This window comes from Chelonia mydas, chromosome 9 (genome assembly GCF_015237465.2).
Source record: "Chelonia mydas isolate rCheMyd1 chromosome 9, rCheMyd1.pri.v2, whole genome shotgun sequence".
Lineage (NCBI taxonomy): Eukaryota > Metazoa > Chordata > Testudines > Cheloniidae > Chelonia > Chelonia mydas.
This window is the reverse complement of record NC_057855.1, coordinates 51,361,305-51,433,393: the sequence shown is the minus strand read 5'-3', so window position 1 is coordinate 51,433,393 and position 72,089 is coordinate 51,361,305. Positions and strand designations below refer to the sequence as shown.

The 72,089-nt window shown below is 48.0% G+C and overlaps 1 long non-coding RNA gene across 1 annotated transcript; it reads left to right on the top strand.

Annotated features, from left to right (window-relative positions):
- The first annotated feature begins 20,487 nt into the window (after positions 1-20,487).
- Positions 20,488-42,787, top strand: LOC122461854. The gene is made up of 3 exons (XR_006284070.1): positions 20,488-20,603; positions 35,473-35,479; positions 42,776-42,787. It is a non-coding gene; the product is annotated as an uncharacterized LOC122461854 (long non-coding RNA).
- The last annotated feature ends 29,302 nt before the right edge of the window (positions 42,788-72,089 follow it).

The window sequence follows — 72,089 nt, the reverse complement described above, 5'->3', positions numbered from 1 at the left end:
TGTTTGATAAGTGCTTGTTTTCTTAAATTGTCCTTCTCATCTTTTATCTTGTTCTTTCATCAAGTCTCTCAGGGAGTTACCCTATGCTGGTTCTGATCATAGCTATCTTGTCTCCATTGATAGGTGCCTGTCTCATCTTTAGAGTCGTCAATCTGCCCTCCTCTGACATTTCAATAGGGGCGTGTTGCAATCTCCTAGCGCCCATACATCTGTCCTCGGTTTCTCCCTAGAACATCTGGTCTGGTGATGGCCTTCACACTTATCTTCTAAAGCACACATTCCTCATTCACACACAAAACAGAACTGATTTACACAGAGCATTTGAACAGGAAGATTAAACTGCAATGCAAGAGAAAACAATCATTGCATTCTTTTACTTATTTTAAAATGCTAAACCTACAACAAAGTGGTGACCCTAAAAGGTCTGCTATCGCCTTGAAAGCAGCTCAGACACAGATTCTGGCTGATGCATCTCTACCAATGGCCCATAAGGTCATTCCTTTCTGCTTTCAGAAAGGATGGCTGGCAGGATATGGTCATATCATGCACTAATACATTTAATACATGCTACATTATTATTCTTTATCCTTCATTCTAAATTATACAAAATACAAACATAAAATCCTACTACTAAACATGTGCCAAGAAAGCATTCACCAATATGTGGATCATCTTCCACTGTCCTTGCAGGTTTGGAGTATATTTGATACAAAAATGTGTGAGTCATCATACAACAAGATTTCATATTATGCCACTACCTGTCATAATTATCATAGAAATATCCACAGCTCTTACCAACTGGATAGGTAGTCCAGGTTAACCTCTTCTCTCCACTGCAGGCTACTTTTCAAAAAGTCCTTTTCAGGTGGATGCCAAAAAAAGGGATGATCAAATTGGTTCCAAAAAAGGAAAGGAAAAAAAATACCCATCTGCATCTTCTCAAGGAACCTGCACTGAAAGGATCAAAGCCTCTTTGGAGATTGGTGGACTTTGTTAAAACGGTAACACCCTCTGCTCTTTCTGCTTCCAGCCAGGAATGGATGTGGAAATACCAAAATATGGCACTTGTGGTCTGGGTACAAGGTGCAATGAAAATCCACCAGAATCCCTGATGTTGTGAGAATTCCAGCGAAAGGTTTCCATAACTTTGGGCACTTTTTTATTGGCATCTGAAAGCTAGGATACTTCCAGCAGCACCAGCTCCAAGCATCCAAAAATCACGAGTCAGAAATCATGCTGCCTAGAGGAATTCTCTGCCCTGAGTGAGGTGCCCAGGCTCCTCATTCAATGGGGTCAGTTAGGTGCCAAAGAAGTCAGCAAGCCTAACCTAGCCAGGAGTGAAATGTACAGAAAAGGGGTGGGGCTTGGGTCCAGCTCCACAAAGGACTTAGGCACCTAACTGATGGGAGGCACCTATCTCCGCTTAGGAGTCTCAGCCATGGACCCTCTCCTGGACTTATGGCTGAAGCCAGGTTACCCTTTCGAGAGACAGAGACCCACCCCATTATAAGCAATAGCCCAGAGGTGAAGGCACTCCCCTAGGCTCTCATTTCTGCTCCAAATCAGGCAGAGTATGGATCTGAAAGTGGGTCTGCCACATCCCAGCTGAGTGCCCTGACCAAAGAGATACTGGGTATTTTACACACATGCACAAATTCCCGATCTGCTCATCCCCTGCTGTCTTGGGTGCACTGCCAGTCCAGTGCTCTGAGAATGCCAGCAGGAATGGGTCCTGCAGGCTAGACAGACAGAGGAATGCATACTTTGAGAAGGCTGGTGCGAGCTAGGGCTCTAAGCAGTTTGTTAGCTGTGGGGTGGCAGCGGGACTCAGGCAGTTTTGTGCCTAACCTAGTTGCCAAGGGTTGTCCTAAGGACTGCGGTGGTGTCTCAGAGCTGGATTTAGGCACCTAAGCCCCTTTGCAGATCTAGCTCTTAGACTCACTATGACTCAGTTCACAATCTGTGCAATGGGGCTAACAGCACTTCCCTACCTCACCAAGGACTGTGAGTGCTCAGACACTACAGTAATGTTGGCCAGATAGTACCGGAGGCCTGGTCTACAGCTAAAATTTAGGTTGATGTAGCTAGGTCACTCAGGGCTGTGATAAATTTTCCACCCTGTGCAATGTAGTTAGGTTGACCTAACCCTCACTATAGACACAGATACGTCGATGGAAGAATTCTGCCATTGACCTAAATACTGCCTCTCCAGGCACTGGATTTACTACAGCGAAGGAAAACCTGCCTTCCTGCACTATAGCAAGTGTCTACACTACAGTGCTGTCTCGCTTGTAGCACAGACATACCCTCAGAGAGACTCTCTGAGCATGAGAAAGAGAAGTGCAATCTTGCCCTTCAGAACCAGTCAACATTTTAAAAACGTTGACATTTATTATGGTAGTGCCAGGGGACTGACCAAGAAGGGACCCTGTTGTGCTTGGAGCGCTACAATGTCAATGATGGTTTTTCACAAGAAAATTCTGCGGGAAACATGTGCTGCTTTCAGACGACTCGTAGCAGTTGTTTTGAGTGGCTCACATGAGTGCAGGTTTTGAAACAGGCATTGCTTTGTCCTTGATAAGAATAATTTGATTATTACGTGAGCCCAGGCAAGCGTTTGGAGGGCCTTCACTATTCACTCGCTTGCTCTTGAGTGCTTGTGTTTTGTAATTGATGTGATAGGTACATGCATTGGAGTCACTCAGCATCCATAACTGGGGGTTGAAATCAAGATTGTTGTTTTTGGAGTAGTGCGTGCTTCTCCTCTCAGATTAGCACAACAGAGCATAGGCCCTTTTTTCTCATTCCACCACTGATTAACGGGGTACTGCTTACATTGGGACGAGTGCCTTGAAAATTCAAGGTTATAACATGCCATGCAATAACATATTGCCCACTTTGATAACCCATTATTAGTAGCTTGGTTCTGGGAACTATTATTGCTCTTAAACTAAGCCGGTTTTCATTAGTCCTTGATGGGGAAGATTGATTTTCAGTTAAGGACATGGCTTGCAAAGTAATCAGATTATTGAATAAATTCAGGGAGGGAAAATAAAAGTAGGGTGCTCCTAACTATCTCGACAGAGCACAAAAAGGCTTTCTTGATTCTAACCTCTGAACCTTCACGGGGCTCCTATCCTACTGTCAGAGATGGACAAAGGAACAGATGCACAGCAAATAAAGATTTTCCTTCTATTCTATTAAATGTGTAGTGGAGACAAATCTGCTTCCCTACCACATAGGCGATGCAAATACATCTCGATGAATTAATGTTGTTTATATTACAATAGTGCCTAGAGGTCTCAATTAAGAGCAAGGCCCTGTTGTGCTGGGTACCACACAGGCATATAATAAGGAAGAGTCCCTGCTCCAAAGAGACAATCCAAATAAGGGATGGGAGGGGAAACTGACGCATAGAGCAGGGAAATGACTTGCCCAAGATCACCCAGCAGAGCTAGGATTAGAACCCAAATCGTCTCATTTCAAGGCTAGTTCTCAGTCACCAGACCACACTGCAGTCCAGCTGAAGTTTGGTTGTTGCTGCTGCATAAAACTTCAAAGACTTGTGTCCAATCATATCAATGGCAAAATCCCTTGATTTCTGTGGGAGCAGGATTTGAGTTCCATTTCTGTTCTTTTAATCTTACTTTGGTGCATTTTCACACATTCACCATTGCAAAAATGCTTCTCTATCTGTCATGGGCCAACCAGTAAGGTACATCCCACTCTGCAACCTTCAGGGGTTAGAATGTAGCAATCCTCTGAACAGCAGCCTCGTATATATAACAGTGCGTGTGTGCGTTTCCTTGTTTGATTCATTTCAGTGATTTCCATCAGTCTTCAAAAGTTAAAAAGGTGTCCTCCCTTTTCCACAGCTCCCGAGAAGCCCTGAGCCCTGGAATAGTTTCCTGGCTGTTTTCCCCAGTCTCTAGGATATAATAGCCACCATGTTGCCTGGATCTCACACCACATGTCTCAATGGCAACTTGATCATGGTGGGGGAGCTATTGGTCCAGCCCCTCTCTGTCCTGCCTCTCCAATGGGACAGGTACGTGGGGAGGCCCTGTAAAACTGTGCTCTGAAGAATGGGGCGTATGAACACCCGGCTATGACAGTCCATATAATGTCTCCACCCCAAACTCAATAAAAGCTGAGCAGTTCCACCCTGGGCAGTGTCCTCCACCCCTCTGAGAGGGGGATCAGGCAGGAGGGTCATGTTTGTGGGGTTGGGGGCTGGGAGGACCTTGCAGGGGAGGGGAAATGGTTGGTGCCTGCTCTGGTTTCTCCTTTCCTGCAGCAGCGCTCAGCAGGTCTAAGACCATTTTGAGAGCAGGTTTACAAAACCCAAGAGAACAAAATGCTGGGTGTGTCCAATATGGCATCTATTATTAACCCTGAGTGAACAGAATGGTGCATGGGACAGACCTGGTCATGGGGAGTTGCTCCCCAAGGTTTATATGCTCTCAGCCAGCCTGCTGTCAGCATCACCCATTCAATTGGCTGGGAACTCCTTCAGGGGGCTGGTACAAACACCCCTCCATAGCTCAGGTGCATGGCTCCATGGGACACTCCTCCAGGAGAGTGCCCAGACTCCAAGTCAGTGGATGGGGGTGGCTGCCAGCTCCAGCAATACTCCCTCTCCATAAAACAACAGATGGGATTTTCAGCACTGAGCCCTTTGGAAAATCCCATCCACTATTTGCACTTCCCAGTCACTTGAATGGCTCTAGCTTGAAATTTTCAGGCTGCCCATACTGCAGAGCATCTCTCTTGAGAAAGGGTGACCGCTGAGGGCTGAAGGGACACTTATTGGCCCTGGATATTGTTAGGATATAGATATTCAAGCCTGCCTGTAAAGAATGTAGAATGTAGGTATATGTTTATCATTTAGCTAGTGATAGAGGTATACAAGAAAGAATCTGTGTAAGGGCCTTCTCTCACTATGACAGTCTGAGGCCCTGTTCTTAGGCCAGTGCCTTTGGCTAAACAGCAGAGGCAGCCATAAGCTGGGAAGCGACCGGTCACATCCTCACATTCTGAACTAGTCAATATGGGGCTGTTAGGAAGGTGATCCGATCTATCACCTCCAGAGAAAGGGAAGAGCCTAGAAGATGTAAAAGGAAATTTAGGCTGATAGTTTTCTGTCTGGTAAGAACTCACTTATCACTAGACACAGCTGGGAAACTCTTCTGTCTTTATAGATGTAGTTGTGAAATCCTCACTTCTGTATTGTTTTGTCATTATAGTTCCCACTTTGCTATTGTTTATTTGCATGGTCTCTGTCTGGTTCTGTGATTGTTTCTGTCTGCTGTATAATTAATTTTGCTGGGTGTAAACTAATTAAGATGGTGGGATATAATTGGTTAGCTAATCATGTTACAATATGTTAGGATTGGTTAGGTAAATTTCAGTAGAATGATCGGTTAAGGTGTAGCTAAGAATATTACTATATAAATTCGGGGCAAACAGGAAGTAAGTTGAGATTCAAAAATAAGGAAAAAGGAACTGGGATTTAAGCTTGCTGGAAGTTCACCCCAATAAACATTGAATTGTTTGCACCTTCGGACTTCGGGTATTGTTGCTCTCTGTTCATGCGAGAAGGACCAGGGAAGTGGGAGAGTGAAGGAATAAGCTCTCTAACAGATAGATATCAGTAACACTAGCATGTTCCAATATGTGCAAGAATGCAACTTCCAATGTAGCTGGCCCTGCTTGGATCATCAGGGGATTTGAAGTCAGGACCCACAGAACTTCAAAACATGAGCTTCTATTGTTTGAACTAAAGAGCAGCCTACAAGTAGGACTGGACTGGAAATAGTTTTCCCCATCCTGCAAAAAGTTTTGAGACTTTAAAAAAAGTCCAGTTCCACATCAGTCTGAAACCAACACTTTCTGCCATTCTTCACATAAGAACAGAAAGATTGTGTCTCTGACATTCCCAAATGTCCCATAGTTCATTAGTCAAGGCACTCAGTTGGGGTGTGGAAAATACACGGTCAAGTCCTTTCTTTACCCTATGTAAGAGCAAGGACTTGAACCTCTGTCTTCCACACTCTTTGTGATTATGGGCTCTCTCTCTGGTTTTTTATTGAAAATTCCTGGAGCCGAGGACCTTTCCTGTAACAAGTTTTGGTTTTCACAAATAGACATTTTTTGACAAAAAAATAAAATATGTCAGAAGTTCCCTACCAGCTCTAACTGGGATTGCCAAAGCAGCCTGAGAGAGACAAGGTGGGTGAGGTGATATCTTTTATTGGGCCACCTTCTGTTGGTGAGAGAGACAAGCTTTTCAGCCACAAAGAGCTCGTCTTCAGGTCTGGGACAGGAACTCCCAGCATCACAGCAGAATACAAGGTGGGACAGATTATTTAGTGTAAGTTGTTACAATATGTGCTAAGGGACCATTCAAGGTACAGTGGCCACTTATACTTGTGCTATACAATCTGGGCCACTTTGCATTTTGCTGTGATGTTGGGAGTTCCTTTCCCAGACCTGAAGAAGAGCTCTGTGTAGCTCGAAAGCTTGTCTCTCTTCCCAACAGAAGTTGGTCCAATAAAAGATCTCACCTCCCCCATCTTGTCTCTCTAATATCCTGGCACCGACATGGCTACAGCTACCCTGCATAAAGGAGCCTGAGAGAGTTAGATGCCCAACAATTCCCTTAGGAGCTTTTGGAAATCCCAATGCAAATCCAGTAGCTTGAAGCAGAGGCAGAATCATAACACTTGACACTAGAGGGTGACAAAGCCACACATACTTTACCAGCCTGGGTTACACAAAGCAAAAAATTGCCCTGTTCATTAGAAATGAAAGACACTTAATTGCAGAATACATACTGTGATGCTCTGTACCTTGAGGGAACACCCTACACCCCCATGTTCATCTTTATAAAATGATTGTGTGGTATCCAATGCAAAGTTTGTCATGTTGGGTGTCTTTGGAAGGCTCATAATGCACTGAGCATGGTTGCTATAGTGATGTTACAGTAATTGTTACAATAATGTTATAGTAAGGTTATAGGTTATAATTTCATGTATATAGTTATGAGGCTGAAAATGTATCCTCATGGCTTAAAGCAAGCTTCATAAAAAAACTCTCCAAGAACAGAGGGGCAGTTCACATCTCATCAGGACATGGATGGGACAAACCCAGCCCAGCCTCACAGGAACAATGGACACTGGCTTAGGCAGCAACAAAAGAATCTGTTAGACCCTCGAGGGAGTCACCCCCTTCCTTTGGGCAGTTTGGGACTGCGATGAGGTAATGCTCACCTGACTCTGAAGGGGGGCTTGTGGGCAAAGCCAAGGGGAAAGAAAAGACATGATAAAACAGAGAGACATTTTGCCATGCTCGCTCTCTTCCACCTACATCTACAGACACCACCACCACCAAGCAACTGAAGCTCTGATCAAAAGGGAGAGCCTGACTGAAAAGTAACCAGCCAGCCTGTGGTGAGAAACATCTAAGTTTGTAAGGACATTGAAAGTGTTAAGGTCATCTTAAAATGCATTTTGCTTTTACTTCATTCGACCAAATCTGACTTGTTATGCTTTGATTTATAATCATTTAAAATCTACCTTTATAGTTAATAAATTTGTTTATTCTACCTGAAACAGTGCGTTTGGTTTGCAGTGTGTCAGAGGCTCCCCTTGGGACAACAAGACTGGTACATATCAATTTCTTTGTTAAATTGACAACTCATATAAGCTTGCAGAGTCCAGCGGGCATAACTGGACACTGCAAGATGGAGGTGCCTAGGGTTGTGTTTGGGACCGGCGATACTGGCTAGTATCATTTGCTTGCGGGTAGCTAGGAGCAGCTTACATGCCAGAGGCTGTGTGTAAACAGCCCAGGAGTGGGGGTTCCCCCAGCAGGGCACGGTAAGGCTGGCTCCTACAGTTAAGGATTGGAGATGCCTAGCAGATCACCGGTAACATCAGATATCACCAGAGGGGAAGGTCACGGTGGAGAGAGCAGGGTATATGTACAGCTTGTTATTCCAAGTGAAGTTCACACTTTAAGCACTGACATTTGTGATTTGAAGTGAGTCTTAAGTGCAGTGGCTAAGGACAGTCAGGAGGAGGTCACAGTTTTATTATTATCTGTTTGCTTATTTTGGGAAAGGGAAGTAAGAACAGGAAGGCAGGAAAATGAGTGAAAGCCGTGAAGCAATTGCAAAGTTGGAGCTTTTTAAGGCCTCAGTCAGCAAAAAAGGGGAGGGAGTACCAGAGATTATTGCAACTGCAAGAACTGGAGATAAAAGAAAAAGAGAGAGAGAGAGTCAGAGAGCGGGAAGAAAGAGAAAGAGAGAGAGAGAGAGTGAAAACACCAACTGGACCTGCAAGAGAAGCAGAACCAGAACCCCCCAACCCCAACAACTCCCATCACTCCAAAAATCCACAAATGGGAACACTTATGTCCTGCATAAAGTGAGAACAATGATATTGCTGAATATCTGACTACCTTCGAAAGGCTGTGTGTAATACATGAAATCCCTGATGATAAGAGAGTTCCTACCCTGATTGTGAAATTAACTGGTAAACCTTGAAATGTATTCAGTGGAATGGCCTATTGAAGATGCTTTAGACTATTGTAAATTTAAAGATATTGTTTTGTGGAGTTTTCAGATTACCCCTGAAACATATAGAGTTAGATTTAGGAATCTTAATAGGGATATTGGTAAGACTAATGGGGAATATGTAAACAAAATGAAAGATTTGTTGGAAAAATGGGTGAGGGGTAGAGAGGTGGCAAGTTTTTATGGAATGTTCGATCTTGTTGCTCAGGAGCATTTCCTAAGCATATGTGAGGCTGATGTAAAGCAGTGTCTATGGGACAAAGATGCAAAGTCTATGGATGAGATGGCTTTTTTAGCTGATGCCTTCTAACAGAATCAGGCGTCTATTGAGGGCAGGCCACAGAAAAGCGGGTTTAAAACTGGTGGGAAGGGAGGATCCCATATTGCCCCTGGGAAGAGAGAAGGGGGTTGGGAGCCTAAACATTCTCTTACCCCAAAACATTCCTCCAACCCTCATCCCAAATCTCCCGTGAAAGTAGAAGAGCCCAAAAGGTGCTATCAGTGTAATTCCACTGATCACCTGAGGAATAAATGCCCTGTGCTAGGGGGAAGCAGGCATCCAACAGCTCATGTTAGTTCTGCTGTTCTCAACACAGAACACCCCCCACCCCCCCAAGCAACTGAACCCTGTCATATTGGTTCTGTGAGGTTAGCCTCTGCAGAACCAGACATGGAGCATGTTAAGGTTGTCCAAATTGATGGCAGGGAATATTTGGGGCACAGGGATACAGGGGCCCAGATCTCTCTGGTTAAGCACAGTGTGGTCCCAAAGGCCAGTATGTTGCCTGGCCAAATGGCAGAGATTGTGGGAGTGGGTGAGAACAGATTCCTCATACCACTAGCAAAAATCCATGTGGTTTGGAAAGGTTTGGAAAGTGTTTTGACTCTGGGGGTAATGGAACACCTCCTATTCAACCTTCTCCTTGGTAATGATTTTTTCTCTGTAGCTCAGGTAAAAGTATTTGCCTGCAGCAGAAGGGAGCGTTATGCTGGGACCCCCGAGGGAAAGAATAAGGTCTCAGGACCCGCTGAGAGAATCTCCTTGATTCTTCTGCAGCTGGGGGAAGTAGCATGCTTCCAGCTGGAGGCAACACCACATCAGGAAGGAATGGAGGTGTAATGCCTGCCAGGGAGAGAACTGTCCAGGTTGTTAGCTGCCAGCAGGTCGCAGCTGAACCAGAGTCAAAACTGGCTTTAAGGAGCATAGAGCAATGTGTCCCAGAGGAGACCCCAGAGAAGGGGCAGAGGATCTCAGAAACCACAAAGGTGGGTGAGGATTCCTGTAACTTGGTAACACAGGGAAGCAGTGTTGCTTCCAACTATGGGAGGGGCTGAGACTAGCTCCTTTCCGCTGAAGGCAACATGCCCTTAGGCACAGGGGCAGGAGAGATGTTGTCTGTAATTAAGGAAACTGTCCCAGTTGTTAGCTGGCAAAGTATTGCGGCTGAACAAGAGACAGATCCCTTCTTACGGAGCACAGGGAAATGTGTCTTAGCAGGCGGCCCAGAGGAGGAAACTGGGGAAGGAATAGTGGGGGTACAGGAATGTCTCCTCACTAGTCACTTGGGACAGGATGCCCAGGACACTAGGAGTATGGCTGGGTCAGCATCTGTGCACCTAGGCACTCAGCCTGTGATCCAGGTTTTGAGAAGAACCTGTGTAACTGACCTCCTGGAGGGGAGCAGTCACACAGCTGACTTCTCAGGGACAGAGAAAGGGGTGGCAGAGGGTACTCCAATCCAGGTCCCAGTTTTTCAGGATGCTATTTCTGATAAATTTGTGGAAAGTAACTGTCTCTTTACCTCAAGATGCAGTTCCAACACCTGTGACAGAAGAGGATTGAGACCAGGAAATTGCCAGGTGGTAGTTTGTGAGAACACAAATGACCCAACTGACAGAGAAGGGGGTGTTTTCCCCTAGGCTGGTGAGACACAGAGAGCAGTTATGGGAAAGCTGCTGGGAAAAGGTGAATCTGATCGAAGGGTAAACACATCTAGCTCACAGAGCACAGACCACAGCCCTCTAGGGGGAAGGGAAGATTCAGTGCTGGGAGGGGGAAACACAGGGTAACCCCAAAAGGGAAGCTGGATTTCCATATATGTACAATCCTGGGGTTGGGAAACTGCTCCCAAAAGGGCCAGCCAATGTGCAGGATCCCCCTGGACCCTTATCTTGCCAGACCCTGAGATATCAAAATGCCAGAAACATGATTAAATTAAGAGCCCACACAAAGGGAAACACTGGAGCAAAAGAGAAGCCAGTGACTGATTACATGGGAGAGAGTCAAAGGACACCATGGGGATTACAGAAAAGGACCTGGGGATTACAGTGGATGAGAAGCTGGATATGAGTCAGCAGTGTGCCCTTGTTGCCAAGAAGGCCAATGGCATATTGGGCTGCATTAGTAGGAGCATTGGCAGCAGATCGAGGGAAGTGATTATTCCCCTCTATTTGGCACTCGTGAGGCCACACCTGGAGTATTGTGTCCAGTTTTGGTCTCCTCACTACAGAAGGGATGTGGACAAATTGGAGAGAGTCCAGCAGAGGGCAACGAAAATGATTAGGGGGCTGGGGCGCATGACTTATGAGGAGAGGCTCAGGGAACTGGGCTTATTTAATCTGCAGAAGAGAAGAGTAAGGGGGGAATTTGACAGCAGACTTCGGCTACCTGAAGTGGGATTCCAAAGAGGATGGAGCTCAGCTGTTCTCAGTGGTGGCAGATGATAGAACAAGAAGCAATGGTCTCAAGTTGCAGTGGGGGAGGTCTAGGTTGGATATTAGGAAACACTATTTTACTAGGAGGGTGGTGAAGCACTAGAATAGGTTACCTAGGGAGGTGGCGGAATCTCCATCCTTAGAGGTTTTTAAGGCCCGGCTTGACAAAGCCTTGGCTGGGGTGATTTAGTTGGTGCTGGTCCTGCTTTGAGCAGGGAGTTGGACTAGATGACCTCCTGACGTCTCTTCTAAACCTAATATTCTATGATTCTATGATCCTATAATGAACAAACTAACCTCAAACTATACTAACTGAACAGAGGGTGTGGTATCATAAAGATACTTGAAAACACACATCTGTGATAAAAATTTTGGTGTTAATGTTAAGTTTTGGGGATAAGAATTTCGACACAGATGTTAAACCTTATGATAATGCTACTTTTCAATTAATACCTGTAAACGGGTTTAAAGCTTATCACAAAAGAGAAACCTTAAAAAAAACCTGGTTTGCTGCCTCAGGCCTTAATGCCAAGAGAACTATAACAACAAACTGCCTTCAAGACAGTCAGTGACTAATCCTCTTGCAGTAAACGAAGAGGGGAGGTATGATTCTCTGTACCTTGGGGGAACACCCTACACCCCTATGTTCAACTTTATAAAATGATTGTGTGGTATCCAATTTCTTTGTTAAATTGACGAACTCATTTAAACTTGCAGTGTCCAGTTAAGCGGGAATAACTGGACACTGCAAGACGGAGGTTCCTAGGGTTGTGTCTGGGACCGGAGATATTAGCTAGTGTCATTCGCTTGCAGGTAGCTGGGAGCAGCTTACCTGCCAGAGGCTGGGTGTGAACAGCCCAGGAGTGGGGGTTCTCACAGCAGAGCAGGGTAAGGCTGGCTCCCAGAGTCAAGGATTGGAGAGGCCTAGCAGATCACCAGTAACACCAGATAACACCAGAGGGGAACATCACACATACCAAGAACCAGGCAAACTGCAAACACTTCGAACACCACTTCATAAGGTGAATAAACAAATTCCCTGTACAGGCCTGAAAATCGCTCACACTGGTACTGTGTGCTTCAACTTCTCTTCCCACAACACCCAACATCTGTGCACAGAGAGCTGCAATCTGATTAGCAAAACTAAGAAGCTCTTGAAACACAAATGGATGGGGGGAAGGGAGGGGCAGACTGAGGGCAGCCAGGTTCAGCAGTGCTACTGAGCATGCTCAGTCTGTGTCAGCATGATCAATCCAAGCCACACAGCAAATAGGGGGTGAATGTCCCCACACGCACCCCACCTTCCACACGTTGCCTCTGACTTCAAAACACCTCTGAAAACCTATGTACCTCTCTACCAGATTAGGCGCTGAATACTTACATGTTATCTGTCTGGATTTAAATGCACAGAGGCTGGCAGATCAGTCTGGTCTAAAAGGGGAAGAGGTTCTGGAGTTGGATAGGGACTGAGATAAAGATGTGAGTTATGGACACTCAAGTGATAGTCTGACCCTGGGAAGCCAGAGGCAGACAAAGGAGGATTCTGGAAAGACAGACATGAAAGAAAAGTTTTCCTAAAATATTTGCAAGATTGTTTATGTGCTTAGTATCGTTAATTGGTCCAGGGCATGGTTCCTGTTTGGTTTGTTATATTTAGTCCCTGTTTCCAGAGGTGATTTTTGTAACAGCTGACTGGAGCAGCTGGGAAATGCTCGCTTTCTGGGCGCCAATATCCTGCCGAGGGTTTGTTCTGGCCTGTATGACTGCATAGCTGTTTCAGGCTGCTGGCCCATGTTAAAGCAATGGATCCAACAGTTTGGCTCAGCAGCTTATTAAATTTTGTGTGTCTGTGACAAGGTGTTAACCTCCATTTTAAATAACCCCACCCCAGTTGTACAGAGATTGCCACTAATGGAACAGTTAATAAAAAGCAGGTGGCAGACCAGGAGCTGCATTATGCAGTGGTCATTTGGGCTTTGTGTTGAATAGAAGGACAATCGAGCAAGATGCAGTGCTCCTCTTCATCATAGACCCTAATGAGATCTGGGACCAGGGAGTTAGCGGGAAGTGTCACTCTGATCACTGTACTCATGTAACTTGGTGTAACTCCCCCCTTTTCCTTCTGGGGTTACTCAGGAGCAGGCAACTCTCACCTGGTTGCCTGATGCTGTTGACAGTAAAGGAGATCCTGAGTTTTCCAGTGGTGATACTGCATAGGACAGTGGTTCTCAAAGCCGGTCCGCTGCTTGTTCAGGGAAAGCCCCTGGCGTGCCGGACCGGTTTATTTACCTGCCGCGTCTGCAGGTTCAGCTGATCATGGCTCCCACTGGCCGTGGTTCACCGCTCCAGGACAATGGGGGCTGTGAGAAGCGGCGCGGGCCAAGGGACGTGCTGGCCGCCCTTCCCGCAGCCCCCATTGGCCTGGAGCGGCGAACCGTGACCAGTGGGAGCCGCGATCGGCCGAACCTGCAGACGCGGCAGGTAAACAAACCTGTCCGGCCCACCAGGGGCTTTCCCTGAACAAGCAGCAGACTGGCTTTGAGAACCACTGGCATAGGAGGAATCCTCTAGCCTCTGCTCTGCTGCAATCCTTTTACTCATAAAGGAAATTAGTCTTGGCAGTGCCTCCACCTGGCTGGGCCCTGCACACATTCACTGGTCTGTCTTGGGTGCCTCCAGAAATACACTTGGGCAGATCTACAGAATGGGTCTAACTCAAAAGTACCAACTCCAGATACCCAATATACACTGGGGTCAGAGTTAGCACATCTGTGCTCAGCAACTTAGAAAAACATCATAAGAGATTGAGATTGATTAAAATGTCACAATCAATGTAAATCAGCAGGGGGCACTTCAATAAATCAATTAATAAAAGCAGTTTTTAGTGGTAGCTGAAATTTAAACCTCTGATATGTACACTGATGCCATTGACCCCACCCGCAAGTGTGCATGCCTCTGAATGTCAGAGTTCTGGATGCTTGCTTGCATACACCTGCAGATCTTGAAGCTGGGCCCAGTGCTCTGTTGGTTCAGTAAAACTGTTCAGCCAATGCAGTGAGGAACAGAGCAACTCTAACTTGGGACCATGCCACGCTGCACAACTCAGGGGAAGATGGGAGTTGTTATAACCAGAGGTCAGTAACCCAGGGTCCTGGCTAGACGATAAGACCACTCCGTCTCTTCTCAGACCTCTTACAGTCTCTTTGCTGTCCCCCTTCCCTTGCAAGCACTTTTCCTAGCAAATATGCTGGTTATTCCCACAGCCTGCACTGCGGGCCAACCTCGGTCAGTTCTGGGCACAGCAACAGTCTCTACCCTGGCACTAGTGAAGCCACCAACAGCCACCATGGCTCCCTGCTTGGGCACAGCCCCAGCAGTTTCTCAGCAGCTGCTTCTGGCTCGGACAGAGCTCCACAAAGCATCCTCCACTTCCTCAGCAGGATCTCAGCTCTTCACCAAAATGGAGCCCACCTTGTCCGCATGCTCTCCCTCCATTCCCTGGAAGTCTCGCTCTCTCTTCCCCAAGGCATCATGGGAGTTGTAGCCTGCAAGGCTGCATTGCAGTACTCAAGATCTTCCCAAGTGGAGCACTCCCAATGAAGTTCAGAGGCTCCTCTAGCAGAGGATGCCCACTTTAGCTGCTTGGTTCATGGTTGAAAGGAGCCACACGGCACTCAGGGACTCCACGGTGTCCCATCTAGATGTGCAGTGGCCTGAGGTTTTGGTTGGACATCTGGTGCTTGGCCTATTTATTCATTCAGATACTTTCCCCATGCATTTCTCCTTTGTTTATGAGTAGAATTAAACCTTGATTTCTGATGGCAACAAACTGACCATTCTCATGCCCAGTCGGCTCTGCAGAGCATGGCATGTTGCAGGCATTTCACATCTAGGACTCCATGCTCCGAGAGTGTAATGGACTGACCATTGCCAGCCATTGCTTTCAAATGGGTGGCAGTCAGTTGAGGGTCACACCATTAACGCATGTGTGGGGTGGACAGATCTCCCCATTCTTGCTTTAGCACTTAGGGAAGTCAGATTAATCTTTCCCAACATTCAGTAGTGTAGCTGCAGCAGGAACCCTGCTTTCGCAGTTTGTTGTTTGACAGGGGACCCTAATCCTCCAAAATGCAGTTGCTTCCACAGTGTGTGAGATTCAAAAAGGGATCAAATGTTTCTATGGGGACTGAGACCATCCAGCAATACAAGAAAACACATGCAAACCCTTCCAAGAGAAGCCAATTGTGCCTGGTGAGGAGGTTTGATGAGTTCCTCCCCTTTGGGGTGCCACCTGGGACTGGGGTACTACTCAGCCCCCCTGACTCACCAGCCTGGGCTCCCTTTACACTGTATTGCTGAGGCAAGCCAGCCAAGCCCTCCCTCAGGCTTCAGACTGCACTTTACCAGCACACATACAGATAGGGATACACCCAGCTGCAGCTTTACACACAGATGCTGAGATCAATTGTGCATGGGAAGGCTCAGCTAAGGAATTGCCCGGTTCTCAAGTGCATGCTCACCTCTAGAGGGTAAATCCAAAATTGTACCATCTTGCACTGGACAGATTATTGTACAGCGTAAGCTCATGAAATTCGCCCCCTCCCTCAACGTGGAGAGATATACACAGTTTTCTGCCCCAAGTTATGAATTCCCCAGACTGGGTTTTAGACAAAACAAAACAAGTTTATTAACTACAAAAGATAGATTTTAAGTGATTATAAGGGATAGCAAAAAGATCAAAGCAGATTACCTAGCAAATGAAACAAACACGCAATCTAACCTTAATATACTAAAGAAACTGGTTATAAGTAGCAAACTCTCACCCTAAATGTTGTTTTAGGCAGATTGCAAAGATTCTTGAAGGCAAGCCATACTTGATTGCAGCTTAAAACTCCAGATATTCTGTTCACAGGCAAGACACCCTCTAGCTTGGGCTTAGCCCTTCTCCCCTAGTGCAGTCTTTTTGTCCTCAGTTATTTCCCGCAGTCTTCTTTCTTGGATGGGGAGTCAATGAAGAGTGAACCATGATGATGTCACTCCCCTGCCTTAAATAGTTTTTGCATATGGCGGGAATCCTTTATCTCCCAGTGTGATTCCTACCCTCAGTTACTGGAAAAATATTTGTATTATCATGGAGTCCAGTACCAGGTGACTTGGGCCTTGGCTACACTTGTGAGTTACAGCACAATAAAGGAGCCCCGGGAACACTAGCTCACTACCCGTCCACACTAGCAAGGCACATACAGTGCTCTGACTCCGCGGCAACAGTGCTGCTGGTACTCTACCTTGGCAAGTGGAATAATGTTTGCTGCGCCACCGCTGGGCACTGCAGTGCCAGTGTGGACGCCCTGGTCCTATAGTGCGCTCTGATCGGCCTCAAGAAGTGTCCCACAATGCCTGTTCTATCCACTCTGGTCATCACTTTAAACTCTACTGCCCTGCCCTCAGGTGACCAACCGTAAGAGCTGCCCTTTAAATTCTCTGGGAATTTTGAAAAATCCCTTCTGGTTTGCTCAGCCAGGCGTGGAGTGCTGTCAGCGAATCTTTCCAGGTGACCATGCCTGCACACACCAGGCGAGCCCCAGTATGGAGCAATGGTGAGTTGCTGGACCTCATCAGTGTTTGCGGGGAGGAAGCTGTCCAGTCCCAGCTGTGCTCCAGCTGTAGGAATTACGATACCTTCAGGCAGGTATCAAGGGACATGATGGAAAGAGGTCATGACCGGGATGCACTGCAGTGCAGTGTTAAAGTGAAGGAGCTGCGGAATGCCTACCACAAAGCCCGTCAGGCAAACAGCCACTCCGGTGCTGCCCCTGTGACCTGCCATTTCTACAAAGAGTTGGACGCGATACTTGGGGGTGACCCCGCCTCCACTCCGAGAACCATCCTGGACACTTCAGAGCCCAGTGCAACAAGGCAGGAGGAGGAGAAGGAGCAGCAAAGCAGGAGCAAGGGTGCTGAGGAGGAGGAAGACACCCTGGAATCCACAGATGCATGCAGGCAGGAGCTGTTCTCAAGCCAGGAGGAAGGTAGCCAGTCACGGCGGCCAGTGCTTGGGGAAGGACAAACACCAGAGGAGGTTCCCGGTAAGCTGCTTTTATTTTGGGAAGGAAGATATTCGGTGTGGGCTCTTGGTGTGAGGAGGTTTAGGGCTGCATGCATGCCTAGATGCGGAATAGGGCATTGATGTGCTCTCTCACATCGCAGTAATCGGCCTCAGTGATCTCTTCAAAGGTCTCATCCAAAACTTGGGCAATGCATTTGCACAGGTTTCTTGGGAGAGCCACTGTGGTCCTTGTCCCAGTCAGGCTAACGTGTCCGCGCCACTGTGCCGTGAGGGGCAGGGGGACTATTTCTGCACACAGGCAAGCTGCATATGGGCCAGGGCGGAAGCCACATTGCAGTAGAAGACCCTCTCTTGCTTCCCAGGTCACCATCAGCAGCGAGATATCTTCCAGGATGAACTCCTGCGGAAAATGTGGGGACAGTGTTCAGTACAGGGGCTCCCTGCCTCTGTTGGCTTTCCCCAAGGCACAGAAACCCAGAGGACAGTACAGCCATGAAACAATCAGTCATGCTTGAGCCTATGCTTACTCACCATTTTGGGGCTCCCGTGGGTTATGTGCGCTTGCTTTGGGACTGGCAAATTATGCTATTGTGTAGACTGTGCTTGCCCTTAAGTACAGGAGAATCATTGCTCTGTCTGGTGTGAACAATGCTGCCTCTGTTAAGTGTTGCATTTTGCCTTTACAGATGCAACCTTGAGATCTCAGCCGTCCATGTTATCACCGGCCAAAAGACTCCAAAGAATCAGAAAGAGCCCACGTAGAAGTAAGGAAGACATGTTGCATAAAGTAATGCAGCATTCAAGTAATGAAAATCAAAAAGTGCAGGAGTGGCGGGAGAGTGAAAGGAGGGTCCGCCAGCAGAATGCGGATCGCCAGCACCAAAGCACGGACAGGCTGCTAAGCATCATGGAGCGCCACGTGGACTCGATACAGGAGCTCGTAGCAATGCAGGTGGAGCACTACCACGCCCGCCCCACCCCTCCCCGCAGCCCTTGTCCCAAAACTCTTTCCCTTGTGCCCCCATGTCACCTCCAACCCACTTTCCCCAACATCCGGGTTCTTACCGCCACCAGCTGCCTCCAACACCTGTAGCTTCACCACCCAGCCCTGAAAACTATGACCCTTACCCACTGCACTCAACCCCCATCACCATGCAGTATAGCCACCCTGAAGTGCAGCACTCATTGCACAGCACTCCAGACAGGACATACACAAATCTGTGATTGTTCCATTCCCCACCCCTTTGCCCTTTCTCTTTCCCAAGCAGTTGTATCTTTTTTCAATAAATGAATTTTCTTTTCAATAAATCGATTTTTTGGCTTTGAAAACATTCTTTATTATTGCATAAAGTAAAAGATACCTTAGCCCAGGAAAGAAACAGGCACTGCAAGTCAGCTTAGCAAACACAGATTCCTACTAACATTGGAACCACTGCACTTCACTCCCGTTCAGGGCACCAGACATTACTGGTGGCTTTCAGCCTCAAATTGCTCCCTCAAGGCATCCCTAATCCTTGTAGCCCTGCCCTGGGCCCCTCTAATAGCCCTGCTCTCTGGCTGTTCAAATTCAGCATCCAGGTGTTGAACCTCCAAGTTCCATGCCTGAGTGAATCTTTCACCCTTCCCTTCGCAAATGTTATGGAGGCTACATCACGCAGATATAACCGTGGGGATGCTGTCATTGGCCAGGTCCAGCTTCCAATACAAAGAGCGCCAGTGGCCCTTTAAACAGCCAAAAGCACACTTCACAGTCATTCTGCACTGGCTCAGCCTGTTGTTGAACCGCTCCTTGCTGCTGTCAAGGCTCCCTGTGTAGGGTTTCATGAGCCATGGCATTAAAGGGTAAGCCAGGTCTCCAAGGATCACAATGGGCATTTCCACTTCCCCTACAGTGATCTTCTGGTCTGGGAAAAAAGTCCCGGCTTGCAGCTTCCTGAACATGCCAGTGTTCCGAAAGATGCTTGTGTCATGTACCTTTCCGGGCCAGCCTGCGTTAATGTCAATGAAATGCCCATGGTGATCCACAAGCGCCTGGAGAACCATCGAGAAATACCCCTTCTGATTAATGTACTCGGAGACTAGGTGGGCTGGTGTCAGAATTGGAATATGTGTGCCATCTATTGCCCCTCCGCAGTTAGGGAAACCCATTTGTGCAAAGCCAGCCACAATGTCATGCACGTTACCCAGAGTCACGGTTCTTCTGAGCATGATGCGATTAATGGTCCTGCAAACTTGCATCAACACGATTCCAATGGTTGTCTTTCCCACTCCAAACTGGTTAGCGACTGATCGGTAGCTGTCTGGAGTTCCCAGCTTCCAGACTGCAATAGCCACCCGCTTCTCCACCATCAGGGCAGCTCTCAATCTCATGTCCTTGCGCCGCAGGGTGGGGGCGAGCTCATCACACGCTCCCATGAAAGTGGCTTTTCTCATCCGAAAGTTCTGCATCCACTGCTCGTCATCCCAGACTTGCATGACGATGTGATCCCACCACTCAGTGCTTGTTTCCTGAGCCCAAAAGCGGTGTTCCACGGTGGTGAGCATGTCCGTGAATGCCACAAGCAAACTTGTGTCATATGCATTACTCGAGTCGATATCATCATCGGAGCCCTCACTGTCACTTTGGATCATAAGGAATAACTCGACTGCCAAACATGACGTGCTGGCGAGATTCGTCAGCATACTCCTCAGCAGTTCGGGCTCCATTCCCGCAGACCGAAAGGGAAGACAGAGCACGCAGTACAAAAAAAGTTGAAAGATGGCGCCAAATGTGGACGGAAGCAAAGGGAATGCTGGGATGCGAACCGATGCATCACAGGGTGTTGGGACAGGACCCAGAATGCGTTGCACTCCCCGCCCCTTTCCCACAAGCCACAGCACCAGAATGGGAAGAGGTGCTCTGTGGGATAGCCCTGCCCATAATGCACCGCTCCCAATGCTGCTGCAAGTACCACAAATGTGGCCACATCAGTGTGCTTGCAGCTGTCAGTGTGGACAGACTGCAGTGCTTTCCCTGCTGCAGTCCCTGAGGGCTGCTTTAACTCACAGCGCTCTACATCTGCAAAAGTTGCCATGCCCTTGATCACATGTCCCTGCAACCATAACTTAGAGGCTGTTTGTAGCATCTCCAGGAAGACTTCCCAGTGGGAGATTAGAATCTTCAAAGACCTATTGTTTTCCCGAATGGCCCTTCCCAACTGGCCATCCAGACTGATTGCATTTTATCTAGTGGGCATTCCCCAGGTGTAAACACATTTGTAATAGATGCATAGACAATATTTCTAACTTCAAGTAAAAAAATGATACATGCATACAAATAGGATAATAATATTCAGTAAATCATAACTTTTCCAATGATATCTCACATGACCCATCCTGCATAAAATACATCTTAGTTATTCCATAATCATATCATAACCATATCTGTATGAAGACTATGGGCCATAGTGTCACGGGGAGTGGGCGGGGGAGGGGGGGAAGGAATCTGCCTTTGAAGTATTTAGTGCTAGCCCCTCTCAGAAACAGGATATTGGACTAGATCGACCATGAGTTTGAACCAGTCTGGCAATTCCCATGTTCATATCACTTAGGCCCAGAGTTTTAAAGACATTTAGACACTGCTGTGCTCAACGCTGCAATGCCTATCTGATTTAGGAGCCTAGATCTCATTTTCAACGGTGATCTAGGCACTTAAAAGTCTAAAACTCATCCACTGTTAATAGGATTTTTGTTCCTGAATCCCTTTTGAAAATGAGACTTCGGCATTGCACCGCTGAGCGCAGCAATGCCTAGACACCTTTAAAAATCTGGGCGTCAATCTTGCTATATCTCACATCCCTATCTGAAATTTTTCTCTTACTCTGTTTTGCCTATTAGGTTCTAAGATCCTTGGGATAGCTACTGTCTCTAATCATGTGATTGTACAGTGTCCTAGCACAATGAGCCTCCTAGTTGTTGTTATTAACAATAAATAATAATAATAATAATAAAGTTTGGAGGCCAAGCAGACAGAGAGATGAGTGTTCAGAAGGCAGGGATCAACAGGACTTTTAGACACAAGCAAAGAAGCATGTTAAACAAACATTTAGGAATGAAAGAAAAGCTCCAGAAGAGGATTAAGAGAGAAATGTGCCATCTAGAGCTGATGATAGCCCAGGATTTATCTGACCACAGTGGCTTAAGAAACGATGTTTTGACAAGTAGGCAACTCCTCCGTTTTGAGACACTACACTGGCAAACCACAGGAAAATCTTGTGTGCCTGGGAAGAGGAAGATAGCTGTAGGGTCCTGGTGGGATGCTGCAGATTGGAGAAGTCACTTGTTTCAGATGGGAGGGCAGAAGACAAGTTGCCACCTTGAATTTAGGATGGAAGGTAAAGAGGATCTGGCTGAATGAACGGTGTGGGAGTAGGGCCCTGTGCTCGTATCCTGCAGTCGGGCTTTGGCCAGCAGGGAAAGGTCACAAGCTGGTAGTCTCAAGTGACATCAGGGATCAGAGGCCCAGCCTTTGTGAATTGTAATGTGTGCAAATACATGGAAAATGTAGGCCCCTCGGGTTTCACACTTCACACAGTGGAGCCACTAGGACCCAGACTTGGATTCTCTGCTGGCATAATCCCACTGAGGGAGCCCAGTCAAACCCCATTGTCTCAGAGCTGGCCATGTATGTAATGAACCATCCATATACAAAGGCCACCACACCAACCTAGTTTGTTGTGCCCCAGCCCTTCATGGTATGTATATTCTCGGTGGAGTGGGGCAGTTTCTATTGCCAGTAAACCACACACAGAGTGCAGGACGGTTACCTAGCTCTTCCTGAAGCTCCTTGTGGAGGAACTCGCTCTCCTCTAGCTGTGAAGAGAAAGTGGTTTGTTTCTGTGGCTTGCTCTGAAGATGAAAAAAATGTACGCGTGTCAAGTATCCATTCTTTCATAGGACAGGCTGCTTACTCCGCTGACCCAGGTGACCCACCCTAACATAGTGTGGCATCCCCTAGTGGCCAGACCACAGAGGTGCTTATGAATGTGCCACTGCCACATAAGTTACAAAGTTGGTCCTTTAGCACAAGCAATTGAGGGCAAGGTGCTCAGCTTGAAAGGTCCCTGGTTCAATCCTTACTACTAATTACCCATCACATGGAACAGAGCTTGTCACATGCATTGCTAGTTTAACCTCTCCTCCTTGCAGTGACATATCAGACTCAAGTATGAGTCACTAACACCTCATAGGGCCAAATTCAGCCATGGTGTCATGCAGTTATCTCTTTATAGTAGTGCCCATTGCAAGCAAGATAATTTACAGAAATGCAAGGAGGACACTTCCTGCTCCTCACAAGCTAAGGGCAGACAGAGGTTAGAGGAAAGGGAATGGAAACAGCAATAGGCAAATTACTTACAGTTTACATAGACGGCAACTTGAGTCACTGTAGGGGTTCAATGGATTTACAGTACAGCTAAAGGATTCACATTGACTCCACTGGGGCTGCACAGGCTGGCAGGTAAGTTAGAGCAGATTTTGTCTCACAACACCAATTATGGTATTTCGTGGTGGACTTTGTCTACAAGTCATTATTACTTTTAATAATGATGATAGAGCAGTGTTGTTACACAAGTCAAAATACTGGGGACAAAGAGGGAGAAGTGTGGAGAGATAGTAAAGCCGCTGGCTGTTTCAGACCGGTTACAAGTGGGTGAATATCCACTGCTTTAAACAGAGTTGCTTCTACTTACTCTGGCTCTGAATTTGATGAGTCTACGCTTAGGTCCCGGTTGCTCTCCATCACTGCAGAATAGACTAGATGTGCTTGAGGGCCAAATGAAAGGATGGCATGCCTGGTAGCTTGGTTAAGGTCCTGGCATCACATCACGAGCTCCTTCAAGCACAACACTTCTGCCACACACCCAGGAAATGGGACACTCCTCAAAAATATACAGCGCTTCCACCATATTGGGAACACACCTTCACTAACAGGTTTGAAGAGGGTCACAGCAAGCTCCATAGGTCTTACTGAACTTCAGATCCCTTTAGTTGTTATCCACCCCTGTCACAAAGGAGGACAGATGAGATGATCATCCGCCTGAAAATCTATGAGTCCATGAAAGTTCTATTCACCCCTAAGGACTGTTTTTAAGTTGCAGCTCCCAGAGTTTCCCTTTGGATCTTTGTTCTACCTGTACCAGTTAAGCAGCCCCCATTCAAGCAGCTCTTTAGGAGCCATCTGGCCTATGCCAATATTGCTGATGTTCTGGAATGAAAATTAATGAGATGTCAGCAGCTGGTTTTATGGGAGGTTCTTCCCATTTGTCTCTAGCTAGACACTCCTGCTTATTGGATGAACACATTTCAGAAGTCTTTAGAAACCACTGCTCCCCGTGACCCTTCTTTTATTTCATTCCACCCCATCTCTTCTTATAATGAGCACTTTTGTAGCTTTCCATTTCTCTGTCATTTTAATCAGATCCCCAAGGAATTAAGACTGAAGTATAAGTGTATCAAGTGAGATGCTGCCAATTTGGCTTTCCGAACGAGCCCTCCCAGGTTTGTGGGAGCAATCTACTTACAGGCTGATCCTGTACGTGTCAGATTGCATTAAATCCCAGGAGCTGCTGTTATTTTAGTGTGTCTGCTGAAATGTCCTCTCAATCCAGAGCCAGCTTTGAGTGAGTGGAGGTGCACAGGGTGCACGCATCTGTCTCTTGGATGGGATGAATCAGGAATGTAATGGAGAAATTAGAACTGACTGACAAGTGTATGTCCAGCAATTCTGATTGTAGTGAGATTCAGGGACGGAGTCTCCTGCTTGCCATGTCCTTTTGTGCCCCGTGAGCAGTGCAAAGTGGCTTTGAAACATACTGAGATGACCAATGTGGAATCTGCCTTCCCACCAGGGAATTGTCCCTTGGCAGAACTCTGTTTGCCCTGATCTCCCACTGGCTCATCCTATAGCTGATTCTGTGTTGCTGTCTCGTGCATGGGTTCCCTGATAGCCCCCAGCTGATTGCTACGAGTTTAGAACCTGCCCGTCGGTGTGTTGTCTGAGTGGATCTGAATCTAGAGAAGCAGGATCGGGTTTCAGGAGAGACCTGTTTGGGTGTTACACCAGGGGCTCAGCCATACAAGCTGGGACAAGGCTGCTGCCTCACACATTCTAGAGCCTCAGCATGTAACACTGGCCTCCCAGCATGCTTAGCAAAAATCTCTTCCCTACAACTCTGCTTGCCTGGTGCATCACCAACTGCTAATGAAGCAGAGGTACATAGAGAGCAATGGGCTAACAGAAGACAGAGGCTAAAAAAGAATAATCAAACCAGTGTGTCTCATCCATAGAGCTGACTGAATAATGAAATAAAATGTTTATGTGAAAGAGACATTTCAAAATACACTCGGTAAATCTCTCCCAATGGGCACTCCAGCCTGCTCTGTTTATACATTCCCCCTCTGAGGCCGGTTGCACAGGGAGTGAAATCTGAGCCAAGAGCCAGATCATTCCCCCAAGGTCCAGGCTCAGCTCTCACACCGTTGCCTGGAAGAGGAAAACAGCTACCTCTGCAGGAAAGGACCCCGCCTTGCAGGGACACTGCAGGAAGTTTGGGGTGGGATCTAGAGGTAGCCGCGAGAGGGTAGGCAGAGGTCATAGAGAGGCTAGCTCGGCACTGGGTTGGGGCCGGACCAGGGGAACTGACACTGCCCCCTTCTAGCTCCATGGAGCTTATCTTACCTACCGACCCTCATTCATGATACAGGTGGGAAAAGGAGGGAGGGTACTTTGGAGCAGCCACATCCAAGGAATTCCCTGGTAGCACAGATTTGTGGGAACTGTGCTGTAAAGTATCCTAGGAGAGCGGGTGTGTGCTGGCGCCAGGGCCTCTGCACAGAAGGCTGCAGACTCCAGTAGATGCTCTGGGGTTTGTGCTGAACCCTGGAAGGCCTGTAGGTTTGTGGGCAGGCCCCATGGCCATGGGTCATTCCAGTGGAACGATTGGGAATGAGCCCTGAGGGGAGACAGTCGTGGATATTTCTTCCTTCCTTGCGCCTTGCTATGGGCAGTGCTTAATTTGTGCCAGGGCTTGCCAGTGCTGAACCCCTGCACCTCTGGGCCTGGCAAGTCACAGCCCCAGCACCTCCGGGCTTGCTGCAATTACAAATGTAAAAAAATTGCTTGAGTGCCGGCATCTAATTGTTTAAGCTCCGGCACATTTTTCATTACAAATTAAGCACTGGCTATGAGTTCTACTACAGGAGACAATTTCAGCTCCAAGACATCTGCATCTGCTCTTTGCATAGATTGCTAGGGTGAACTGTCGATTATTTTATGGGGCGCTTAGCTCCCATAGTTAAGGTTGCCTAACAATCCCCACAATCCAACACTACTGTTACGTGCTTATAAATTTGCCAAACTTAAACCCTTTGTTTCAACCCAAACTTCAACTCTGAGGCCTGCCTCAGGCTGATTTATTTGTTGTTTTCAATTTCAGCAAAAACAGTTCAGCCACATTTGAGACTGAGGCTGGGGAAAACAGGCAGTCTTGCCAATGTTAAAAAAAGAAATAGTCAGAAAAAGTGGTTAAGAATCTTAGCACATTAGGTGTTTGGAGCAGGAACGTGAAGCTTGGCAGGGTGATAGTCCTGAGGTCAGAGAAGTTATTTTGCTCTTGTCATGAAAATCCACCCAGATTTGACTAAGTTATAGGCCTTTTGAAATCATCATTTGCACTTGCTCAGTTGATCTTATTAGAGACTCCTAGATTTTCAAACATTCCATCTGCAATGAGCATGCTCATCAGCCTCAGGGAGCCTGTCCTGGAGCAGCCACACAGACCAAAATATCTGGATGAGACAGACAAAATGGATGTATCCGACCCAAAAATCCCTTTTGTCGCAGGGAAAGTGCACTGTGCTGGCAGCCAGGAGAACAGAATTTAACTCTCTCACCTCTTATACTCACTGGTATTAATTATTCTGTGCAGTTCACAACACTTAGTATTCAGGAAGGGCTCAAATCCATATCATAGAAGGCAAGTAAGTATCATCCTTCCCTTTGTACAGAAATACAAACTAAAATACATAAGTTCATTCCTAGCAGAGGTGAGAGCATGACCCAAATCTCTAATATGACAGTTTATAGTTTCAACCACTTAGCTACACTGTCTCTCAGGAGGAAACTGCCAAATCTAGGTATTGTGCTATGCTGTCTGTTTAATGAGGCCACTCCTCCATATATAACCCACCGTTTGAGTGTGTTAAGTGACTGGTTCACAGAGGATACCAGCCTGTTGGTGCTACCAATTTGTCTTATTTCAAGCGGTAGCAAATTAGCTGTGCTACAGTGCTCAAAGGTCTGAACTCAAACCCGGAAGAGGAATGATGCATTTATTTCATTTGCACATGATAGAATATATTGTTATGTTTTTCCCCTTTTTCCTTACCCACCCCACCACCACCCACAACTAGCAAATAATTTCTAAAAATTCACCGATATTAAAAGAACTTTGCTAAGTTAGCAAATGCCGGAATGAAGACTGCTCAGGCAACCTGAACTTGGCCCCCTTGTAGGCATACTTTATAATACAGTCTTTATTTACATGGTCACATGCTATTTTTTCCAACATTCCTACCCTCAGTAAAATAGGTTCTAATGTCAAAAGCTGTGAAGAATGGCTTCCACAATTTTCCGGCATAAAAATCACTGAACAGCCAATATCAGGTTCAGTGGTTTGTAAAGTGCTTTCGGATCTGGAAATTTTTAATCAAAATGGCTTTGACAAAACATGCTGTTTTCCTTGAAATCAAAATGTTTAGAAACAGATGTCAACTATGATGAAATTTCAGTTAGAAAAAAATGAAAAGGAAGCATTTTGATAATGTGAAAACGTCCCATTTTGACATTTTTGGACTGGAACGTTTTGATTTTTTCTTTCAAAATGACTTTTCTAAACCAAAATTCATTGCTTAGTATAACATTAAAAAATCTAAAAGGTCATAATCAGAATGCTGTGTTTTGATTTTACCTAAATGTAATGTTTAGATCAACCCCATGTGCAATTTTTCCAGAATTTTATTTTGCAGGACATTTCAAAACATCTTGTTTTTGTTCCATTTCAGAACAGAAAGAAAATTAAAAATTGCAGAATTTCCCATGAAACAGAAAATCCAGTTCCTGCTCTACTTCTGATGCCATTGAGTATGCAAGATGTTAAGTCTTATTCTTTGTGTATAGCGTATAGCTATTACAATTAACTCCTTTGTTTTTTTATATCCTGATACTAATCAGCTCCCACCCTTTTTTAAAAGCCTTCATCATACCCAGAAAACGTACATCACAGAGACAATGTCTCACCTAGAAGAAATGCACTGAGCTCACTATATGTAATCTGGCAAATTTGTTTTTTCCTTTCCTGATAACAATCTCTCCACTCTCCCTGTCCCCCGTGAGCAGCTCATGCCATTTCAGTCCCTTTTTGTCCCTGTCACTAATGAAGTTGATGGAAATTGAGGAGTAATTACATTTGCAGGTGACAGGGTTGGAAGTGCACTGACTGGGAAAAACACACTTGGCAAAGGCTGCCTGTTTGGAGGTGAGTGCAGTCAGTCAAGTGTGAAAGCCATGGCAAAATGATCCTGTTAAATCAGCTTTGTTTTGCTCAGCACAGGTGCACAAAAGAACATCAGAAAATACTGGGCAAAGTGTGCTTCCCAGGGAGACACCGGTGTTCAGTGGGTAAGCATTGTACTAGGAGACCTAGCTCCTAGTCCCACTTTTCCCATGATCCTCTGCATCATCTTAAACAACCACTTGATCTCTCTATGCCTTCATTTCTGCATGTACAAAATGGGGTATAACCAGGCTTACATCCCTATCTAAAACCCTTGGGGATCTATGGATGAACAGCATCATATACAGAGCTAAGTATTATTAACTAGCTATGCCTCTGTAACTATCACAGAGATCTAGGGAAGTGACTCACCAAAATAATCACAAAGGAGGTCAGTGGTGGAGCTGTGAAAAGGACCCCAGTGTCCTGACTACCAATCCAGTGCTCTAGCCACTGGATTATTCTTAATGCAAGCATTTTTCATCACTTATGTATTGTTTCCCTTTTGGCCTGAGCAGTTAGTCAGTATTAGGGGCCTTGCAGGCCTGTTTTGTTACAAGGAAAAAAATGATTACATGGGTCGGGTCTAATCTTTGGTGTTAACTTATTTACAAATAATGTGCACACAGTGCTGTTTCTCTGAACACAGTAGAAACAAACAACAGCCAGTAGTTTCCTTGCTCAAAAATCCCCAAGTATGGCTTTTGAGCAAGCTCTGTACCCAAGAAGCTCTGTTTCTTTGCTTCCTCACACTCACAACTAGAACTAGATAGAACTCAGAATTCCCAGTTCACAGGAAATTTCAACATTTGATCTGATTCAGAACAACATTTCCCATGATCCAGAGATTCCAACAGAAACCTGCCTGTGATGTCAGAAACCTGCCTGTTGTTTCATAAAAGTTTTTCTGGGCTTTCTGTGTCTTAACACGGATTCTGCAAAACCAATCTCCTAGCCCCTGTGTTTACAAGCAGGAAAATCCCTCACCCCACATGGCTTCCCTCTGACCTGGCAGGTGCCTTGGGCAGTTTCTCCATTCTCTGCAACTCTCTCTACTACATAAAAAGGCTTCATTGCTCCTTCCATTGAGTCTGAAAGAGAGCTTGGGTCCCCCATCAACTTAACAATATCTATGATTGTCTTTAGATCAAAGGCACACCAGACAGCAGCCATTAGCTCCTTTAAACATAAAAGCATTAAATACACTATGGACAAAATATTCCAACTCCTAAATTCATATAGGCTCTGAAATTGAAGGGCTCTTCTTTTCTGATGTTCTGAGAGCCCACAGCTCTCACTGATGTCTGTGACCAGAACATTTCTAAAAATATGGCCTCTTTTATTAAGAAAGTTACATAGAATCATGGAAGATTAGGTTGGAAGAGACCTCAGGAGGTCATCTAGTCCAATCCCTTGCTCAAAGCAGGACCAACCCCAACTAAATCATCCGAGCCAGGGCTTTATCAAGCCGGGTCTTAAAAACCTCTAAGGATGGAGACTCCACCACTTCCCTAGGTAACCCAGTCCAGTGCTTCACCACCCTCCTAGTGAAATAGTTTTTCCTAATATCTAATCTAGACCTCCCCGACTGCAACTTGAGACCATTGCTCCTTGTTGTGTCACTGCCACCACTGAGAACAGCCGCGCTCCATCCTCTTTGGAACCCCCCTTCAGGCAATTGAAGGCTGCTATCAAATGCCCCCCTCACTCTTCTCTTCTGCAGACTAAATAAATAAAGTAGGTGAAACAGCTCCTTCCTGGTCCTGTTTTGCCCCCACCCAGCCACCCAAATGAGTATCCGTTAATGAGATTCCAGCCCACAGCCAATCCCTAGGGAAAGCCAGTCATTTTATTTTATTTATTTATTTATTTTTAAAGCAGAAAAAAATTTTATTTGTGTAACACTTACAAGGAATCACCAAAAAGGATAAAGCAAAACTATGCAACAAAACAAAAGCAAACACAAGGTATAACACAGCAGCCTTCAGGAAGGAGAAGTGTTCAGGCTAGCCTGGGCCCAGAGCCAGGGGGGCTTCCTCGACACTCGTGGTCTTCCACCCTCCTGAGTTACCTGGTGGCCTAGAGCAGGGGGGTTTCCTCAACACTCATGGTCTTCCACCCCCTCGAGTTACCTAGTGCCACGCCCAGTGTCAGTCATTTTATTGTGAGGCTGCCAGACCTGGCCTTTGAACAATGAAGAATATTTTATTAATCGAGGTCTTTTAAATTTAAAAAGTGTAACTTTCAACCTTTCTGCCTTCCACCTGCTTTTCTGAGCCCAGTGGCTAAGAAGGACTAACTAAATCTACCTTGCAAAGATTTTTTTTTTTTTGAAGCAGAAAAGAATTTTATTTGTATAACACTTACAAAGAATCACCAAAGAGAATAAAGCAAAACTATGCAACAAAACAAGAGCAAACAGAAGGTATAACACAACAGCCTTCAGGAGGGAGAAGTGTTCAGGTTAGCCTGGGCCCGGAGCGGCGGGGCTTCCTCGACACTCGTGGTCTTCCACCCTCCTGAGTTACCTGGTGGCCTAGAGCGGGGGGGCTTCCTCGACACTCATGGTTTTCCACCCCCTTGAGTTACCTAGTGCCATGCCCAGTGTCAGTCATTTTATTGTGAGGCTGCCAGACCTGGCCTTTGAACAATGAAGAATATTTTATTAATCGAGGTCTTTTAAATTTAAAAAGTGTAACTTTCAACCTTTCTGCCTTCCACCTGCTTTTCTGAGCCCAGTGGCTAAGAGGGACTAATTAAATCTATCTTGCAAAGATTAACAGTGTTTTAAACGGCCACAGGGAGAACTCTTAAAACCCATGGTGAAAAAAGGGGGTGGGGACTGAACAGCCCCATTCATTAGCAGCCCTGCAGAGCTGACTGCTTCCACCTGCCAGTGTAACAAATGCATCAGAAGAAAGCAACGCTAAGGATATGGGTGAAAAAAGACCTCTCATCAGTTACGCCTTATTGGGAGAAGGTTTCCTCTCTGCAGAGCAATAAGATGTTCGTGGGGTAGTAACCTTTAGTGGCACTGAAAATGGAACATTCCGGCTAATGAGACAGAATGACATTCTTCTAGGACACGGCGAGCTCTGGGGATGCCCAGCTTACTGGATCCAGAGGCTATGTGATGAATTGTTTCTTTGCAATGCCAATTACTATCCTCAATAGCCAGCCTCTGCTACTTAACTCACAAGCCTTCCCTTTTTTCATTGCCAGTGATGCAGACTGCAGTAGAAAGGATTTTGGCTAGTAAGGGTTTAGCAATCTGGGGGGGGTGGGGCTCTGTTTTTTAGGAACCCAATTTGAGACACCTGAAAGAGGCATGTTTTGCAGAGTGGGGGATGCTCAGAGCTTCTGAAGTCAAGTCCCTCTAAGGCAGGGGTTCTCAAACTGGGGGTTGGGACTCCACAGGGGGTCGTGAGGTTATTACATGGGGGGTCACGAGCTGTTAGCCTCCACCCCAAACCCCACTTTGCAGCCAGCATTTATAATGGTGTTAAATATATTTAAAAGTGTTTTTAATTTATAAAGGGGGTTGCACTCAGCGGCTTGCTATTGGAAGGGGTCACCAGTATAAAAGTTGGAGAACCACTGCTCGAATGTGTCTCACGTTGGACAGCCAACAATCACGAGCCACTTTTGCAAATTCAGGGCTTTGTCTCAATGCCTTGCTATGAGCATCATGAATACTAGGCTAAGTCCTTAGCTGATGTAAATCAGCGTAGCTTCACTGGAGTCAAAAGGCTATCACTGATGTACACCAACGGAGGACCTGGCCTCTGGCGTTTCAGACTACACAGCTGATCAGGAGAAGACCTTTATTGCTCCCTCCTGTCCAATCATCTCTCCTCAGCAGCAGTTCCCTTCCATTACATTCAGGGTGGACCCATCTCCAGCACGGCTTCTGGCCAAACCATCCAGCTCTCTGTATGTGTCACTGCTTCTGGAGGGTCTTTTATTTCCAAATATGCCTGAACCTAAACATGAGACATGGAGTAAGGCTTGCAGATCAGCATTTGAAATAGTGTTTCACAGCGATAAAGTTGCATTCAGCATACAAAAGAGTAAGAGCATGAAGAAAGAGAACCCTTGTAACAACAGCCCCAGGTTTCAAGCTCTATTTACAGTCATCCGTGTGTAATCTTTCTGCCTGGGGTTGTCATCAGCGAAAAGGGGTGGGTTCAAATTTCTAAGGGTTCCTTCTGAAAACTTATATAGCGCCGACTTAAGCCTCTACCCAGAAACCTGGGAAATGACATACACCACCCAGAGCACCCCGATAGGCAATACTGCCCCATCTGCAAGCACTAAAACCAGGGTTAAAACAAAGAGAATTTGATTAGGGGAGAAAAAGGGGGATAATAGAAAATGACCTTGGGAAAGACAGCAATTAATAAATTAACATTAGGTAAGACTCCCACCCTACCAAGGTATCTTAGCAATAGTCCCCACATTGAATTTCCTCTTGCAGTTGTAAGTGGCTAATATGTTCTAGCCCAGGGATCTCAAACTGAAATCACCAGGAGGGCCACATGAGGACTAGTACATTGGCCTGAGGGCTGCATCACTGAAACCTTTTCATACAATGATACAAAACTATAGTCAAAAATGAAGAGTAATATAGTGTGCTATTAAAAGTCAATGTATTAACTTTTTAAAACGGTAATGAGAAGAGGGGTTTTAATAAAATATAAACACTCAGTAATGCACCTCACTCAAAAGACAAAACACACATTTACTTTTAGAGGGGAGCTTGGCTGGCGGTGGAGTCTGCCTATGGCAGGCCGCAGGAAATAACTCTGCGTGTTTGAGATCCCTGTTCTAGCCAGTTCCCTCAACCCAGATCCCCACTCACAGTTTGTTGTCCAGGGATGAAGAATTCCAAGGATCCTGGCAGGTCAGTGCTGCTCTGGTGTCTCTACCACCTGACCCAGCTAGGGTGATTTCAGCTTTGAGGGCTACGTAGGAGGGGCCAGCACCCAAATTCTTCAGGTAGGTTCCTGCTCTCTGTGGCTTCAGCCCAAGCCACCTCATTGTCTGCAACATGCAACACCTCTGTGTTGTCTATTAGCATGAAGCAACCTCACCTCTGCACCATCCACTGTCTCTTGCACGGTTTGCTGTCTTGTAACTGCCTAAGCTCAGCTCTTCAGAGAGTTCCTTAACAGAATCCTCCCCCCTGGAGAAATACTCCCAGTAGGCAGTAGGATTCCCCAATCCAGTTCCCCATTTTCTCTTTAGTCCTAGCCAGGCTCCTTTACCCAACTGTGCCAGATTGTGGGTCTTAGTCAGGGTGACCCTGCACCCCAGGTACCTTGTATGTAGGTGTCTTGTCCTTTCATTTCCCAATAAAGCCAATAGCATGTTCCCAGAGAGTGGTTGTCACTGGTTCACAGTCATGCTGGAAGGGCATAATGAGTGGGGTCCCGCAGTGATCAGTTCTGGGTCTGGTTCTGTTCAATATCTTCAGCAATAATTTAGATAATGACATAGAGAGGACACATAAAGTTTGTGGACGATACTAAGCTGGGAGGGGTTGCAAGGGTTTGGAGGACAGGATTCAAATTCAAAATTATTTGGACAAACTGGAGAAATTGTCTGAAGTAAATAGGATGAAATTCAATAAGGACAAATACAAAGTACTCCATTTAGGAAGGAACAATCAGTTGCACACATACAAAATGGGAAATGACTGCCTAGGAAGTAGTACATTGGAAAGGGATTCGGGGGTCATAATGGACCACAAGCTAAATATGAGTCAACAGTGTAACCCTGTTGCAAAAAAAGCCAACATAATTCTGGGATGTGTTAGCAGGAGTGTTGCAAGCAAGACACAAGAAATAATTCTTCTGCTCTACTACATGCTGATTAGGTCCCAACTGGAGTATTGTGTCCACTTCTGGGTGCCACATTTCAGGAAGGATGTGGACAAAGTGGAGAGTCCAGGGAAGAGCAACAAAAATGATTACAGGTCTAGAAAACATGACCTATAAGGGAAGATTGAAAAAAAAGGGTTTGTTTAGTCTGGAAAAGAGAAGACTGAGAGGGGACATGACAACAGTTTTCAAGTATGTAAAAAGTTGTTCCAAGGAGGAAGAAGAAAAAAAAAATCTTAACCTCTGAGGATAGGACAAGAAGCAATGGGCTTAAATTGCAGCAAGGGAGGTTTAGGTTGGACATTAGGAAAAACTTCCTAACTGTCAGGGTTGTTAAGCACTGGAATAAATTGCTTAGGGAGGTTGTGGAATCTCCATCATTGGAGATTTTTAAGAGCAGGTTAGACAAACACCTGTCAGGGATGGTCTAGATAATACTTATTCCTGCCACAAATGCAGGGGACTGGACTAGATGACCTCTCGAGCTCCCTTACAGTTCAATGAATCTATGATTCTATGTTATTACTCGCAAACTTAAAATGTAACTCTATTTTAATTAATATCTCCCAAACTGTCACAGAATTGATAAGCAAATGAGGCCTCACCCATTTAGTCATTTCCCCTTGCTTACCAACAGCTGGTGACAGAGTTCCCTCTCCTACAGAGCCCCTGTCCATCTGGAGGTTGAAAGGAGCTCTGGGCTGCTCTTCACTCTATTCACAATAGGTCAATAGTGAGCTCCCTAGTCGTAGGGTTTCAGGACCCAAGAGTAATACAGCCGTTCAGAACAACCCACAACTACCCGTGTACTGCATTAGGTCTCAGTTTGTACTGCTGGGTATCCTCCATGGATCCTCCCTCCTTCTCCTCTAGTCACCTGAGTCATTTCCCTGCCATTGCGGGGGCCTTGGGCTCTGGTGCACCTTGGTCCCTCTGATTCTCTGCCTCTGGCATGTAATACTCTAGTCTCCTGTGGGCTGGAATATTTCGGTCTCATTTCTATTGGTGGGTTTAGTGTGTGGGGCTGGGTGGTGCTGGTGGCCTGTGATGTACAGGAGGTCAGACTGGATGATAGTGGTCCCTTCAGGCTTTAATCACCATGACTCTAAGCACCTGCTCGCCTCGAGTTCTGCTCGCAGCTGCTGGTGGGTGGTTATGATGAGTGATGCTGAGTGCAAGTGGGCAGTAATGTTTGAGATTGTACATGCTGGATTCAGATAAGAAATGCTGGTGCTGCTAGGAAGGGGCTGTGACCACGTCCAAGCATTCTTTTTCTCCCTGATCATTGGTCCAGGTGCTAGCACTTAGCAATGTATACTGGTCCTCAAAGTGTTTCTCTATCCTGGAAAGTCACGAACCATTGAGCCTTAAAGTGTGATCCAAACCCAAGGACTCACAGCGTATGTGAACCCTGGTTACCCTGCTGCTCTGGGTGGGAAGTCAGCTGTGCCAGCCCCCTTGCTGACATAGATCCCGTGCCCTTCTACCAGCACAGCTGCACTGGCTGCTGCATTGAGAGGGGTAGCATCAAGGCTCGACCCACTCCCCACCTCATCCCCCCACTTGCCTGGGAAGGTGAAGAGTGGCCCCGTGGAGGCTGCCCTTCCCCTTGTGTTGTGATCCACAATATGAGTGGAGAGATGGGGTGGACTACTGAATATCTAGCCCCAATTAAATCTGACCCAAACACTTTATACTATTGGAGAGTGGGGACTGGACATTTTCAGCCAGCAAAACTTCTAGCTGTAATTGCTACCCAGATAGTGACTATTAAAATCAGTTGGGGAGGCCAAACAGTTATCAGACTGATGTGATATTTAGGTCCAGCGTCTCGTCAATCACCAGGCTGCAGGAAGGTGCCCAGTTTCACTGGAGAGCTGTGAAAAGTGGTGGTGACACCCTAGCAAAACACTGACAAAATGGAATCAGAATTCCAAAAAAAAATTCCTTGGCAATGTTTGGGAAAACGTCAGCCATGTTGCTGATGGGATGGGGTGCTCAGAGATGTGGGAAGGGAAATAGCCATGTGGGGGAAATCCTCAGGCTTCAGCAAAAGCCGGTTAACGAAGATGCTTCTAAAAATAAAGTGAAATGAGATTGCAAGTCATGAAGGGCCTGACACTGAAGCCCACTCAGTCCATTCCCTGCCATTGCTGGGGTTTTGGGCACTGGTGCACCTTGGTGCCTCCTGTGGGGCAAGGAATAGTTTAGGCTCCTCAAGGCTGTGACACTTTTGTCTGATTCTTGTGGTGTGCTCGGTGTGTGGGTAGCTGGGTGGGGTTGGTGGCCTGTGATATAAAGAAATCAAACTAAATGATCTCGGGATTCCTTCTGGCCTAGAGCTCTATGAAAATCTCCTACCGATATTAATGGCCTTTGGAGCAGGGCCTTCACAAAATGCACGCATGGATTTAAGCATTACAAACAGATGCACTGCAAGAAGATATCATCTTGTGATGATAAGTGGCAAAATGATCCATACTCCTTTGAGAATTTAAAAACAAACCCTCTCTTTCTTTTCCTATGAGGATGTATTGCAGCGGGCCAGTTTACAATCACAGCATGGTCCTGGTACTACCAGCGTGGGGTGCTGCTCAGTACACACATTACCTGCCGGGGCCTATAACGGAAGCATTGCATAACAAGTGATAAGTGGATTCTCTTTCATCCCAGTTTAGGTGCTTTAAAGGAAAATGAAAACACAACATGACAAACAAATGAAAACCATTTTTTTCTTTTCAGCAGCTGGCAGGCAGATAAGTGAGAGCTGGCTGCATCCCAATGGAAGATTTTCTCCAGATGAGGAGTATGGGGGATCGAACACAGTTTTCCAGACTAACCTTATGCCTCAGCAAAAACGGTGAGGTGGAACAATCCATTTGAAAGTGATTAATAGCAAACTGTTCCCCTAGGGAATTCAGCTGTGTCTCACGCTGCCATGGGGAATGGAAGAAGCAGTAGTTACATTCCAGCAAATCTAAGATGATTTACTTAGGTTTTATTTTTTCTTTAACAAATGGATGCCTGTAAGTTGAAAGCAAAGCATACTGCTTTGGGAAAACTCACAAACTTGAAATCTTCTGGGAATCAGCATCTGAATTCCAGGGGATGCAAAAAGCCCCCACTTCATCAACAGAAAATCCGCACCCAGTCCAATATTTATAATCTGCAGCATGTGGATAGAGACCACGGTAATAGCATGGGATTTGCTTGAGGATTTAGCACTGGCCTACCTCTAGTCTCACTGAAGCTGTGGGGACAGATCTCAATAGGAGAAGAGTTAGGCCAATGCTGAGCCCTGTAGAAAACCCCACCTGTTAAGTCTCGATCTGGACACCTTCAGAGGTCACAGGGGTTCAGGTCTGGGGGCAGCGGGGTTGGTTTGGCTGATTCCCATCCTAGAAATGGAGTCAGTCCTGTGGTTTGAACCACTCTTTCAAACTACCCCTACAAGGATCAAGGCTGTTCAGATCCAGTGTTTTGGTTCAGGACTATATCAACATTAATGTAGGCCCTACAAAGGTCATGCTTTGGTCCTGCAGAGCTAGCCTATGGAGGGAGAATAAAACTAAGTCCTTCTGTTTCTGGAGCAAAAACCAAATAGCTCTCCTTTTCCTACCTATTTCCCTTCCTCTTTTCCTTGCCAAACAGCAAATACCTCTTCACAGTCTTCAGAAAAGATTGTACTCCTGGGAGCCCAGGGAGGTTTGTATGGAATAGCACTAGGGATCAATTTCCCATGGTGCATGACTCCTGTCACTTGTTCATTACCCCAGGATGGGGGCCACCTGGCTCATGGTGTTACTACCAACTGCTGAGACTGCTGTGTCACATGCAGTGCTTCCTTGGTGCGGGCGGGGGGGGGGGGGGGCGTCAGTCCTGAAGACCCTATGCAGGGAAAATAACTCCCATTGACTGCTATAGGAGTTTTGCCTAAGTAAGAACTTCTGGAATAGCCTCTGTCAATCTAGGAATGGAAGGCCAGATGCAAAGTCCACTCCAGCCAATGGAAAGGCTCCCACTGCCATGAGTGGGTTTGGATGAGCTCCGAAAGCAGTGGTGCAGTGGTGCACTGGCACATGGGGCAAGGCAGGATGCAAATCAGTGGGAACTAAACTAGAGCCATCCTCTTGGGCGCTTCAGCATCATGCAGCAGAGGGGCACCATGCCCAGTAGGGAAGTGACAAAATAAACTCTGGGCCTTGAAGGAAAAGCACCAGACTGGGGAAGGAGCAGCCAGGCAGAGATACTGCCTGGAGCTGGCATTGCTGGTCCCATAGTTATATATAGTGTGGGCCTATATTATGGGATTTGATACCCTCCTCTCCTGCCTCCTTCTTGTCTGCCACATTCCATGACAAGCACAAATACTTTCCCCAGCTACACTGAGCAGCATGTCCACAAGCACTGTCATTTATCTTAAACCTCCCTCCAAACCCTTTCCCGCCCTCTCCAACCGAAACCTTGCCAATTCTGTCAGGGAGAAACACGACAAAATCTGCTGTGCTCTCTCCTCCCCCGAAACACCTGCTCCTCCTCCTTCCAGACACCAACACAGAGCCTTCCCACCTGCCCCCCAGCCCCATCCTTTTCCACCTCTGGACCTCCCTTGCTCCCACTACCCCTCTTCCCCACTTCACTCTCCTCTGGATCCTTCCCTTCTCAATAAACACATGCTCTGATCTCTCAATCCAAAAAAATCAATTCACTGTCCCTATCTTCAGCTTCCAACAACTGCCACATAGAATCCTAGACTCACAGGACTGGAGGGGACCTTTAGAGGCCATCTAGTCCAGCCCCCTGAACTCATGGCAGGACTAAGTATTCTCTAGACCATCCCCGACAGGTGTTTGTCTAAACTGCTCTTAAAAATCTCCAATGATGGAGATTCCACAACCTCCCTAGGCCAGTGGTTCCCAAACTTGTTCCACCGCTTGTGCAGGGAAAGCCCCTGGCGGGCCGGGCCAGTTTGTTTATCTGCCGCATCCGCAGGTTCGTCCGATGGCAGCTCCCAGTGGCCGCGGTTCACTGCTCCAGGCCAATGGGAGCTGCTGGAAATGGCGCGGGCCGAGGGACGTACTGGCCGCAACTTCCAGCCACTCCCATTGGCCTGGAGCAGCGAACCGCGGCCACTGGGAGCCACCATCGGCCGAACCTGCGGACGTGGCAGGTAAACAAACCGGCCCGGCCCGCCAGGGGCTTTCCCTGCACAAGCGGCGGAACAAGTTTGGGAACCACTGGCCTAGGCAATTTATTCCAGTGCTTAACCACGCTGACAGTTGGGAAGTTTTTCCTAATGTCCAACCTAAACCTCCCTTGCTGCAATTTAAGCCCACTGCTTCTTGTCCTATCCTCAGAGGTTAATGAGAACAATTTTTATCCCAACACGTTGTAACAACCTTTTATGTACTTGAAAACTATTATCATGTCCCCTCTCAGTCTTCTCTTCTCTAGACTAAACAAACCCAATTTTTTCATTCTTCCCCCATAGGTCATGTTTTCTAGACCTTTGATCACTTTTGTTGCTCTTCTTTGGACTTTCTCCAATTTGTCCACATCTTTCCTGAAATGTGGCGCCCAGAACTGGACACAATACTCCAGTTGAGGCCTAATCAGTGCAGAGTAGAGAGGAAGAATTACTTCTCATGTCTTGCTTACAGCAATCCTGCGAATATACATCTCCCTTTACCTACCAATGTATTAAGTGACTACAATGACTAGCACAGGCAGCCAGTGACTAGGACTAGAGTGGGTTCAGCCCTTCCCCTAGCCGATCTACCAGCTCCAGTGCCCAGCCTGGCAGGCAAAGCCCCACATCCAGCAGTACTGGGGCAGGAAAGTGGTGTGGGGGGGGGCATCGCATAGGGATGGCCCTGCCTGCACATGGACACATGCATCACATGGCTCTATGACAGGGTCTTCCGAATATGAGAGCGAGGAACTCAGTCCAGCCCTGTGAGACAGGAGGCTTCACTGTGTGGTGAGCTCGCAGTCCAATCTCCTTTGCATGGGCCCAGGAATCAGTGTGGGGCTCTTCCCGCCACCCCCCCCCCCCCCCCCCCCAGAGTACTTTCACTTACCACCTCCAGCGAGTAGTTCACAACCATTGCATGAGGTTTGTCCTCTGCAGCCCCCTCCAGCAGCACCCAGGTACCCCACTCAAGCCCAGGGTCCCATTGTGCTGGGTGCTACACATATACATATGTGTGGCTTCTGGCTTTTCTGCTCCACTGAAACCGTGCTCACTGAGATCACATGTGACCTTCTCCACACCAGACCTCAGGCCTACACTCAGCCCCTTCGACCTCACCACTGCTTTTGATGCTCTAGAGCCCTCCCTCCTTTATGATGCTTTTCTTCTCTTGTTTCGTGAGGCTGCCGTCTCCTTGTGCTCCGCCTCCCCTCACTTCAGGATCCCCTCCCTCTTCCGCTTTGAGGGGTTGCCATAGGGACCTAACTAGGCTCCCTCTTCTCCCTAGGGGGGCAGGGCCGGCTCTAGATTTTTTGCCATCCCAAGCAAAAAAGTTTTTGGCCGGCCCCCCTTTTTGGTCAGAATGCCGCCCCTCGAAATGTGCCACCCATGGAAATGTGCCCATAGGGGCTGACTCCGCGGGTGCTCTGCTCCCGCCGGCAGCTCCCCGCCCTGCCCCCCCGGCCCCAGCTCACCTCCGCTCCGCCTCCGCCTGCTCCCCTGAGCGCGCCGCCGCTGCTCCGCTTCTCCCCCCTCCCTCCCAGGCTTGCCACGAAACAGATGTTTCACATGGCAAGCCTGGGAGGGAGGGAGGAGGAGGGAAAATGCGGCGTGCCTGGGGGAGGAGGTGGGGCCGGGGATTTGGGGAAGGGTTTGGAACGGGGGCAGGGAAGGGGCGGAGTTGGGGTGGGGCTGGGGGCGGGGGGGCACAAGCACCCACCGGCGCCGGGTAAATGTGCCGTCCCTGGAATTGTGCCGCCCCAAGCACATGCTTGCTTTGCTGGTTCCTAGAGCCGGTCCTGTCTGGAGGAATCTCACCTGCTTACCAGTCCTCGGCTCTCAGTTGCACACATGCTGCCTGCGGGAGTCCCCCCCGCTTCCCCACATAAAAGCTGAAAGGAAAGAAAACAAACAAGATGCCCAGCACCCAGGCGAAACCAGCACTGTACATAGCACTGCCACCTGGCAACCCCAGAGTGGCGATGAGCACCACGCCCCTGCTGCCCAGGAGGACTGCGTGAGCTTCGCTGTCCTTCAGGAACCACGACATGTTTCAGGGGCTGAAGCTGAGCCCCAGCCCTGGGGGAAGTGAGGCTACAGAGCAGCACCAGGACAGTGAGCCTGTGTCTCTGCCAGGATGGTACAGCCTGCACCTCAGTGCAACCGGCCTGCTCTGGGGGCCAGCGCGGCGTAGAGCAGCATCTATCTTTTCCTTCTCGATCTCTGTCCCCATAAATGCTCTGCCAGGAGTGCATGGAAAGGACTACCCCTGTGCTGCCCCCACACAATTGTGTCTGGCCCTTTCATGGGTGGGTAGTTTGCTGCTCTTTTCCCCCTACCATCTTGCTGGTACCACACAAAGTCAGAGACAAGCTGACCCCATAATGTTCAGTGCCTTCCCCTCAGGGTCTGAACACCATGTACCCTCTCTCAGCCCTGTGCCAAGACTGGTCTGCAGTAGCTTATAATAGGAACCCCCCTGACCTACACACACACACATTCTCCTTGCTCAGATGGCTGAAGGTCACACAACCGTGCGGAGTGGCCTAAAGGCTGAGAGGCTGGATCAAAGGGAGAGTGATTACATCCCATTGGGAAAGTGAAACACAGGGTCACTTAGCCGATGCAGGAAGGGAAAGAGTGAGGATTGATTTTAAAGTGTAAGAAGGGGGAGAGAAAAAATCCTCTCATTCCTTTTATTCTCTAAACGCTGCAGCGGCTTGACAAGACAGGGCTCCAAAAACTGCTGAGGCTATCAAGATATCCTGCTTGGCCTCATCTCCTAGGCCTCATCTCATGCATATTACATGACTGCTGATTAGAGAGGAAAGCTTCAGTTCTTCCCCCACGTTCTCCATTCTTTCTGAACCAGGGAACTACACATCTCTGTCAGGACAGCCCTAGCAGAGCCTTGTGATGGAGGGGACAACCATGGAATCCTTGAGGAGGCCAAACATTGCAGCATCAGCAAATGCTGAGAAAGGAAGGAAGTGGGTGGTATAAATATGCACAGCTGCACTGAAGTCAATAGCACTATACCGATTTACGCCAGCTGAGGATATAGCCCTGCCCTGGTTCTTCATCTCAGTCAGCCTTTGTGTTTTCCTCTGTATGTGATTAATTTTATGCAGGATAAAAGGATAGGTTGTTGCAGGGTAGGAGTTACCTCATTCACCTCACGCAAGAAAGCTCCCCAGTGTGAAATGGAAAACAAATATCTCCTTCAAAGGGTTTATTAAGGTTGAGTGGTAAGAGCAAAGGACTGGGAGCCAGGCTAGCACTGGGTTATAATCTCAGCTGAGCCACTGTAATGTCAGGGAAGTCTCCCTCTGTCTTGGCCAAGCCACTTAAAATAGGTGCTAATGTTTCTGTGAGGTTTCCTGCCTTTTATCCCATTTTCTGAGCCAAGCTTTTCTTGGGAATCAGATTCAAAAGATGGAAAATAAAATGGTGCAGGAGGAGAGAGATGAATATGCCTGCATGACACATCTGGGAAACATGTTAATGTCACAAAGAGAGCAAGAGCTCTCAGGGGTTGACTGGTTACATGGTTCCAGAAGGGAAGGGAGAATTGATTGCCCAGAACTCACAGGGACTGGGCAATCACAATTCTCAGATTGCGGGGGCACAGAGTGAGGGCTCACTTGCTTTTTTATTACTTCAGTGGAAGAAGCAAAACTATGGACAGCCTTACCAGCCTCCCTACTGTGGGAGATGTATCAGGAGCAGAGCAGGACACATACTATGAAGAAAGCACACGTCAACTGTTGTAGAAATAAGCTGCACAGGGGCTTTAGGGATGTCTACATTAGCCATTGTTTTTTTGGGCAAACACAAGAATATCCATAGAGAGTGAAAGCCTTGCAAATGTGCAGGATGGTTTGTGCTTCACTTTAAGCTCATGCTTAGATCCCATCAGTTTCACAGGATTGCCGCACAAAATTAAAGTGTACAGGCGGTTAAGTGCTATGCTGAATAGGGGCCCATACCTATCCTGCTTGTTCTCCACTGGAGGATGAGCAGTATTGCCAACCTCAAGCGATCAAAAATCACGAGTCAGATTGCCCAAGATCATGAGGTTTTTTCCAGAAAAAGGTGATATTGTGTTTTTTGGTCTGTCTTTTGATTGTCGAATGCCCCCTGCCCATCCCCAGTGTGGGGGTGACAACAACTGCTACCCACTCTCCCACATGCATTGGGTGAGGAGTTTTGTATCCTCCTCTGCCCCTTCCCGGGCGGGTGCTGATGTCCTGTCCCCATTGCTTACAGGAGGGGAGGGGGAAGCAGAGCTACACTAGGCTCTTTGCTCTTCCCCTCCTGCTATGAGAATGGCAAGTGGAGTCTGAACTTTGCTAGAAGGCTGGTGCTTTTGTGTCCTCACGGATTAAGCTGCAGCCCTCTGAAATCCCATCACTGCGGAAAAGTCATGAGAGTTGGCAACACAGGATTGGAGCCGGGAGAAGTGTTGCTCCGAGCTCCCAGGAATGAGGGATGAGACTCTCATCCCCACTCAGGTCAAGTAAAGGGACAAACCAGTGTAAGGGACCCTAAAATCCCTAGTTATGGCCGAGGGATGAGTCCCCTGGTGTACACACTGTGGGATCTCCCTGGGCTGTGGGTTCCGTGCTGTGAATTTTAGAAGGTGAGCACAGAGTGTCACCCGAGATCTCCATCTGTTCATGACTGTTCTGATCCAAGTGGAACGAATTGCTCTTCTCTCTGGCTGTGCAGTGACACGCTGTGTCCTGTGCTCTGTGGCTTTGCACTCTCCCGTATTTGCCACTTGTGCATTTTACTCTTTCCAGAACCTCTAGGGATGAGTATATGCTGCAGAGAAATCAGAGAGGCCTTCCATTACAGAAAGGAAACTTTCTACCCAGGGACATTGCGATCTCAGCCATTTACTGTTTTGAGAAGTGCATTTTGAAGCACAAGAGGAAGTTCAGGAGAGAATGAAAGACCAATGGCCGTGGCTTAGTTGGCTTGTTGGTAGGCGTGGTGATGGGGTGCTGAGTCAGGGATTCCCAGGTCAAGAAGCAGAGGTGTCATTCCAGGCAAAGTCATGCTGCATTTCCAGATGAGGGCAGTGGGGAAACGGATACTTGGAGAAGGAGCCCTTTTGCTCCAAGAGCTCTTTAATATTCTCCATGGATGCTTAAGAAGAAGGTCATTGTCTAACATGTCAGGTAGAAATCTTTTCTTCCCCTCTATTTTGCCAGCAGTTCAGCAATCTGTAGATAAAGTTAATATAATGCAGGAGCTGCCGGAGGGAGGCAGGCTGTCGTAAGCCATTACCATTGACTTTGCCAATGTGATAATATTGTCCTTCATCAGCAAGAGGAGGATTAGGAGCAGGAAGGACTGCTGGGTGCAGCAGATTAATGCTTTTACCCTCCAAGGTCAAAGGCAGATTTTGACTGGGCTTCAGCTGATGTCTTCATGGCCTCCTACTCCTGAGGAAGGCTCTAGAGGAAATTAAGAGGGACATGTACTCTTTGATTTACTTCCAGCCTTCTGATGTTCCCATTCATACAAGTTGCAAGACTCATGGGTTCTTTCTTCGAGCTCCCCCTGACTTTATTACATGTGGCTGCAGTGTGGCATAACAATGGGAATACAAGCAGAGCTGGATGAGAAATGATGGGGGGAGGTGTTTTGTTTTTTTTCCTGGAATTTTTTAAAAATTGTCTTTATCAAATTTTCTGGTATTATTTTTTAATATTTAACAAACAAACAATGTTGAGTTTTTGGTAAAAAACAAAAATTGGTTTTAGTAAAAAGATTTGGTTTTGGAAAACCAAAAGTTCTGAGCAAAAACTGAAAGAGTTTGGGTTTTCAGTTCCTTGTTTTTTGTACAAAAGCAGGAAAACTTAAGTCCAAATGAGAGATTTTTGCAACAACAAAAATATTTTGGTTGAAAAGCCATTTTTCATTGGAAAATGGGTTAAGGTAAAAATATTTCCACTAGATCTAAAAATGAGGCATGCATGTAGCTAGATGAATCATTCCAACTAAGATGAACTATTTAAATTTAATTACCCTGGCTAGTGATTCTAGGATGAGATAATGACAGACACAAACAACAAACTAACATCTGTCTTTTATTACAGGCATTTTGTTTAGAAATTTAGCTTTAAAAAAGTGAAAAACACCCGAAACAAAACAAAAAACAGAAAATTTTGAACAAAACATTTAGTTTGTCTTGAAACTAAATATTTTAATTTCAGTGAGAAAAACCTCAAGAAAAACATCAGGCTTGATTCAAACCAAATCTGACTTTTTTTAAAAAATAATTTTTTGGTTCATCTCCAGTTCAGCTAATGGGAAATAGTTAAAAGGAAACAGGCAAATAAATGTTTAAAAATAAAATCCTACTAAATTTTTCACTGTTTATGTTGTTCTTGGGGGCCCGGTAGCCTGGGTTCCCACTGGGTTATTCCAGTTTTATGGCATCCATCATAACTCCATTGACTTAGGCCCTGACTGGCAACTACTTCAAGGCTTTCCACCTTTTCACAAAGTGGAAAGGACAGTTAATATCTGCAGCCAAAGGTGTTCCCTCTCCCAGCAAAGAGTGATAAGTCACGAGTCCCTTGCAGTTGCTGAGATCAGATGCATTTCTTGTTTCCGTATTCAAGAGGAAATGTAGCAGCCCAGTAAAGCTAAATAGAGAAAATATCAGACTTACAGAAAGAAAAAGGCATTAAGGTTTTAGATTTTCTCCATTTAACATCATTGGACTGTTGTGGTACCAGAACCAGCTACCTTGTTGGCACAATCTCCTGTACCACACTCCAAGGCTATCTACCAGCACTGACAGCAAGATTGTACTTGGGTGAGGAGGAGGAGGTGGAGAGTAGGTTTCCACCTGCAGTGTGGGAAAGGGGAGTTGTATGCCCAGGATAGGACACATCCACTGTAGATTCAACTTATAGCTGCACATCCTGGTCATTGTTCCAGATAATCTGCTTCTGCTCCTCCTGACACAGTCTCGACCGTATGGTACCAGCATCAACATTAATATAATGGGGAGTTGTCTGCCATTCCACAGAAGGTCCAGTGGAGGGACAGAGGTAGGAAGACCAGTCATAGCAGGAGTTAGTGTGGCAACAACAGTAATCTTGTCTTACCTGAAAAAAACACTGGACCTATCTACCTCTGCTGCAGTCTTGAAGGAGAGGGTTCCTCCTGGGTAACAATAATGTCTGAATACCAGTTGAGAAACACAACTAGGTGAGGTAATCACTTGGCATAGAGAAAAAAACACCTATCTAGGCTCTTAAGGAAACTAAGCAGTCATGGAATAACAGGGAAGGCCCTCTTATGGACCAATAACTGGTTCAATGATAGGAAACAAGGGTAAGAATAAATGGTCCATTTTCACAATGGAGAGGTAAGCAGCAGGGTCCCCCAAGGAACTGTCCTGGGACCTCTGCTGTTCAACATATCCATTAATGATCTGGAAAAGGGGGAGAAAAGTGAAGTGGCGAAGTGCAGATGATACAAAACTATTCAAAAAATTAAAGTTCAAATCAGACTGCAAAGAGTTACAAAGGGATCTCACAAAAGTGGGTGACTAGGCAACAAAATGGCAGGTGAAATGCAACATTGATAAATGCAAAGTAATTCGCATTGGAAAAATTAATCCCAACTACACATATATAATAACGGGTTCTAAATTAGTTGGTACTACCCAAGAATGAGGTCTTGGAGTCACCATGGATAGTTCTCTGAAAACCTCAGCTTAATTCACAAGAGTGGTCAAAAAGGCTAACGGAATGTTAGAAACTATTAGGAAAAGGATAGAAAGTAAGACAGAAAATATAATGGCACTATATAAATCCATGGTGCATCTACATCTTGAATACTGTGTCCAGTGCTGGTCCCCTGTCTCAGAAAGGGATATAGTGGAAAAGATTCAGAGAAGGGAAACAAAGTTGAGCAAGGGTATGAGGAGAGGTTAGGTATGTTCATCTTAGAAAAATGACAGGTAAGGGGGGATATGAGAGAGGTCTATAATATCATGAATGGTGTGCAGAAAAAAGTTATTTACCATTTCACACAATACAAAAACCAGGGGTCACTCAATGAAATTAATAGGCAGCAGTTTGAATACAAACAAGAGAAAGTATTTTATTACACAAAATGCACAGTTAACCCGTGGAACTTGTTGCCTGGGGATGTTGTGAAGTCAAAAAGTATAACTGGCTTCAAAAAAGAATTGGATAACTTCATGGAGAATAGGTCCATCAGTTGCTATTAGCCAAGATGGTCAGGAATGCAGCCCCATGTTCAGGGCGACTGACTGCCCTTCTGGAGGCTTCTCCAGGAGGCAAGACAGGGTGAGTCACTTCAAGGGTGAGTACACTCCCCTGAAGCTCCTGGAGAACAGGAAACTGGCCTAGAAATACCATTAGTGTGACATAGTATGCCATTCTTATGACCAAATGCAGCCTTGGCATAAGCTCCTATTCCAGTCTCTGGGCTCGGTCCTGCCTCCTCGTGTTCAGATTTCAAACAACCTGTAGAGACTATTTTTAAAAATAAACCGAAAGAAGATTTCAGCGGTTGTGCAGTAGGAACGTCCCTTTGGTGGCTGCAGCTTCATGGCATGACTCTTAAGAACATGTTTATTATAAATTCATCTTTACTTGTAATAAACGTGGAGACAGGATTGATTTGTTCTGAAGTAACACCCACTGGAAGGGGTCACCAACTCAGTAGGGGTCCCCCTCCATGTTAAGAGCTTTATGAGTTTGTAACTCTCTTCACTGCAGAAAGACAGCTCCTTTAGCTCTGGCAGGTGAGGATCATGCTTTTTAGATGCAGAGGTTGGAGGTTGAATCCTTGCTAGTGGTAGTATTACACAGGCAAGGAAATATTAATGAGTGCCCCCTTGAGGAGTTCCTCACCCATCCTTCTAGAGGAGGGAGATGTTTGTCTCCCAGGGAATAGGACACCTGAAGAAGCTTGGATCCTCCAGTGAACCTTGGAGACCCTGTGTCCTTATGCCAGCCTAGTGTTGCTCTCTCACCATGCACATACTCTCTGCTACGACTGCTCCAGTGGAGCTCTGCTAGCAGTACTCCTCTTGGTTGCAGCAGATCCAGCAACCAGCACGCACCTTAAAAGGGGACCTCCATTATGGCAGGGACTCTGAAAAAAGGGGACAGCTCCTGGCTATGTTAGTTCTTCTGCAGGGGAAGGACGCAAACAACATGCATCACACTGGCCTTGCCCTGTGCAAGGCTACCCACTTCCCAGCACTGACTCCACCGCTCCCCCTGCACTGATGAAGACCCCTGAAGTCGTGAGATCTGTACGTGGTTCCTGGGGACCTGATGTGGCTCATTAGAAATAGCTAGCTCTGATATAGCACTTTGCATCCATTGAGCTCACAGCGCTTAACCAAGGAGGTCAGTAACATTATTCACATGTTACAGCTGAGTCCCAATGGTAGAAACAGAACTTTTGTCTTCTATCTTGTAGATGAGCGCCCAGCTACTAGACTTTCCTACCTCTAACACTAGGGGCTGGTCACCACTGGGAACTGACATCACCATTCCTATATTTCAGGGTTGTGAAAAACCCCCATCCCCTGAACCATCTAGTTAAGCCAACCTAACCCTCAGCGTACACAGTGCTAAGTTGAGGATGAACCCTCCCATCGGTGTAGTGTCTACACTGAAGCACTGCAGCTGTGTCACTATAGTGTTTTAAGTGTAGACATAGGCCAACATTCTGCAGCTAATGCTGCTTTGACCCTGCCTGTGGTCAGTCCTTCATTCAGTATTATACCAGTGCTATGAAATGGGCGAATGACCCATTCCACACACATCACCAGTGATCAGAGACTTCTGGCTACTTCTAACAGCAACTGCATTCAGGCTAGTAATCTAGAAGTGACCCCAAGTCACATAAAACTCCCTGAGCTATCCAGTCCCATAAAACGTCTTCTTTTTACTTTTAAATTGAGCATACAAAAATATATTATGTTGCAAGTTATTTTAGAATGAGGAAAACACCTGGATATATTGCAAAATTGCCTCTTTATTTATTTGAATTCTCTGTGCCGCACTGTGGTTTCTGTGTGTTCGGGTGACCAAGAGAATCAGTACAGTATTTCAAAACACACAGTAGAAAAAAAATGCATAATTGAAGTGAGGCAGCCAAGATTAATTTGTGTTATCAGGTGAGGTTACCACAGCAGTAAATCATTGTCTCTGCATAAGCACTTATCCATATTTCCATATTAGGACAGAACTTAGACAGTCTAGCTCAGCTCTGTTTAACTTAAGCGTGTCCACGTATCTTAGCACTCTCCGTTTTATACGGTAGCGACACCCAGAGTGAAGGGACATTAGAATGATCTATGGAGAGAAATGAGTGATCCATGGGGTTTCAAGCCCGTCTTGTAGGATTTAGGGGGCAGAGCTTTTGTAGCTGTTTTCCCCTCCCCTCTTTCACCAGACCTGTAGCTAGCCAAACAAAAGTGTTTGCAGAGCTAGACTAAGGTAATGCCATTGGACTTCCCATGGTCCCCCACCTGGAGTGGTGTTGCCTGGGGAACTCCTCCCCTCCCAGAGAGATATAAATAACAGCATGAGCCCCCCTTCTATAGCCCATGAGTGCAGTGGGGGCCCTCACCCTCACACCTTGGAAGCTTCAAGTATGGTAGCCAGGATCACCAGAAAGGAAGGGGTGAAAGCACACTCCCCTCCCCCCAGTACTTACCCCAGCATCTGTGATATTTGTGATTAAGTGGAGGGCTGCAAACACTGCATTCTTCTCTTCTTGCAAAACATGATCCCCTGATGGAGTGACTTGGCAGGCCCCTAGAACACCCTATTGTGATGCATGGGGCAGTTTATGACTTCAGAGCTATTGTTTCAGGCTCTCAGCAGACTCAGGCAGGCATCACAGCATCAGTTACAGCTGGCTCATGTCTTCAAGCTTTTCTTTAGAACCAGTAGGGCTAGAAATGTCTGTATTTATTTATTTACTAAAAATTAAAGGTGAGATTCTGGTGTGGCCACATAACTTCAGTAATTGTGGAGTGTAGGTACAAGCCTACTGAGACTATGCCTTAATCTGTCCCTGGAAGTTTGGTATTTTCCTTGGGGCAAAGCACTCAGCGGCATAGAACAGAGTCCTCATTGTTTGCGAGCTTTATTCATTTTGGCTATTGCATTTCCACAGGCTGTCCATAGTGCAGCATTTCTACTGAAGCAATATACTACATGTTTGAGATAGTGTTCTGCGTCGTTACAGGTAAGAAACAAAAAACTCAAATGAGATGCAGGAGGTTTCCCTGCCCCCCAACACATATCCTAATGCCAGATGCAATGCCCTAAATTTTCGAAGGTTTAAATATATTTCTGAAGAAAGCCATCTGAAATGGAATCAGCCATATCTGGCATTATTTGTTACTTTAAATACTAAATAATTCTGCACTGAAGTAACTTGCCCATTGTAAATGTTATTGTGTTCAGGTTTGCCTCTGCTTGGGGTCCCTCGGGGCACAACTCAAGCATACCCCCCACTTCCCGGCACACTTCAGTCCTATCCCTTCCCTTTTTAGAGCTCCAAAGAAACCAGGACAAAACACCACTCAAAAGGGGGTCATCTGACAAACACTTAGCAGAACCCCACCCTTCTCTCCAGAGCCTGCCTTCTAACAACCAGTCCTCCAACTGCTCTTCCGGGCTCTGGTCATGCCTTCTACCTGGAGGCTCATCCAACATGAAAGTCAGTCTCTAGGCTACAGCCCGGCTTCCCTCACAATAGGATGACCTAGCATAGCCTCACCTCTGCTCTGCTTCCTGGCCAGCCTTGAATCGGCCTAGGTCTCTTCCTTTTAACTCCCCTCTCTGCACCTGATATCTGCTGCAGGTATAGTGGGACAGGACCAGTTTCATAGATTCATAGATATTTAGGTCAGAAGGGACCATTATGATCATCTAGTCTGACCTCCTGCACAACGCAGGCCACAGAATTTCACCCACCACTCCCACAAAAAAACCTCACACCTATATCTGTGCTATTGAAGTCCTCAAATTGTAGTTTAAAGACCTCAAGGAGCAGAGAATCCTCCAGCAAGTGATCCGTGCCCCATGCTACAGAGGAAGGCGAAAAACCTCCAGGGCCTTCCAATCTGCCCAGGAGGAAAATTCCTTCCCGACCCCAAATATGGCGATCAGCTAAACCCAAAGCCATGTTATCCCATCATACCATCTCCTCCATAAACTTATCGAGTTTAATCTTAAAGCAAGATAGATCTTTTGCCCCCACTACTTCCCTCGGAAGGCTATTCCAAAACTTCACTCCTCTGATGGTTAGAAACCTTCGTCTAATTTCTAATCTAAATTTCCTAGTGGCCAGTTTATATCCATTTGTTCTTGTGTCCACATTGGTACTGAGTTTAAATAATTCCTCTCCCTCTCTGGTATTTATCCCTCTGATATATTTATAGAGAGCAATCATATCTCCCCTCAACCTTCTTTTAGTTAGGCTAAACAAGCCAAGCTCCCTGAGTCTCCTTTCATAAGACAAGTTTTCCATTCCTCGGATCATCCTAGTAGCCCTTCTCTGTACCTGTTCCAGTTTGAATTCATCCTTCTTAAACATGGGAGACCAGAACTGGGTTCTCAGGCTTTCGTTAACCCTCTCCTTGCCAGCATGGAGCTTATTTTTCCATCAAAGTCAAAAACAGGGATGGTCAAAAGTTTCCTCACAAAACTGGGGGAACAGTTTGACAGCTATTATGTTCACAACTAAATGACAATTTTCCTGGAAACCATACACTTTCTGAGGAGAATTTCAATTTTTCATCAAAAAACTGAAAGTGTGAAAACTGAGAAGTTTTAGCTGAAAACCAAACATTTTCAGCTAAACTTTTTTTTTTAAATGGTTTTGGTTTTCAAGTATAAATGTAATCCTTCAGCCAGGTGATCCTGGTAGCAACAAGGGCCAGGTTCAATATCTGGGGTTCCTCTTAGCATTACAAAGCAGAACTGGTTCTAGTCCTCACCCAGAAATCTGGGAAAACTAAACACCACCTCTTAGGGCACCTCTTAGGGCTTGTCTACACAAACAAATAGACCAAAGCAGTCTAAGAGGCAATACTTCCCCCTCGCAAGCACTGAGTCTGTGAACGACAAAAGAACACTTTTGTTAAGAGGAGAAGGAAACACAGAATTCATCTGGGAAAACATTGCAACAGTGACTCAAAAATAAGCCAACAGTAATTAAAACACCTGCCATATAACATCTTCGGCTGTAGACCTTTGCCTCAGTTTCCTACCTTACAGTGCGAAAGTCCAGTGGACGAATGTCCTTTTAATATCACTCTCCTTTACCTCTGCCACCTACCCCATGCAGTTTTTTGTCCAAGGTCAGTGAAGTCCCAGAGTCCAGGGATGCATTCAGGTATGTTCTCTTCCTTCCCCGGGCATGGGATGTGGGGGGTGAATAAATGTCACTGCTCATCACTGTTGCTGTCACCTCTGCCTTGAACTGCAATATTATGTTCTGAGGTTCCACTATCTAGCCCAGTTCTTCCTGATTTTACTGGGTACTAGAAAACCTCACTATTGCTGTATCCTCTGCATGGTCTTTCACCACAGTGTTATCCCCCGACCTCTTCTGAGGCTCAGCCCCTATACTAGCTTATCAGTGTTTTCAGCGCCAGTGATTATTGAGCAGAAACAAGGACTCTTAATTGAATCTAGTCAGCTCTGTAATGAAAAACTGGTGCAGGAGAGTCAAACAGCTTCCAAGATCCTCCACACAAGTCCACACCACCAAGTACAAACACCCATCCCCATGCCTTCTGATCTTCCATTGGCTTTAGCATCACTACCCTCACTTAGTGAATGAGGTTCATGTTAGGATGACCCACCTCAATTAGGACATATTAAGTACAGTTCTGCTGCCCTTGAGTCATACGACAAGGGCAACAACATTTCATTACCCCTGCATCCAAGACTAAAGTTAATTTTAACCCCAAACAACCAAAACCGGTCACTTTAGCAAATCAGGTCTGTCTGCTGATCACCTAAGCAAAGTAGGTTTGTCTATGCAAATATGCTCTGCTCCCCAGTTCATCAACAGAGGGCGGAGAGAGCTCATTCAGACCACGGCTTACATAAAGGTTAAAATGTTAAGTAAATTTTTTTTAACAAAAACAATTTTCTGTTTTCATCTAATATTTCTCTATGTGTATATGGGAGGGGGAAATTCTGACTACTGAGTCCAAACTCAAATATTTATCATCAGATGCACAGCACGCACACATACAACACTGTACAATATAGAAAAAAATAGCGGAAAAGCCAGTAACTATATTATTAAAGAGCCCCGAAAGGTAATTCCCACCTCCAAACATAGGAGCTATGGACTCTTATGCCTATGAGTTGAGGGAGCTTCTGAACCACTAGCTGAGTAGTCTACCTGTTAGCAAAATAAATTGTCCTCTCATAGTCCCATTTTGTCTATCTTCGCTTCTGGATTCTCAGCTAGCAGTAGAGACTTATTGTGACTTTCATGGTCTGTAGTGTCTGCAGGCACCCTTGTCTAATGTGGACCTGGTAGAAGCCATCCACACCTTTATCATCACCATCACATTGGATTACTACAGTGTGCTGTACTTAGGGTAACCATTGAAATCCACCCAGAAGGACTAGCTGGGGCAGAACACATCTGCCCAGCTTCTGAGCAGGCTGAACCATCACGAGTACTAAGCGCCTGCGTCAAGTCTTTGCTCTGCTTGTGTTAACTTCTAGGGAAGTTAAGGTATTGGCGGTACACTTGAATAGCCTGGGATCTGTACATTTGAAAGACCGTCTTTCACCCAGCACCATCTGTGCCTTCACTGCAAGGATGATTTGATGGGAGGCGCTTGCGGTCATTGCCTTGGTTCATTCACACCAGGCTACATTGTGACGTTCATGTGCAGCCCTAAGAAAGGAGTGGTGCATAACATACACCACCCCAGGAACAGCCCTAGGTGGCACTGACACTCTGAAATGTCCATGTGATTTATTCATGGAGTAGATTACCCTCCCCCCCACACACACCTTCTCCACTGCTGCACTCACATGGGTGGGCTTAGTCCCCCTGACCAGTGAATAGGGTGAGGCTCTGTTCACCCCTTGCTTTCACCCCCACCTGCTCCAGAGAGGGAGGAAGCAAAGCGAGTACCCTGCTTATTCCTGTGGGCCTGGTTCCAAGCTCTAGGGAGGCCGCATAAGGTGGGTGTGTGGAGGGGCTCTTCAAATGACAGGTCACCCTGAGACCCAGTCACTCACACTGGGGAGGAGTTATTCACAGGCCTGGTCTCATTAAAGTCAATAGGACATGTGAGTAACTACACACTAATGTGAGCAAGAGGTTTGCAGCCTGGCCCAATGATCAGAATTGCAGTAGGGAAAATGTTAGACTGGCTTTTGGGTGTTGGCTGCACTTCCCTGACACCACCAAGGCTCCGTTTTACATAAAGAAGATCGGAGCAGGGGATAGATAATCCCTCTTTTATTTTAAATCAGGCAGGAGAAGCCCATACAGAAGACGACTTGACTAAACTCCTCACATCAGAACAAACAAAGCCTAATGGCTTCATTTATTTCAGAGGGACTGGCTGGAGTCCAAATACCCGGTCCGTCTAGCTGCTCCTCCCTGTGCTGAATCCAATCCATCCATTACCCATTTCCCTTCCCTTTGACACTTTTAGAATTTATTCACCTATTTCCTGCCTGAGCAGAAAAAGCAAAAGGGAAAGTTACTGATTGATTTCACTCTTGGAAAGTCCCTGTCATCTTGTTTGATGACTTCATTGCAAAACTGAAATAGGCAAGGCAAAAGCAATGTTTTCAGAACAATTTGGAGCAAGGGGAGGAGGAGTGCGGGAAGGAAGAGGAGGAGGGGAGCCACGGAAATTTGATGGCCTTTATTCGTCAATTCCCATGTTGTGTCTGGCTTGCTGCAGGCTACAGCCAGAAAACAAAATTGTTATGATTCTTATTAGTTTTTATTTTATAAAGCCTGAACTACACTCTGTTGAGGTTTCAAACTGGAGCTGCAAATCATAAGTATGCCAGCCTGCCTGGGCACCTCATCTCTACACTAATGTACTACTTGTCTGCAGGAAAAAAACCTTCCATCTTTTTGATAATCCCAAGCCAGGAGCCTGGTTAGTCTGAAGGGTTTGTACTGGCGTACAGAGGGCTTCATGGCTGTGTTACCAATTCGAAACCACCCCACTTCAGAATCTCTGTCACACTTGGTTCACCAGCCTCTGCGAAAGGAAGTGGTTCCAGTTTGGATCTTGTGCTTCATAGAAAAATACAGAATAAAAATGTCAGTCGCAGAGCAGAACACAGGGATTTATGATTGGGCATAGGAACCTGCTTCTATCACAGCTAAGGCATGTGGGAAACTTGGTAAAAAGGACTTGGGTCTGCTGGGCTATAAATGTGGCTCGTTTTTCACTGCACTACAGCTGGGGAAACTGCTTGGCAAACAAGTGTCTGAAATCCAAATCGCACTGGGACCCGGCCATGTTCATAGCCTTTCTTATATGCTCAACTGAGAATAGTCACACAACCATCACACGTTCCCCGGAACTCTGGGAGGCAATTAGAATTGCTAAGCCCAAGTGGTCAAAAATCACATATCAGTCACCAGAATATCATGAGGTTGGCTTCAAAAGCATGAGATTTTAAAAGAAATAGCATAAGTGGGTGCTTTCAGTTTGCCTGCTGGTCTCTGAGCCTTTAGGGTGCACTTTAGTAATGTTTTCAAGCTTTTCTTCGCAACCATGAGAGCTAGGATTTTTTTCTAGTCACAGGATGCCAGGAAAGACAACAAACATTACAGGATTTAAGAGAAAGTTGCAAGTGTTGGTGACATCATGTGATCCGCACACACTCACATTTGCACATGTGAATAAATATGTTCACTTTCAAATACTGCAGCACAGCCAACTGCAATATTTGGCAATTTTTAATCAAGCCCTAAAATAATAATTAGATTGGCTTAAAAATCACCATTAAAAAAGTTGGGTTCTTTTGCTTTGCCTTTTGCTTTTTGAGTTAGTAGGGTTCGTGTTTTTCCGCTATTCTCCACAACCACTATACAGTAGCTAGAAGTGTACTTTTCTCTCTTGAAATGAAAGTCAAGAATCTCATGTAATCACAGGCTTCAGGAACTGGAGATTTAAGATAAATACCAAATATTGTGAGACTTCTAATAAAATGGCAACACTTATACCTTGTATTTATACCAGTGGTGCTAGTTTTGTGTTTTGGGGTGTGAGATGCCAAGGAGATGGGGAGACTATTTTAAAATAATTGGCTTCCTTAAACAAAATAAAGGAATGCACCATCAACAGGAGCAGCAGTCAGATGGGGAAGGTACAAGGAATCGGAGTAAGGAAGTGATTCTTCCCCTGTACACAACAATGGTGAAATGGATACTGGAATACTGTGAACTGTTCTTGTGTCCTGTACTTATTGGGTTCCGGGAAGTGGGAGGGCGGGGGCCTGCCCACTGCTTAAGGATCCCCCCGCCCCAAGCCTAAAGGGAGGATCTACAGGACCTGGAAACCGAATGATTCCGGGGGACAACTAATGAAATAACAGGGATGGGAGTGTGGTCAAAGGATCAAAAGAAGGGAGCCTGACGGGGACACCGAGCAGAGAACCTCGGACAGCTCCTCAAAGGCGTCAAGAGAGCCAGTGGACGCCACCCAGAGGAACTCTGCGCGGATACGTGAACGGATAGAGGATCGGAAACAGGCCCCACAGTCACAGGAATCTCCATTGGCCAACCTCCTCTCCCTGGTTTTGTAGATGGCCATTTTAGCCAGGGCCAGGAGGAGGTTGACCAGGAGGTCCTGTGACTTTGTGGGGCCACGGATAGGGAGTGCATAGAGAAGGAGGTGAGGGGAAAAGTGCAGCGAGAAACGTAACAGGATATTTGTGAGGAGCCGGAATAGGGGCTGCAACCCGGCGCACTTCAAGTAAATGTGCGCCAGTCTCCCTCATGCTGCAGAAGGGGCAGGTGTCCAGGATAGGGGTAAACTGCACCAAATACATGCCCGTGCTCACGGCCCCATGAAGGAGCCGCCAGCTGATATCCCTGGCAGGCCTCGGGACCAGGGTGGAGTATAGGCTGGCCCACCGGGGATCCTCACCCTCTAAAGGTGGCAGGAGGTCCCGCCACTTTGTGTCGGGGTGGGACGCGAGGGTGAGGAAGTAAAAAGTGTGGAGCACGAGCATATATAGGTGTTTCCTTGGAGCGGTCTGGAAATGAGCCGGCTGCAAGTTGTGCAGCCGGCTCATGGAGAAGGGGCGGGGGGACCGGTTGGGTCCATGGGGCAGGGGCCCAATGAAAAGGTCCAGAGGGCCTGGGGTGGTGGGTGGGCGGGGCATGCCCTCATGCAGGACCCAGTCGAGGTAAGCCTGAGCAGCGGGTGGCAAAGCGGCCCTCACCTCCTTAAGTACACGCTGGGGAGTACAAGGCCTGGAGAGCCCCATATGCTGAGCGAGCGTCAGGGGATCCAGCCAGTCTCCCCAGTCATAATCCAGGAGGTCTCCGACTCTGGTGACTTCTGCCAGGACCAACCTCTGGTGCACTGAGGGGGACTCAGCCACCTGCACACAGAGCTGGGGATTGTGTAGCAGGGGCTCCGCGAGAGATCTGCCCCCTTGGTGGCTGCCACAGACCTGGTCGCCGAGAACAGTTTCCAGGTCCAGAGGAGGTCCTGGTAGAAGACTGGCAGCCTGGAGAGGTCTCGCGGAAGACCTCTCGGATCGAGATAAAGGAGCTGCCGGTCATATCGGAGCCAGTGCAGGAAGGCGTGCGCCAGTACTCTCCACGCCGGACTACCTGCACCATAAAGGAGCCTCTGCAGGGCCTGGAGGCAGAAGGCATGGACCCGAGTGCGTAGGCACTTCAGACCCTGCCCTCTCTCCTCCAGGGGCAGATGGAGGACCCCTTCAGAGACCCAGTGCAGCCCTGGCCAAAAGAACTCCAGAATCACTGACTGGAGGTTGGCCAGGAAGCCCGGGGCCGGGACCAGGGTGGTTAAGTCGGTACCAGAGCATGGACAGGACTAGTTGATTGAGTACCAGTGCCCTCCCTTGAAGGGAGAGGCACCTGAGTAGTCCTGTCCAGCTCCGGAGCCGCTCTGTCACCTTGCCCTCTAAATTGTGCCAGTTCTCCGGCGGAGATGGCTGTGTGGCAGAAAGGTAAATGCAGAGATAGAGCAGCAGACCTGCACTCCACTGGATGGCCTGAAGCGTGGGTGGGAGGGAGCTCGCCGTCCCCAACCACCAGGCCAGAGCTCTTGACCCAGTTGACCCAGGTGGAGGAGGCCACCGAGTACACGGTCTGGCAAGCCTCCACCCTCGCCAAGTTACCCGGGTCCTGGACCACGAGGAGCACATCATCGGCGTACTCTGACAGGACCGGCCGCAGCTCCGGCTCTCAAAGCACCAACCCCGTCAACCTCCGGTGGAGGAGACAGAGGAAGGGCTCGATCACCAGAGCATACAGCTGGCCCGAGAGGGGGCACCCCTGGCGTACTCCCAGCCCGAAGCTGACCAGCTCGGTCAGGGTCCAGTTGAGCCTAACCAGACACTCAGCGGAAGCGTACAGCACCTGGAGAAAACCCACAAACTGGGATCCGAAACCCAAAGCTCGCAGAGTGCCCAGGAGATACCCGGGGTCCACCCTGTCAAACACCTTCTCCTGATCCAGGGACAGGGCAAACAACAGACCATCCCTGCATCCAAGCTCCAAGAGATCCCAGACCAGATACAGGTTATCAAAGATGGTACGGCCCGGGATGGTGTAGGTCTGGTCTGGGTGGATCACATCCCTAGCATGGACCCTAGCCACAGCGAGATGGCCTTCACTACGATTTTGTAGTCCATGCTGAGAAGCGAGACGGGATGCCAATTCCGAAACTCACAGAGGTCCCCCTTCTTGGGCAATAAGGCGAGCACAGCTCACCTGCATGAAAGAGGGAGGACCCCGCTTTGTAATGACTCGGCCCAGACGGTGACTTGGTCTGGGCCAAGGACATCCCAAAACACATGGTAGAACTCCACGGTCAGCCCGTCCATGCCTGGAGATCCGTTGGTGGGCATGCGGCAGAGGGCTTCCGAGAACTCGACCAGAGAGAGAGAGGGGCAGCTCTAGCCGGTCCCGGTCGCCCATGCTGACCATCAGGAGTCCATTCCAGAGCACTCTGCACGCAGTAGGATCGGTCGGATCCGGGTAGAAAAGGTGTGTATAGAAGGTCCTGGCCCTCTCAAACAGCTCCGCTGGATCCGTGAGGGGGGTGCCATCCTCCACTAGAAGGCAGGTGATGTGCTTCTTGGCCCCCCCTCTTTTTCTCCAGGGCATAGAAGAAGCGGGAGCTGCGATCCATCTCCCAAAGGAGGCGGATGCAGGATCCAACAAAAGCACCCCAGGTCCAATGGTCATCGAGGGCTCAGAGCTCCTCCCGCTTCTCCCAGCATACTCCGCAAAGGGATGGATCCTCAGGGCTGGCGGCCAGACGCCTCTCTAGCTCTAAGACCTCCCGTTCCAACTGCTCTATCGCCACGTCCCTTCGTCGGCTGGTGCCCAGGGTGTAGTCTCGGTAGAAGAGCCGGACGCGCACCTTCCCCAGGTCCCACCACTGCCGCGCCGAGGGAAAGGCATGCCGCTGCCCTCACCAGGCCAGTCAGAACTCCCAGAAGGACGCCACGAAGCCCACATCCTCCAGCAAGCTGTTGTTAAAATGCCAATAGGCTGGCCTCGGCCTCTCTGCACGGAGAGGCCGTCACAGTGGCGAGATGGTGATCTGAAAAAGGAGCTGGCTGGATGGTGGAGGAGTGGGCCCGTGAAAGATGGAAGCGTGACAAATAGATGTGGTCCAACCGGGATGGCATGACCGATGGGCCTCCACCCGGACATAGGTAAACGTCGCGCCAGACCTCCACCAGGGAATGATGTTCGATAATCTCCTGAAGGACGTCCGCGGCAGCCGGGCTCTGCACAGTCCCCGAGCGGTCCTGCTCCTCAAGGGTGGTGTTAAAGTCCCCGCCCAGGACCAGGCACTCGTGAGGATCCAAGGAGCCAAGGAAGGCAGATGCCTGCTGATAAAAACGCAGACGCTCCGGGCCCGATGTTGGGGCATAGATGTTAACGAGGTTGACTACAAGCCCCTCCATGTGGACCCGGAGGTGCAGCAGGCAGCCCGGCACAACCTCGGCGACTCCCAGCATCTCAGGCCGTAGGTCTGGGGAGAACAGGGTCGCCATTCCAGCCGTACGAACCATGAGATGGCTAAAGTAGACCCCGTTCCCCCCACTCCAGCCACCAGCTGTCTTCGGCTGCTGGATCCGTATGGGTCTCCTGCAGAAAAACCACAGAGTACCCCCAGTCCCGAAGGAAGGAGAGCACCTGGCACCTGCGGAGACCCATTCTACAGCCCCGGGTGTTCAGTGTTGCAAAGGTGACAGGTGCCATGAGGAGGGCTGAGGATTCTCGCCGGCAGGGACTTACCCCAAAGGTGAGCAAGGAGTCACAGAAGCCACGGGCCTGATGGTAAACCGCGGCGCTCTGCTTCCCAGTCCTATTACCCTCCCCCATGAGGGCCGTCATGGCCAGGAGGATTTGATGAAAATCCTCCCATCGCTGGAGAGCGAGCTGCACCGTATTGCGGGAGCCACGGACGTCTTCTAGAAACTGCCGCAGCTCCTCTTGCAGCCGATGGAAGGGTGGGGTCACTGGTCCACGGTCGTCCTCTGGTGGAGCCTCTGGCACAGCCCCGTGGCCCAATGAGATGGACAGGCAAGGGGCGGACCCTCGATGTGGCGCCCAATGGGCCGGCGCCACGTGGCCCACCTCAGACCCCGGCTCAATGGGGGGGGCGGCGGAGGGAAGATAGCAGCTCCTAGTGGGTCAGGACAGGGAAACACAAAGGCCGCTTCCTGGGGGTCACCCTCCAGGAAAGGGAAGGAGACGGCCCCAGGGGTGGCAATGGCATCATGGGAGGTGGAGGGGATAGGGACGGGGTCGGAAGTAGGGGCAGGGCAGGGGTCAGAAGTAGGGTCGGGGAGAGGGGCAGAGGCAGGATCCTGGGCCCCAGTAACTGGACCTCCGGGAGGTGGCTCCCCTCGGTCCGGCTCAGGGATCTGAGGGACGGGAAGGGGGTCCCCAGTGATGCCAGGCTCAGGCTCAACGGCAGGTGTGACAGCCACAGTATCAGGAGGTGGGCAATTTTCAGTGCGGCCCCCACCCGGGAAGGAAGTCGGTTGCCCCATGCCAACGGGGGATACCCCTGGTAACTCGGGTCCCGGCCACGAGGCACTGGCCATCGCATCAGCAGGCTCAGCGGCCGTCAGTGGAGCGCCACCTGTGGCTGGACAGGTTGAAGAGTCCAGGGGACCCCCGGAGGCAGGAGGAGAAGCAGTGGGCATGGGGAGGGGGCATGGGGAAAGGGGGCCTGGGGTGAGGTCACTCAGGTTGAGGCCTGCTTGCAGAGGGTTGTCCTCCCCCTGGGTGAACATGGTCAGACCCAGGGCCTCGATCTCCTCATAGATGGAGGGGTGATCACCTCCCACTAGCCCGGGGCCCTCCCCGCCAGCGCCCGGAGCAACGCTTGCTTCGGGGCTCGCAGGGGCTTCGGATGTTAAGGGGGCAGGAGGGGCTAACTATCAGAGGCCTCTGTGGGGAGGGACCCCAATGGAGGGGCGGTGTTCCCCTCCGGCGCTGCCACATCTTCCCCAGCCGGCACCGGTGGACGGAACTCAGCCGTAGGCAGGGCGGAAGGCTTGGCAGCGGTACCCCCTTTCCTGGTTTTCTGGGGGGCCTCTGCATCCGATGGCAGGAGTGGAGCTCGAGCCTTCCGCTTGCCCCGCTTTCCCCGTACTAGGGTCCAGCCCTCCATGCCATCGTCTGTGGGCTGGTTAACAGAGTTCGGGTCAGGGGGCAAGGATGATGACTCAGGGACTTGAGAAGGCAACAGTGGGGCAGCACGAGGGGGGGCAGATTCCTCCTGGGGCGGACCCTCTCCCATGCCCAGCGATACCCCCACAGCACCCTGCTCTACAGGCCCCGCCAGAGTGCATGCAGCAGAGGCGGGGCTCTCCCGCTCGTCTGGGCACCCTGGGGGAAGTACCCCTTGGGCCTGAGAGGGAGAAGTGGTGGACTGAGCAGGAGGGGTGGCTCCGGGTGCTGGGCAGCCAGGGGTGCCGGTGATGATGGAGCTGGCACCCTGCCAGGGTTCAGGGGTCCCGGGAGCTCCTCTGTGCCAGGCCAAGGGACAGTCCCTCCGGACGTGCCCCATCGCCCGGCAGAGGTAGCACCGGGCTTCCCGGTGTGGAATAATGCACCGGGTAATGGGCCCCCTGGTAGGGGACCAGGAAAGACCCCTCGAGTGCCTCTCAGCCATGCGCCGCCAGCGGCAGTTGAAGCTGCACCTGCCGGTGGAACGAGAGGACGTGACCGAGGTTGGGTCTTTGTAGCCCAGTGGGAGAGGGCTGATGACAGAGATCGGTTTCCCCAGGGTAGAGAGGGCAGGCAGCAGGACAGCACTGGGAAGGAAAGGAGGAATGGAGGTCAGGACTACACAGACACCCAGGTCCTCCAGGGGGACGAACACGCCCCCCACCGCCAGGCCCTTCTCCACCACCTCCTGGGTGGCGGCCTCTGAGGCAAGGAAAAAGACGACCTTGCCATATATTTTGGAGGCTGCCACAATGGCCGTGGGCCCCACCACCCTTGCCAACGCCCGCACGTAGGTCTCCACGTGGGGCAAGGCGAGCACCAGGAGGCAACAGACGCCATGCTTCCTGGTCAAGGTGGGAAAGTGGCCCCGGCCTCTAGGGATGGTAACAGCGGCGGTTGTTGGGAGAGATGACGTAGTAGTTGGCAGGGGGCCACCGCCACCTGGGCATACGCTCGGGGGGCCGGAGGGGGAGCACCTGCAGTGCTGGTGGAGGGAGCAGCAGGGAGGGACCCTGCAGCTGATGGCGGGGCCACAGCAGTGGGGGGCAGCCCCTGCTATGGAGGGCCTAGTCTTTTTAGCGGGGCTCTTTCCTTTCTTTTTGCCCCAGCCCTTCCTGCCAGCTGGGGTGGGTCCCCTAGAATTGGAGGGGGCAAGGGAGATGGCAGCAGCAGAGGTCACCCCGTTGCCTGCCGCTGCCGGCATCCCAGAGGGGGCGATAGCAGGTGGTTCAGCAGCGGCGGTTGAAGTAGAGGCTGGGGAAGGGGGGTGGTGTGTCGGGGAGGCAGGCGGGATGGGGTCCGCCCCAGGGATCCCACCCACCGTGTCTCCCACCATGATGAGCAGTGAGGGAGGGGAAGGAGGGGAAAAAACACCAGAGAAAGGGATGAGAGGGGAAGCAAGTCAACCGCTCCTCCCCGCTAGGCTGCGGGCAGGGGAGGAGGGTGCCAAAATGTGGGGGGGGGGGGGCGGGGGAGATAGGAGGGCTATCAAGGACTTGACCTAGGACAGAAGTCCGGCTCCTCTAGCTGCACTAGTGGAGGGAAGGTCACAATAACATCAGGGGAGTGCAGTGATCAACCAAACCGGGGTGGGGGGGGAAGCACACAAGCACATGGGAGGGGGCATGGGCACACGAAGGGAGGGCCAATCAGGGCAAGGGGGGGGCCGCAAAGGAAAGGGAGCAACCAGGCTGGGGGTGGGGCAAGGGAACCAAGGGGCTAGCTATGGGGCTGGGGCGGGACAAACAAACCAAACCTCAGAGGGAAAAGGGCGGGGAGAGCAAACAAACTAGACTCGCAAAGGGCTCAGGCAAAGAAGCCGGGGGGGGGGGGGGGGGCGCAAAGGGCTGTAATAGTAGGAGGGCAGTCCAAAAGGGGGGGGCACGTGTACCCAGGTGCACTTGCGGAAAGTCACCGGGCTGCTGCTGCAGGCCCAAATGGTGGAAAAGGGCGTGGCAGGCCAGGCAAGCAGCTGAGTCCTAGAGGCAGGAGCTTGAGGCAGATGGTATGTGGCTGGTGGGAATGGTGGAGGGGGCAACGGTGGTGGTGGGGGTTGGCACACAGATGGACCAGGGGCAGGCGCTATGCCACACCCCCTACATCCCCACAAACACAGTCAGGACCCCCACCAGGAAAGCGCAGTTCAATAATCACTCAGTCCTCAAAGGCCCGCCAATGATCTCCAGAGACTCTGTGTGCTCCCCCAGCAGCCGATGGTCCTATTAGTCGTCTACCTGCTCCAGGCTCCAGCAGCTCCCCAGGACAAACGCAGCAGCAGCAGCTCCAGCAGCCCTGGTGTCCAGGCAGGAGGGACCCCCACAGGTGACAGTAGTGGGGTCCTAGCTTCTCCCTCTAGAGGTGGGGGGAGAGGGGGCAGGCGGGCAAGGCCCCATCCCTCACTCAGCAGGAGCAGCAGCAGTCCTCCAGGGAAGGAGAGAGCTCCAGCCAGCAGGGCAGGGCAGGGCAGGGCAGGGCAGGGCAGCCAAAGCAGACTGACCCTCCCTCCTGGAGCAGGGTGGTTACCTGCTCTAGCCCTGTGGGGCTTGAAAGCTAGCCCTGGGAGAGAGCCAGGGCTGAGGGCAAGAAAAGCTAGGCTGATTGGGGAAATGGCCACAGCTGGGCCATGCCCCAATCAGGCCGCAGCTGGGCCTATAAAGAGGCTGCTAGGCTGAAGCTTAGCTAGTCTCTCTCTGTGTTCAGAGAGGTAAGGGCCTGGCTGCAGGGATATGAGGAAGTACCTTGAGTAGAGCTGGGCTGAGGGGAAAAGGCCAGGGGAGCTCCAGCCTGGACGCTCCTAGGCTGGGAGGCCTAGATTAGGGCCTATTAAGTATTGGAGTTGCAAGGGGGCAGCTCATGGGTAGACAGAGGCAGCAGGTCCAAACCCCCTCGCCTGTGATGAGTGGCTGATACACTGCAGTCTGCCCCGGGGAGTGGGGCTAAGTGATGACTGGCAGTAGCCTAGACTGAGGTGGGGATAGTGGGCAGGGGTTCCCCAAGGAGGGCAGTACCCCCAGACAAAAGGGCACCGGGTCTGGGAGGGACACGGAGGGCCAGTGACAGGTGGATCACTAGATGGCAGAGGGTGCTCCAGAGGCTGGTGAGCTAATTCCCAAGGATGTCTAGCAGGATGAGTCCGGGTGCTGCTGGGTGAGTCCGGCTCTATTACATGTCCCAAATTTTTAATGGATTTTGAAAAACTTGAGAGAGTACAGAATGGAACCACAAAAATTATTAAAGGTCTGGAAAAATGCTCTATAGTGAGAGACAGAAAGAGCTCAGGGGTCTTGATTACAGTGTGCAAGTACCTTCACAAGGAGAAAATACTAAAGGGCTTTTTAATCTCATGGGAAAGGCAGAATAAGAACTGATAGCTAGAAGCTGAAGCCAGACAAATTCAAAGGAGAAAAAAGGCCCATTTCTAACAGCGAGGGTGATTAACTACTGGAACACACTACCAAGGGAAGTGGTGGATTCTCTTGAAGTCTTCAGATCAAGACCAGAAGCCTTTCTGGAAAACATGCTTTACTGAAACATATATTATTGGGCTCAGTAGCTGACTGAAGACCTCTGGTCTGTGTTATACAGGAAGGCAAACTAGAGATGATCTAATGGTTCCTTCTTGTCTTGAAATCTATAAAGACAAAGAGGGGATTGTGACATTACTCAGGGTAACAACAAGGAGTCTAGTGGCACCTTAAAGACTAACAGATTTATTTGGGCATAAGCTTTCATGGGTAAAACGCCACTTCTTCAGTTGCATCTGAAGAAGTCGTGTTTTACCCATGAAAGCGTATGCCCAAATAAATCTGTTAGTCTTTAAGGTGCCACCAGACTCCTTGTTGTTTTTGTGGATACAGACTAACATGGCTACCCCCTGATACTATTACTCAGGGTACAATCTGGACTGATGGACGGCTGTGGTCCCTCAACTCTCCAACTTGGGGTGCCTTTACCGAGCTTCTCTGTGAGAGTAACAACTCCAGTCTGCTCACACACAGCCTCCAGCATGTAAATCACTCCCAGCTATACTGTATGACTGCTATAGCCAGCCACTCATGAATTACATTGCAGGGTAACACCAGCAAATTCCCAGTCGCAGACTTTCCCCCAGAAATGTGTGTCTTGTACTGCCCAGCACCCTCCTGGACAACACAAACTCATATAAAGTTCGTAATTTATTAATAGAAAATGATATGCACAAATCGTGTTATCCCAAATGGAGCTCCCCAAACACTCCAATCCAAACATGCTCGTTTAGATAAAACAACGAAACAAATGTATTAACTACAGAAAGATAGATTTTAAGTGACTACAAGTTATGAGGCATACAAGTCAAATTGGTTACAAGGAAATAAAAAGGTAAGACGCAGCAACCACTTAACAAGCTAAATGAATATAAAGCAAAAGTCTCTCTCACCACAAGTTCCAGGAACTTACTGGCTGAACCTCTTTCAGTCAGGATTCTCTCCCCCCAACCCCTTGCTGCTTCCTTTGCTCTTCAGGGGTGGATGATACCGTGGACAGAGTGCGAGGGAGAGATGATTTGGGGCATCTGCCCTCTCCTCTTATAGCCCTTTCTCTTGCACAAGAATCTTCTCCAGCTGATGCTCAGGAGACAAAGTCTGTGTGGCCAGGAACCTTAAGATGCTTCTTTGTCAAAATGTAGATTTTTTTTTGCCCACGTCCTCTTTCATGCTGAAGAGAGGCCATTTTGTCAGGTGATGGTCCATTTCATCTCGTTGACACCTGGCTGAGGCATTGGCTAGTCTTTTGTCTCTGGGGAACTTGTTTGTGACTCCAGAATCTGTTGGAACATTTCTTGGGAACATCATACAGTGGAATTGTATATCTTTGTGCTTTACATTATGTATGCATATGTCCAGACTACAATATGGAGCAAGGTGTCCTGCCTTGTCAACAGACATTGAGGTGGGAAGATCAGTATCCAGACTCTGCCACTCAGTGCAACCAGCTCTGTGCATGGCACAGGGCCAAATACGTGGTCCTCCAGGTAGATAGGCACCCACCTGTGTCAGGTCAAAGAGCTACTGCTGTTTGTGACTGATGGCGATTGCTGAGAATAGGGACAAAATAGCAAATTCAATAAATGTGCTAGACCGGGGCTGAAAAATTCTGACAAAACATTTTTGTCATCTGAATTTGCAAAGGAAAGATTTAGGTTAGGTATTATGAAAAACTTTCTAATGATAAAGGGTAGTTAACTCTGGAACAGGCTTCCCAGGGACTCTGTGGAATCCCCATCCTTTGAGGTTTTTAAGAACAGGTTGGATAAACACCTGTCAGGGATGAATCATAGAATCATAGAATATCAGGATTGGAAGGGACCTCAGGAGGTCATCTAGTCCAACCCCCTGCCCAAAGCAGGACCAATCCCCAACTAAATCATCCCAGCCAGGGCTCTGTCAAGCCTAACCTTAAAAACCTCAAAGGAAGGAGATTCCACCACCTCCCTAGGTAATGCATTCCAGTGCTTCACCATCTTCCTAGTGAAAAAGTTTTTCCAAATATCCAACCTAAACCTCCCCCACTGCAACTTGAGACCATTACTCCTTGTTCTGTCATCTGCTACCACTGAGAACAGTCTAGATCCATCCTCTTTGAAACCCCCTTTCAGGTAGTTGAAAGCAGCTATCAAATCCCCCCTCATTCTTCTCTTCTGCAGACTAAATAAGCCCAGTTCCCTTAGCCTCTCCTCATAAGTCATGTGCTCCACCCCCCTAATCATTTTTCTTCATCGGATAAAGTGAGCTGTAGCTCACGAAAGCTTATGCTCAAATAAATTGGTTAGTCTCTAAAGTGCCACAAGTACTCCTTTTCTTTTTGCAAATACAGACTAACACGGCTGCTACTATGAAAGTAATAATTTTTGTTGCCCTCCGCTGGACTCTTTCCAATTTTTCCACATTTTTCTTGTAGTGTGGGGCCCAAAACTGGACAAGGTACTCCAGATGAGGCATCACCAATGTTGAATAGATGGGAATGATCACATCCCTCAATCTTCTGGCAATGCCCCTACTTATACATCCCAAAATGCCATTGGCCTTCTTGGCAACAAGGGCACACTGTTGACTTATATCCAGCTTCTCGTCCACTGTCACCCCTAGGTCCTTTTCTGCAGAACTGCTGCCTAGCCACTCGGTCCCTAGTTTGTAGCGGTCCATGGGATTCTTCCGTCCTAAGTGCAGGACTCTGTACTTGTCCTTGTTGAACCTCATCAGATTTCTTTTGGCCCAATCCTCTAAATTGTCCAGATCCCTCTGTATCCTGTCCCTACCCTACAGCATATCTACCACTCTAGGAGTGGTATGGTCTAGGAGCACTTGGCCTTGCACAAGGGACTGGATCTGATAACCTCTCGAGGCCCCTTCCAGCCCTAAATTTCTATGATTTTTCAGAATGGAAATGCTTCTCAATGATTGTCTGATTTTGGCAAAAGCCTGATGGAACCCAGCAGGATCCAAAGAGAAACCTGCCTGGCTTCCTGCCAGCTGGCCTGCATGGTGGACTGTGAGGAGCTAAAGCTCCTGATTCATTGGCAGCCTCACTATAAGGGAAATGGGCAGTTGGAATTATTTTGGACAGTTCTCTGGCCTGTGTTATACAGGTGACCAGACTAGATGATCACAGTGGTCGCTTCTGACCCTGCAACCTATGAAACTCTGAATCATTTATTATTTGTATTATGGTAGCACCTAGAGGCTGCAAATGACTTTGGGGCTCCATTTAGGGGACTGGACTAGATGACCTGTTGAGGTCCCTTCCAGTCCTATACTTCTATGATTCTCTGATTGTGCTACACACTGTGCAGACACAGAATGAGAGACAGACCCTGCCCGGAAGAACTTCCAGTGTAAATAGACAAGACCAACAATGAGCAGAAGAGGAATCAAAGGCCCAGAGTCTCAAAGTCTCACTGTGATTTTTCTCTATGTCAATATGTGGCAAGAGCTTTCTTGCCTCTCCCTGCAGCAGTGACAAGGCCGTATGGTTTAATCCTTGGAATGGATAACAGACACAGCTGAATTTCAGGCAGCAGTTTCTTTCGCTCTCTCAGGATCCACCCCTGGTGATCATTCCCTTTGGAATTATAATGGACATTTCACACACTACAATATGGGCAAACAATCAAGGGCAGGTGATTAAAAAATGCTCAGTGCTGGTTTAATTTCATCCCCACTGAAGTCAATGGGAATTTCACTCATTGACTTTAATGGGAGCACGCTTAGGATAATACTGAGTATTAGTTCCATTTCATGGAACTGGTGCAAAGCCCAAATTCCGCCCCTTCACTTCTGCCTGAAAAATTATGCACAGAGGTCCAGGAAATGAAGAACCCTTATTCTAACCAACACAGAAAGGAGCTCGAGGTGTTGTATAAAAATTACAACACTCTTTTCCCTGCCTCATAAAAGAGGGAGAGCGGAGACAATGCATTGTTAATATTCATTAGTGCTTGGAAGATTTAAGGAAGATTATGGTAATTGTTAATACAAACATAATTGTTGTTTTTCCTCCCATGTTTGGCCCTGTGAATGTCAATATATCCCCCAGAAGGATTTCTGGCTGGCTACCCCACCTGTTTTCCTGTGCATTTGGAAAGGATTTTAATATAAGAGGCACACATTTGTTAGTGGATTCTTAGGCTTTGATTATAGAAAAGGTACCAAGAGAACAGTATGGTTTATACACTATGCATGTATGATAACGGTACAGAGTTTCCTTCGCACAGGGGGATCCAACAACATTTCAGGTGACAATTTCCATTTGGCTGAAATCCGGTTCTGTTGGTACTCTTCTGATGAAAGTGACTCATACAAGGCTGACAGCAAGGAGGCTGTTCTGGGATGTCAGAGAAACTCTTTAAAAAGCGCTGGGAGTCAATAGCAACAAATTGCGGAGTGATGACCCGGGGTGAGATTTCAGTCCAACTCTTCATCTTCATAAACATTGAAGGAGAAAGTGGCTAATGAAGATAGATGAATGTTCTTGGAACATGGCCTGCATTGTACCATGAGCTATGGTAGATAGACAAGAGCACTATGGGAAAAGAGCATTCAGCCTGCTGTGTCAGACCCTGTGGCTGGCTCATGCACTGGTAGATGGAGAGCAGCCATTCATCTACAGGTTGTCAGGGCTGGATCTGTACGAAAATGCTGAAACAATTCCAATCCCATCGGAAAAGATGAAAAAACCCATATACTGGGTTTGATGTCGCCCCTTGCAGGTGCAGAGTATTCACACTCAAAAGCAAAGAAAAACTGATGGCCAGAAGAATCATAGAATCATAAAATATCAGGATTGGAAGGGACCTCAGGAGGTCATCTAGTCCAATCCCCTGCTCAAAGCAGGACCAATCCCCAACTAAATCATCCCAGCCAGGGCTTTGTCAAGCCTGACCTTAAAAACTTCTAAGGAAAGAGATTCCACTACCTCCCTAGGTAACGCATTCCAGTGCTTCACTACTCTCCTAGTGAAAAAGTTTTTCCTAATATCCAACCTAAACCTCCCCCACTGCAACTTGAGACCATTACTCCTCGTTTTTTCATCTGCTACCACTGAGAACAGTCTAGATCCATCCTCTTTGGAAGCCCCTTTCAGGTAGTTGAAAGCAGCTATCAAATCCCCCCTCATTCTTCTCTTCCGCAGACTAAACAATCCAAGTTCCCTCAGCCTCTCCTCATAAGTCATGTGTTCCAGTCCCCTAATCATTTTTGGTGCCTTCCGCTGGACACTTTCCAATTTTTTCACATCCTTCTTGTAGTGTGGGGCCCAAAACTGGACACAGTACTCCAGATGAGGCCTCACCAATGTCGAACAGAGGGGAACAATCACGTCCCCCAAAGGAGCCTATGGGAATCCAACCCTGCCTGAATGAGACAGTGGCTGCAGGACTGCTGTGTTACCCAGGTCTGCTAGCAGGAGCGAGGTGAAAGGGAGGAGGGTGTAGCGAAGCACCTCATTTGGACATTGAAGATGGTGCTTAAACCCATGTCTCTTCTGACATGTTCTTTCTCTTCCACACCTTGCCCCTTTCTGACCATACCTTCTTGACAATCATGGAGTGTGAACACAGGGGCCTTGTGACTTGTGACAGAGCATGCCTAGTATGTAGCTTTATTGGTACCAACACAGTCTCTACTCACACTTGCCCAGAAGCTAATGTACTCAATGCTTTTTTTGCCTCTGTCTTCACAAACAAGGTCAGCTCCCAGACTGCTGCACTGGGCAGCACAGCATGGGGAGGAGGTGACCAGCCCTCTGTGAAGAAAGAAGTGGTTTGGGACTATTTAGAAAAGCTGGACGAGCACAAGTCCATGGGGCCGGATGCGCTGCATCCGAGAGTGCTAAAGGAGTTGGCGGATGTGATTGCAGAGCCATTGGCCATTATCTTTGAAAACTCATGGCAATCGGGGGAGGTCCTGGATGACTGGGAGAAAGCTAATGTAGTGCCCATCTTTAAAAAAGGGAAGAAGGAGGATCCTGGGAACTACAGGCCATTCAGCCTCACCTCAGTCCCTGGAAAAATCATGGAGCAGGTCCTCAAGGAATCAATTCTGAAGCACTTAGAGGAGAGGAAAGTGATCAGAAACAGTCAGCATGGATTCACCAAGGGCAAGTCATGCCTGACTAATCTAATTGCCTTCTATGATGAGATAACTGGCTCTGTGGATGAGGGGAAAGCGGTGGACGTGTTGTTGCTTGACTTTAGCAAAGCTTTTGACATGGTCTTCCAAAGTATTCTTTCCAGTAAGTTAAAGAAGTATGGTCTGGATGAATGGACTGTAAGGTGGATAGAAAGCTGGCTAGATTGTTGGGCTCAACGGGTAGTGATCAATGGCTCCATGTCTAGTTGGCAGCCGGTATCAAGTGGAGTGCCCCAAGGGTCGGTCCTGGGGCCGGTTTTGTTCAATATCTTCATTAATGATCTTGAGGGTAGTGTGGATTGCACCCTCAGCAAGTTTGCAGATGACACTAAACTGGGAGGAGAGTTAGATGCACTGGAGGGTAGGGATAGGATACAGAGGGACCTAGACAAATT